Source organism: Sinohyriopsis cumingii, chromosome 2 (genome assembly GCF_028554795.1).
Source record: "Sinohyriopsis cumingii isolate HCF-2022 chromosome 2, ASM2855479v2, whole genome shotgun sequence".
Taxonomy (NCBI): Eukaryota; Metazoa; Mollusca; class Bivalvia; order Unionida; family Unionidae; genus Sinohyriopsis; species Sinohyriopsis cumingii.
This window is the reverse complement of record NC_142962.1, coordinates 120786364-120858452: the sequence shown is the minus strand read 5'-3', so window position 1 is coordinate 120858452 and position 72089 is coordinate 120786364. Positions and strand designations below refer to the sequence as shown.

The 72089-nt window shown below is 38.3% G+C and overlaps 1 protein-coding gene across 1 annotated transcript; it reads right to left on the bottom strand.

Moving 5' to 3' along the window:
* Window positions 1-24204: 24204 nt before the first annotated feature.
* On the bottom strand, window positions 24205-52345 carry LOC149805708 (peroxiredoxin-5, mitochondrial-like). Its single transcript, XM_089950374.1, has 6 exons — window positions 52191-52345; window positions 43077-43211; window positions 36484-36615; window positions 32350-32388; window positions 28146-28201; window positions 24205-26566 (listed from the first exon to the last, which is right to left on the bottom strand). Exons 1-6 carry the CDS (start codon window positions 52290-52292, stop codon window positions 26461-26463), a joined length of 570 nt encoding a protein of 189 aa, XP_089806500.1. The 5' UTR covers window positions 52293-52345; the 3' UTR covers window positions 24205-26460.
* Between the last annotated feature and the right edge of the window lie 19744 nt (window positions 52346-72089).

Below are 72089 nucleotides of genomic sequence, written 5' to 3'. Positions count from 1 at the left end.
ATAAGGAAGAACGTCTTGATCTGATAGATGAGAGGCATGTTTGTCTATTCCGTCTTTGTGGCCGGACCAGTTTATAACTGGTGACTGGTAACCAGGTTCCGATCGCACATCACCGGACCGCGTCTGTGGAGCAGCCACACACCAGGGTTTGATCGTCGGTCTTGAATTGCTCTTCCGTCCACCGCCATAACTGCCGTATTTATGCTACTGCCCAAATGATGTTTTTTTTCCTCACCCGAAAGGTGCCGGGAGTCGGATCGGCCCCCTGTTCCATTTAATCACTGCTAGATTTGATCCATTTACCTGGTAATGAGTCTGCCGCCCCACCACCGCCAATTACTCCTGGATGTCCCAGCTTGGTTTTGAGGTGTGGTGGACGCCACACGAGAGGAATCTGCCTATTCGCCTGAAGTTTTGTCCAACAGAAAGGAGGCTAGCCGCCTCTCTCCAAGACTGTCGAGAAGGGATCAGTTCTGCTGGTCCATGTGTTAACTGCAAAGCACCACAAACCACTTTTATAAATATATGAACTCAATTTTTTCTCAAAAAATGTGGTGGAGTGTATGTATAACGTATTAAATATTACTCAAATGCATTCAAATGAATCTGAAAATCTCAAATGAATGTGCATATTTGTATTTTTTTTTAAAAAAAACACCAGTTTCCAGTGTGGTGACAGACATGGGTCATCGGGTAGTAGTTTATCCACAACAGTTAGATGGGTTTGTTACAACCATTTGTCAATCGGCCGTACGCGAGAACAAATCCCAAAACGATGGATAAAATAAAAGGTAGACTGCTCTACTAAAAACCTTTGAAAGTTTATTACGAATTAAAACGCTACAACTCTTTAAATGTACCACGGAATTTCCAACAAGCAAGAATAAACGTATCGAGAAGAATGTTAAAGAAAATACCAAAACCAAAACTTACTCAGAAAATATTACCGACGAGATGTTAGAGATAATTGGTATGTGAGGGGAAACACACGTTTGTAAATGGAATAATGCAAGTGTGGCGTGTCGGGGTTGTTACGCCGACACTGGTAGGTGTGGGGTGGGGTGCTTCCAATATTTATTTAAATTATTATAGAAGTCCAACCCAAGCTCGATTTCGGATGGAAGTTAAATTAGTGAAAGATAGATGTAAAGCTCATTGCCCCCCCCCCTTCCTTGTCAGCAATGCTAACGGTTAAATGAGTGAATATAAAAAAGTGAAATTTAACTAATAATAACTTAATGACAATTCAATAATAAAATGATTAAAATTTCCCAAGTACTCTCCTTCCACTCGACCTTGTGATAGCCTATTGCATCCTTTGATTTGTAGTGGGAGATAGCTTTCCACCTGTCTTTGTATTCTACTCATATGTGTATTCTTCTCTCCTATCCCTCCAATTCCTTCTCTTCCCACCGACTTTCTCCAAATTCCTTCTCTCCACCGACTGCTCGATACTCATCCTTTTCCACTTTCTCCTCCTCGACTCCTTTTCCTCCTCCTCCTCGACTCAATACTGACTAGACTTGTCGACTCCGACTGTTCTGCTAGCCTTACTTCCGTCTCCCCTCTTAGAGACTCGGGACTTGTCTGAACCGGAATTTCTGTCCCCCAAAAAGCTTCCTGTGAAAACACAAGGACGGTACAATCTTTTCCTAAGCCCTCTCATCTCACACTACACCCAGCCTGTCATCAGATAACGGCTATTAAATTTCTTTGGTCACTCATTTATTCACATCGAAATACTCGAACGTCCTTGTATGGTAAAACAACGTCGTAATAAAAGCACCGTATCAGTTACTTCTCATACATACATCAATAAATTGCGTCACATCAGTACACATTCCTTATCCCATTATACTAAACAATGTCACACCAATCAGACGCATTTCTTTACATTACAACACAAAGTACACAAATAATCAAATATCCATGCTGATATATCCATACATCCATATTAACTAATGTTACACACTTCAACCATTTTCCAAATTCACAATTCAAGCTTGTGTAAATTCTAACATATCACAGGAATAAATGCACTAGTTTACTACTAAGTAACCTAATAGCGAATGGCAAATTAATTCTGACCACAAGCTAACAATCTACATAATTCTCTATATAATACTCAAACTCTTGTCTCAAATACGTACGTAAATTAAACACTAAAAATGTAACTCTACGCACTAAACTATCCTAATAATTAAGTATACATACTACACATAATTACAATTACAATGCCGTAATATTATGCACAAATCGAGCAAATAACTTACTGACCTTTGCGAAGCTTTGTCTTTCCTCAGAATCTCCTACGTTTTCCCGCCAAATTGCGAATGGCTTTCTCGGGGTAATCTTGTATGCTCAGCAATCTTCCCAGGAGAACTAGATTTTCGCTTGCTAGTTAGAAGTTATGATTCGGATCGAAATAATTATCACACCCGCCGTCTCAATTCCGATTGGATGTCGCTTTGATTCGATCCAATCAAATGTGGCAGACAATGTCCTTCTTGCTGTCTTTCCACGTGGACACGCTTCTTTCCTCGCGGGTTCCTCTGATCTTTGGACAAAGCTGTAACACGTAGGTGGGAAGCAGGGATGTCATTGGGGGGGGGGGGGCAGGGGGGCATGCCCCCCCCCCCGAATTTACATGTGCTGTAAAATTGCTGTAGCCTATATCCGAAAATTAACAAGCCCGTCAAGTTTTGCCTCCCTGCCGTGAAACATTGAAATGACGTCCCTGCTATTACTAACGGAGCCTCGTCCGCGATGACCAATTGCTTGGGTTTAAATCGCCTTATATGTTACTAGACCAAACAATCGATCACGTTCCTGTCGCAAGGATAGATATCGAAAAACCTTTCTTGACCGGAACCGTGGAAACGTTGTGCATAGCCAACTTACGATTGGCACTGTATAGTGATCTAGACTCCCAACCATGTCCAACTTCCGATTCCTGATCATCCAAGCAGTGCAAACCAGAGCTCAGGTAAAGGAAGATAACAAACCTCTACGTAAGTTAAAGTACCTGAAGCCATTACCGATATCTTCCGCGAAGAATTTCCGAATGAACAAGAACGTGACGCATATTTACGCGCAACTGCGGAGAAAGGTTTATCCGATACCGTGAAGAACTATATGAACGGGGGTCCACTAGATTTCTACATCGTAATGGTTTCATGTATAGAGAGTACACTACGTCTGATGGTAGGAAGTTCTTGCAGCTAGTTGTTCCCCAGAAATTTAGGTCGCATGTACTGAAGGTGGCGCACGAGTCGAATATGGCAAGTCATTTGAGTATGAATAAAACAAGGGTTAAGGTATTACGGGAATGTTATTGGCCCTAGGTTAACAGTGATGTAGCACGATTATGTCGTTCACGCAAGGTTAGTCAGACTGTCTCAAAGGAATTGGTAGTGACATGGAAAGTAGGTCCAATTTGCAAAAACTACGTAGAAAGACTTAGTCAAACAATTGATAAGGGGGTCTTGAATGTAATATGTGTAGCGGTCATAGAGGATAGGTTGTGTGACGAATCGGAATTCGTCTCCAGTACAGAAATGCCCCTTGAATACCCCATTGACGTAAGGAAAGAAGGTATACACCAGATCAATGTATGCCCGGATTTATCCGAGGGTCAGCGTACCCAGATCTTGGAGGTTTTGTCCCAATACCCGTACATGTTTACGGACAAACCAGGCCGTACTTAATTGATTCAACACTTCAACACGAGATCAGATTGAATACCTCAGAGCCTATCAGGGTTAAATGATATCCAATACCCTTTAAAGCGCGGGAGATAATCAACGAAGAAGTTGGGAAAATGTTAGACCTTCCAGTTCCCCGTACTCGTCCCCCGTTGTGTTAGTCAGAAAAAAAGACGGGACGAACCGTTTTTGCATTGACTTTCGGCAACTGAACAAAATCACCGTGTTCGACACAGAACCAATGCCAGGCACAGAAAGTTTATTTTCAAAGTTTGAAGGTCACAAACACATTTCTAAGTTAGACCTTACCAAAGGATATTGGCAGATACCAATCGCTTATAATGGCCGCGAGTTAACGGCATTCGCGACTCCCAAAGGTCTTTATCAATTTAAAGTCATGCCTTTCGGTTTAGTCAACGCTGGTGAGTCATGCGTTCGTCTCATGCGCAAACTGTCAAACGGTATGGAAAACGTCGACAGTTTTATAGATAATATATTGGTTTATACACATACCTGGGATGAGCATGTTAAAATATTAAGGGATCTGTTCGATAGACTTCACACTGCCAATCTAACAGCTAGGCCCACCAAATGTAGCATAGAGTATTTTAACCTAAAATGTTTGGGACATCTTGTAAGTGGACTAGGCCAATTGAAACCTCACCTTGACAAAATAGCAATCAGAGATGCACCTAGGCCAGAAACTAAAAAACAAGGTCTTTCCTAGGTTTGATTGGGTTTTGCAGGAAATATGTCCCCAATTTTGCGGTTATTGCCCGCCCATTAACAGATGTGACTAGAAAAGGGCAATCGAAAAAAGTTCCCTGAGGTGTGTGCCAGGAAAAAGCGTTTAACGCTTTAAAATAGAAACTGGTTAGTGCACCAATCTTAAAGTTGCCGGAATTGAACAAAACTTTTGCGCTGAGGACTGATGCGTCCGATACGGGTCTTGGGGCTGTCTTGCTACAGGAGCAAGAGGGTATGAAATTGCCCATTGCCTATAAAAGTAGGAAATTGCTCTCTAGGGAGCAGAACTACTCCGTGATTGAGAAGGAGTGCCTAGCCTTAGTATGGGCGATAGGAAAATTCTATACGTACCTTTTCTGGAGGGAGTTTACCTTACAAACAGACCATCAGCTGCTCTTATACTTGAACAAGGCAAAGGTCGCCAACACAGGATTGATGCGTTGGGCGATGTCTTTGCAACCGTATAGTTTTCGAAACAAGGAGATTCGCGGATCAGAAAATGTGGTTGCTGATTATTTAAGTAAGGTGTAATTAGCAGATCAGTTTTCGTTCATTATTCAAAATTGAATGTTTTTATAATTGCTTATATTCACCATTCCGTGATTTTTCTAAAAAAGTTACCACTTTTTTAAGGGGGGATGTATTGTCACGGAATTGTTTAAATCCTTTTATTTATTAAATACATGTACTCGGGTTTCTTTTTTTGTGTGTGTGTGTGTACAACGATACCTGAGGTTGATTTATGCATATTCTATACAGATTTCGAATATACTTGACTCTTATTATCCAACGCGCAATTAGAGACAACTCCCCAATGATTTTTAATGTTGTTGGATTTTATGGTATTCTCAATTCATTACTGTTCATATCATAATGAGCAATTGTGAGCTAAGGTCCTTTCCCAAGGACACACTGAGGCATCCGATCTAGGCTGACTGGCCGGCGCACGCACGCACGCACACACACACACAATATATACATATATATATATATATATATATATATATATATATATATATATATATATATATATATATATATATATATATATCATCGATACTGTCAGCCGGGTTTAACGATGGTTCGATATAAAACAATGTATTTGCTGCAATTTAGGGATAGCGTGGGTTCGAGTCTCGGATTCGGCCAATGTGGGTATGTGAGAAAGCTTGACAGTAGCTTGTCGAGGGTCGGTGGTTCTTTCCGTGGATTTCCCGCGTTCTTCCTCCACCATTAATACTGGCCGCAATGTATAGCCTGTCATGTGCCGAAAAAAGGCGTTAAACCCAACAACAACCTTGTCGGACTATTCTGCGTGTAATGTAATTCTGAGCAACGATAAGTCATTTCGGTAAACATTTGATCACGAGTTCTTTTTGGTCGAAAATCCAATTTGCATTTTTTTTTAAAAGAACGATCGTCCTTGAATTGATGAAAATGTTTTCATAACGTGTACAGAAATATCCCATATTGTACAAAAAATATCTCATGTTTCTAGTATAAACGCATATGAAAATGTAATTCCTAAATTTCACCATGAACGTGTGGGATAGTTTCTTGTAAAAATAGTAAACTTGAATTAAGACTTAGCATTTTTTAAGGTACACATTTCCATCTTTTAAATAGTGTATTTATTTGTATGATTCTAAAAGATACATAGCCAATAGGATTTGATGGGTTACACGTTCAAGAAGGCCATGGAGTGGGTCTTCATGTTGACATTTAGAAATCACATTTTCATATGCATTTCGAATCGAAATGTGGGCTATTTTTGTACACTTTATGAATATCACTATTCTTGATTAAAGTACGATTTTTCTTTCTTGATACAAAATGGAATTTTGACCGAAAATAACACGTGATCCAATGTTTAGAGAAATGAAGTATCATTGCGCAGACTTACCCGACGCGCAGAATTGGCCGACATGGTGGTATATATTGTAAAGTGTCAAATTTTGAATTGTATTGAACCTTAAAATTGAATACATTGAATATTAAAATTTTATCACATTTAAGCCAGAAAAGTCTTTGTAAAGAGTCACTTCGACCTTTCTTCTTTTCTCTCCCCCCCCCACCCCCGCCCCCGTGTCAGTGTTAAAACTTGAAAAGCTAGCATTTATGACTCAGCGAGATTTGACCAGGGCATTGCAACGCTGTCCTGAGAAAGTAAACATTTTGAGCTTCCAACCATAACCACTTGATAGGAACCCATATCAAATAATAATTTTCAAAGGGAAATTGATATGCACCATAGTTCAGAGATTCTAGGCTGTCTAAGAAAGAAAAGCTTATCTTGGGAAAAAATTATGAACCGCTGTTTACGATTGACCAGAGTAAATTAAGGCGCACACTTTAGTAGAAATGTGAGTTTAAAGTGACGACCATAGTCGAAATTCTTTAGTCCAAAATCCTGAGGGAGGAGAAGCTTTTCTCCGAGGAAGCCTAAAAAGAATAGTCATGTCCTCGTTAAACAAGAAAAGGGGACCAGGTGGCTGTCTTGTAATAAAATAATTTCTGAAAGAGAACAACATTAAGGTACGTAATTTTAATTTTCACGTAATTTTCTATTTTTGATTGCTGTTTGTGCAAATGTGTTTGACATGTCTAGGATCTATATTATGTATCGTTTATTCAATTTCATGCAAATATGTTGATGCTAGAGTTGTTATGCAATGTATCTCTTTAATTTTACAGTTACTAGTTCATTGATAGAACTGACTAATTGTATGCTATCCAAGTTTTCATATACGTATGATTTCACAGGGTTATATGAAATAATTTCCGTTGTCTGTTAGGACGACGCTGATTATCGTGAGTTAACGATAATAGCATATTTATGTCTGATTTTGTAATGTTTGAATAATCTTGTAAGTTAGGGATTGCTGTGAGCTAGAATTTTGTGAATTTTATGCAATAATAATCGAGCATGTGGTAGCGTAGATAAAGAGATACGGTAATGTTAGATATACTGCTCACGTGTTAATTTATGGCCGCTCGCTATTGGGGGTGATGTTCTGTCGGATTGGTTCGGAATTTATGCAGTGTTCGGGTAGTTATTTATGCTTCTGAGTAATGTAAGTGAGGGATTTTATGTACGTGTAGAAAGTGGTACATACAGAGATTTAGGGGTAATTTTGTCCTTAAGGAAAAGCTTTCTGGGAAGAGACGGGATAGTGCAAAGACGGAATTCCGAGAAAAGAGTGACGAGATCAGAATAAAGGACTAGAAGTCCAGAAGGGGATGAAGCGTTCGGAATAGGAAGGCTCGAGGAAATAGGAAGACGTTGATACACGGTCAAGGGAGGAAGGTGATGCAATCAGCCGTGGACATTGCGCTCTTTTCACCACTCGTTATTATGATGAAATAAATCCAAATTAGACACTGCTATTTAGTTCTGTTTACATAACTTAGACTGAATTGGAGTTCCTGCTATTAATTGTTATTGATCAAATTTTGTTATTTTTCTTGTTTAAGGAGGCTCATAATTAATTATTTCTTCCCAATAGTCTTGCTCAGTACTCTGTTGATATTCTATCTTTCCACTCCAACTGGGCTGTAAAATCGAGGGAGGTTATTCCCTAGATAACGCCAGCCAAATAATCCAATTAACCACCCCTCTTACTAAGAGGGCTACGTATATATATATATATATATATATATATATATATATATATATATATATATATATATATATATATATATATATATCCCCCAAGAAAACGAAACCTCCTGAAAGACCTGATTTTCTTCAATGCATAACTTTTCCTTTTATAACATCATCATATGTTCCCAGTAAACCGTAACCCTCAACTCCGAATACCGAACAAAAATATCGATCCAAAGCTTCAATTTTACGCTTGGATAATCCCCATAAGACCGAAACATACTTTAAAGGATCGCTCTAGCATTATTATTTTGTTAAATTCCAGGAAACTCAAAAGGAGTAAAAGACCTCGTAAAATTTTTTAAAAATATTCTGACCCATAAAGCACATGCCAAATATTTGGATCGACTTAGATAATCTAAGTCAAACTTCCAGATTTCAAAAACGGCGACGACATTTTGAGTTCTGTAAATAGTTCACAGGAATAAAGTTTACATATTCGAACAAATGCGGAGAAGCTCATAATGCAGTGTAAACAATAAAATTAACCAAGACAGAACAAGAAATGTGATTTGTAGAAAATCTACCGGTACACACGAGATTATTTTGTTGAAGAAGACTGAGAAAGACACAGAAGACAGGACAAAAGGTACCATAGAGCTAGATTTTTCTAATCTATATGGAAAATGGCTTAAAGTAAGTTGATATGAGAGAATAAGGGGCGTCTCAAAATCATTATACAAAAGCTGGATTAATTATGCATTATAGCCTAGATGGTAATATCCAGTCAATGCTTGCAGCAAATTTAAATCACAGTAATATTTTATATTAATGATGGAAGAATGAATATGCATTCAATATAATTGATAAAGTTATCATTTTTGGAAATTGACCAGAAATTATAGGCTAATGCCTATATGGGAAAATATGAACGAGTTTTCGGGATGTATATCCATCCAACAAAACGAGTTCATATTTTCCCATACAAATTCCGTAACTTTTTATTATATGCTCATTTTCTTAATTACCTAAAGCTTAATTATATTAACAAAATGCACTACAAGAAACAAAGTAACTGAATGTATGCCGTATTCCAAACTAAATACACAAACGCAGATTCATCATTACCCAACAACATTATTACTGCGCACATTACTGCAGTAAGGAGGATGTAATTGCATCGAAATTACAGTACAATTTCGAAATGTGTAATCAAGAATGAGAACCTATGACATGGCTCAGGTAATTCCGAAACATTGTATCAAAAAATGTTAACGCGGAATGTGCCAAAGCAGCTGGTATGTGGCAGCCCACGAAACATCTGCTTTACTTCATTCGGAAACAAATTTAATCAACAAAAACGCGAGCGTACATGATTTGTTAACAAATCAAAAGTGCTGACTTCTGCGTCCATTGTTTGTTTACAATAGAAAGTAGCTTCTTTATGCACGTGAATGCAATATGATGTGCAATATCGTACTGAACGATTCAGACAATGTACATTTAAACGGGAAAAATGAGCATATAATAACTGTTTATTATGTCATTAACATTGCATAACTCAAAGAAATGTTACTGTTAAATCACAATTCAATTGCATTAATGAAAATTTCTTTACTGCGCAGTGTTTGGATTGCAGATGCATTAAGCAGGGTATTATAATTTATGAATTTGTTTTAGTTTAGATTCCTTAATCATTACCTTTTTCATGTATCACATCATTAGACGAAGAAACACCTGCGTACGTCACAGTTTGGCTGTCTTTAAATGTGATTTTCAGCCATATTAGATCAATATAAGCTTAATTTACAAAATGTGTGACGTTTCGTATCAAACAAAGTAAAATCTATGCAGCAGATCCTCTTTAAACTTGGAAATATCTTTTAGCTGCTAAATTCCTGACACACGCCGGAACAGATTAATTACGTTTAGCTAATGCTGTAGTGGGCTCATCTGTGAGACAAACCCCAACAATGTCCCAAAGGCATGCATTGTTAAAACAAAATTTGACACGCACGCCGACACATATTACGGCTGACAATACGCTAAACTGAAGTTGGAGCAACTGCTTTTATTCATGTGACAGGATGTGAATTTCAGAAGGAACTTATATTGTCCCGCTAATTTTTCATATATGTATTTGACTTTCTTAATTTTGTATACTCTTATACACACTGACACGTATGCTCTCTCTCTCTCTCTCTCTCTCTCTCTCATCATAAAAGCGCGTAGAAAAATACTTTTTCACATCTTCGAAAACCTAAGCAAACCGAAAACTTCTCAAAACCGAAAACGTGTTCTATGCCCCGGGGGTGGGGTGGGGGTGGGGTTGATTTTGAGCTCATTGAGATTTTATGCTTTGTCATATATATCACGGAAGTATATAAGATGATATTCGTCTCACAAATTACATTTTACACTACTGTTGTACTTTTTGGCCCATCCAATCTTTCTGCATGGCTATCTAAATCCAACTACATTTTCCTTAGAAGCTCGTTCGTGATTTCATCGTTTAGTGTATTATTCCCATGATATCAATTTCGTGGATTCAGTTGTTGCAACAAGACCCTTCCACAATCCATAAATTAAGTTAGCAGCAAAAATACTTAGCTATACAAATCACAGATCCTCTCTCGAGTCCTCCAGACGGAACCGTACACTTGAATCGGTGTTGTTCACTACATACTGCGTATTGAATGGCATATGTGGTGTGTTGGACTGCAGACGAAAAATTTAACATTACGTTCCTGTATGGCTCTATAATACCATGTCCATGTTAAATTCCCGCTTGGCTCTATAAGACCAACTCCATATTAAATTCCCATTTGGCTCTATAATACCATGTCCATGTTAAATTCCCGTTTGGCTCTATAATACCATGTCCATGTTAAATTCCCATTTGGCTCTATAATACCATGTCCATGTTAAATTCCCGTTTGGCTCTATAATACCATGTCCATATTAAATTCCCATTTGGCTCTATAATACCATGTCCATGTTAAATTCCCATTTGGCTCTATAATACCATGTCCATGTTAAATTCCCGTTTGGCTCTATAATACCATGTCCATATTAAATTCCCATTTGGCTCTATAATACCATGTCCATGTTAAATTCCCGTTTGGCTCTATAATACCATGTCCATATTAAATTCCCATTTGGCTCTATAATACCATGTCCATGTTAAATTCCCATTTGGCTCTATGATACCATGTCCATGTTAACTTTCTTTCCGCTTGGCTCTAAGGCACTTTGACTGTAACAATCCAAGGGTTTAACTTGACCGAGCGATGTCAAACCCTGGCGCGATTCCGCTTGAAGTAATAATTGTCCAAGAATTCCAAAGACTTCCATACAACTTCTGTTGTAAATTAGAAAGCCCAACGTGTCCATTCTATAAATAATTTTACTCTAATTAATACAAGACCACAGATCTCAAAACTTTCCAATTGTCATTCAAACCGGACATCTGCATGGTTTCTCTTCATTAACTTTCCGTACCGTCAGCATTTCACGCCGTAAAACTATACAACTCCCCATAATACAGGGAAGCAGAAGGAGGGGGTCAACAGAAAAGAGGGCAGCCAGCCATGGGTGAAAATAAATGACGCAAAAAAAATACATCGAACCGTTGGAATGACCAACGAACAGTAACATAAACTATATGTAACACATCATGATGTTTTCATGTGAATATTTTATTAGCATTTTTTGCTTTAATGCTTTTATTAGCATTTTTGCTATAATGACTTTGCTATAATATTTTGATAGTTCTCCTCAACCCCTCTCATTTATTAGTGAATCTCCGGTTAACTTTCGAGGCGAGGCTGGAGCCTTCCGCTGTAATAGCATCTGTCGCAGACACTGACAACGTGTCTATCACGTTTTTCGAATTCGAACCCATGAAGTCCGATCGAAAGTTTATCTGAACGCTCTTACCAATTACCCACTGTCTTGTAAATAACAAGCACATGTTGAGATTGGTGATATAAGGGATCTTGTCGAGTCAGAACCAGAACAGGAGCCTTCTAAGAAACCACTTTGAGAAAACCGTATAGCGGTTGCTGTAACAGGATATCAAATTAGCAGTAAACTATTAGATCCAGAGACCGCCGATGTCACAAAAAACTGGACTCGTTTCATTTTTCGAAAGCATCATGGTATAACTCAGATTAGTGGTGAATTTAAGCCTTTATTTGAAGAATTTGAGAAACAGATCAAAGAAGCTAGAGTATCCCCATTAATTTGAGACATATTATCACCAAAAGATTAAAATTTGAACCGCCTCGTGTAGAGCAAGAAGAACCACATAAAGGAGCAACCGGAAGTGGCCTTGCCACTCGCGATCGACGTCGTAGGAAACAAAGTGGTAATATGATAGCTGAATCACCGGTGATTCAGGAAAAATTTTGTCCCAATAACATCCTCGCTGATGTTCATCGACTAGAAATTCTGATTGGTGGAAGATGAGCCGGCAAAAATTCGCAAGAAATCATCAATGAAGCAGTCTCTATTTGTAAGCTTCTTTTTACCGGTGGCGTCATTGACAGTGTCGTCTATCGGGCGCTGATAGATGAAGAAACCGACGATTACCACAGTGAGTGATAAATAAATTCGGCGATAACAAAATAACATTATTATACACAATGCCCAACGTAGACCTGAAAGCATCAGGGTGATAAATTCACGATTACCGGTTTATAAAATGATCTACGGAGATGGACTCGGTGACGTTGTTCAAGGTTTATTTAGAAGGATAGGACCAAAAACTATCCCGATTGCAAAACATTAGGTATGGAAGCGATCGAAGTTGTTCGTGATAAGGCTATTGACACTGTTGGTAATCTTTCTGGTAAGCATTTTCTGCGGTCAAAGACAGACTCGCTCGATTAGTACGACGAAAACCACAGCAGAATGTGAATTATTCTAGAGCAAGCATTCATGTAAAACTGCTCAGCACAAGTAAACATTCCAGTAAAACTGCCCAGCACTGAAGTGATGACAGCAAGTGTCAGTAAAATAATAAATCAAGCTGCAGATAGCGGGTAGTGAACTCGCCCATCATCGTTGGTGATATTGATCAATGTTGGAACGTTTCTTAAAACATCAAGCGAATATAATAAAAATGTTCAAACGTGTATCTGATCCAGCACAATTATGACTTTATTATAGTTGGCCAAATATCGGAGAAAAATTATTTGGTGAATTATTCACCAACAAGTCACCAGTATTCTCCCATAAAACCACCACTGAATGAACTGCCGAGACAGTCCCAATCTGGGAGGTCGTTACCATCCCAACAGGATCATATCAAATCGAACAAATCAATGAAGAACTTCAACGTAGAATCAAATCAATAACAGGAAAAGAATCAAAGGTCTCTATCAAAGTACACGAACCAACGTTGAGTGCTGCCGTAGAAATATCAGTGGGGATTAGGCAGCATCCAATTACGCCGTTGACATATATAAGTCGTTCATCAGAACCGTGCTGGGATGGCTGCTGGAAGCCCCGATTTATACTGGACCACCACAATCAACGCGATCTGATTATTGGCTGAAAGCGTTTACTTTTGTGAGAGAACCAGAGTATGATAGACTCTTCCCCAGATGGTCAATTCAAGATAATAGCACATTAATTCCTTAAGTAGAAGAAATCGCCAGCGCGTTTGTTAAAGAACATGAAAATATACAACGTAGTCTACGAGCGCTACTTGAGCTGTATGTGATTGAATATCCGAATAATGATCTTAACCCAAAAAGTATTAGTAAATATTACATCTTAACCGTGTGAACGCAGATGCCTTAAATTTAACAGGAAATATTATCAGAACAGCCCGTAATGAACCCAATTATATTTTAAAAAAATATTTCTTGATCATTATAAAGTCACCGAAGACCAATTGCGTACGTTCAAAATACCTGGGTTGGATATCGATAAAATGAGGAAGGATCTCAATGACATAACTGACAAATATTTTCCAAAGATCTATGCCGCATTGTTGAAATCACAACCCCTCCAAGTATTCTCCGACATAAAAACGATCCGGCAGGTGGTGATCGTCATTTATCACCGGACATTATCAACATCATATCGACGATTTCTGTAAATCTGGTCTGTGACGCAGTCGGTGGTAGCTATACCGCGTCTGTGCAAGCATTAGGGCAGGCCCGGCAGGGATATATTCTTTACAGCTTTTTCTCTAGATGTCCCGCCGGGTCATTTGACTGTATCGGTGCCAACTAATCCTGTTTATTTACGATGTCATAATCTATCGCTATCACGCATTCGTTTTCGTCTAACCGAACAAGACGGTAATTTATTGGACACACGTGGTAAAGAATTGACCGTTAATTTGTATGTACATGACAGACCCTGAGGCCTCTCTCGACCAGTGACAAATAAATAAAAACAAAACAAAACAAAAAAATTTTGTCGTTAATTTTTTTACCGTTAATTTTTGTTGTTGTTTGGGATATTCTTCTCATTCTGTGGGGGTCTTAATAGATTCTAACACAAGTCGCTTTAGTTGTTTCGCACGTGCACTTACAGCCGCTCAGGTTTCATATTGTCAAGACAAATCTGATCGCATTTTTTCAACCGCGCTTGCCAATGGAATACATTTAGCTATATCATGTTGTTCGTGTAAATCGCCAATGACAATTCCATTTCGTATTGGAGTAATTTGATAAATCTATACTCAATCTCGAGTGAATATCTGCCCTTTTCACGTCGCTGCTGTATCATCTCAAAATAATCGTTGATTTTTTCAACATCGATTTGAACCGCAAGACCATCTTGCTGCAACTGTTCGATCGTAGAGATAATTTCGTTAATATATTTTTTTTTCTGGTTCATTATACAACAAATGTATTTCTTTAATAAAAGATTTTATCTAGACCAATTCGATAACGTGTTGCTGGATCGCATAAACTCATCGTGATGAATCCATGCGGGGTTTTCTGAGCATGTTTGAAGAAATCTTTAAACTTTCCTATGTCCATGTCGCCGGGACACCATGTCGTATAAATATTTCGCAGCGTATGTGTATCAACCCCGTTAAAAATAACCAAAAAATTAGTTATCTCTAATTAACTTGGGAATCTGAGTATACCGATGAGTGACGTAAATAACGTGTTTTTATGTCTTCCCCGTGAAAATATTCTGGCTGGATTTGCTTGTTTGTCAAGTGTGACATTATCGTAAAACCACGAGACTGTTGATATCCCCGTTAAGATCATCGACGGGCGGTGTTTCATCAATGTCTGTGATAAATTCAATAACATCGTCCTCTGCCGCTGCATATTTATTAAATTCCTTGAGAACATTATAGCGGCTTTGGTCATCCATGGATGGCGCTACTAAATAAAGTTTTTCCATTTGAGCCACCTCATATGAGGTTGAGCATCAACTGGGTTTTACCCGAACCAGATGGACCAACTATAATAGCTCGAATAGAATTTGGTAACATTTGATGATTTTTAACCGGTGCTTGCTCACGTGTTTCTGAAAAGTCAATCACGTTCATATTGTACAGATATAATATTATTTATAATCATGAGTTTATATTGTGTTCGATGAAAGAAAATCACTGGTACGAAATTTCTGAGAGCAACCACGTTGAGAAATAACACGCCGGCATTTACAAGTAAATCGTGTATAAAAATTAAGATCTTCAACAATGACATATCGCGGATGTCAAGTTAATTCACACGCTGAATTCGATAAAGAATAAAAACATAAGAGAATCACTCGCGAATTGGTTGATAAGAACGGCGATAAAAAGCAAAATAGTGTTGGGAGCTGGCAATTAGACCCCAACAATTACATAATGGAGTCGATTTATTATAGTAGAATCGGATGCTGGAGAAGTACATCAGCAATTAAAAACTCGCCGATGCAGAAGGTCTCACACGAAGTGTAGCCGCAGATTGGCTATCACGACAGGCAAATATGGCAAATGTATCTTCCATGTCCCAAAACGATTCAACATGAACAGTTTCATGTCAGCACACCCAACGAAGTTCACCAGGCAGATATCTTGTTTTTACCACATGAAGTGTATAAACGGCGCACATACAAATACGCGTTGACTGTCGTAGATGTTGTAAGCAGATACAAAAAGGCTGAACTGTTATCGTCTATAACAGCAACTGAGGTCTCAGCAGCGTTTGAACGATTTATCAACGTGGACCATTGTGCTGGCCACAATTGCTACAGGTGGATCCTGGCAAAGAATTTCTCGGTGCAGTAACGACACTGATTCAGCAACAACACGCTAAGATCAGACGTGGACACACCGCGATACATCGAGATCTGGCAATCATTGAGCGATTTAATCAAACACGTGCACATCGACTCTTTGGACATCAATATACCCACGAATTGCTACACGTTCAGGACAGATCTCGTGAATGGGTTGTGAGGTTACCTCACATGGTGGCCGCGTTAAACAACGAAGTCACGAGCGGAATTAACATGAAACCTGCTGATGCCATTGTGAAAAAAACACATGCGACGAAATTCACCAGATCAGCTACAACAACCCGTGTTGGGTAATAAAGTAACAGTGAGGTATTTATATAAACCTGGTGAACTTGAGGGTGGTGCAGCAAGAGCAACTGATCCCGTGTGGAGTGTAACAACACATACTTTTCAGCATGGTAAGATCTACTATTCAGCCACCAATATAAAGACTAGATTCAACAGCCCCTCAACGTGGATTTGTGCGTGAACAATTACAGGTAATTCCTGAAAACACCCAGCTACCACCAGATTGTCGCAGACGCTAGCGGGGACTCTCCTCCCCCCCCCCCCCGCATCAATAAAAACTCTAACAAGAATCACATGTGTTCAGGAACGAAGCTCCTCTACGTCTGTTACATTAAAGACATGTCAGAGAGACATTTACGCGTATGTGGCAGAGACTACTATCAAGTCTGTTCAAGGTAAATTGTTGTACATCATTAGGAAAATATTGCCACAACATTATTGTGTTAGAGCATGCGCAATGGTTATTTTTGTCGTTGTTTCAGCGTCTTGATAAGTTCAATATCAAGATCAAACTGGCCTAATAGTTTTTGTTCATCTCTCGCATAACCAGATAATTTTGTCTTCACTGCCTTGATAATTCCTGATGACGCTGTTATTGTTTGTGATGCTGTTGGCAGCTCCATCATATAGACAACCTTGTGTAATTGAGATAATTTTTGTTACTCTAGACACAGCCAGATAAACTAAATTTGATCATCCGATGCGATCATCGACAATCCAGATATTAGTATCTGATATTGTTAATCCGAGACGAATGAATTGTTATTGCACATCCCAGAGTCCAGCATGATGGGTATAATGACAACGCCTGTTGTACACCCTCTACTGGAACCTCGAGGATATCAAGAACGAGTTTTTGTTTTCTGCAAACTCTGTTTGCCGTCGGAATATCGAGTATATTTTGTCGGCGTGTGTCTGTTGGTCGGTAACATAATGGAACTAGTTGATCAGGAAATGTTTCCTTGTGAAGCTCAAATAATTTACGCTGATGTGAATCACGAACGTTTTTCCTGGATACAACTATTAGATCATTAGGGCGTCGTAAGTTCCAGAAATCTGACAATGGAGTCTCTGAAATTACGGTACGCAGTATTTCACACTGAATATTGTCGGGTTGTAATCTGATTAACGATTTCAGTTGTCGTAGTTGTTCATCCTGTGATCGATGGTCGAACAAAACTTCTTCATAGTGGCCAACATAGTTGATCAACCATTCGTGTGGTGATTTGCCTGTAATTGGCGGAGGCTGTCCATGATTGCCACACGTGATAATTGCAGTAGATTTTGCTGATAACCAATCAAGAAACATTTCGAAAACATCTTTAGATACTGTACAAATCTTATCCCAGATAATTATTCTCGGGATATATTTCTAACCCATTTGTTTGGGGGTCCATGCATCACCTCACCATCTAAAGAAACTATTATATGTACATGCGCTGACACCACGTTGTCTCATCTCTCTGGCAAGACGGTGAGTTGGCGTCAACACAATCAAGTTCTTAAATAATTCTATCGCATGTGTTGTTTAACCAGAACCACCTGGACCGTTAAGACAGACCGTGCTATATCTCGTGATTAGATAGTTTACTTATGGCGATGATGATGATTCTGATAAATTACCACTGCGATAATAAACATCAGGTGTTTTGACGTCAGCGGGTTCAGAATATTTACGTATTTGTTTGTGTTTTATTTGCCATGACCCCCAGTTGACGTCTTCTTCGATAAATGGTTTCACAAGAGCCATCTTACGACTATTATAGAAAGAAACTGGCGACTCTAACAGCATCATTTGGGAAATCTGCTGATCATCGATATTAGGCTTACTGATGAGTATGACAACACAGATGATCACAAATGAGTAAACTGAGAATTGCCCTCGTAGTAGATAATTATTGTACCTACGTTTTTTCTATCTTGCATGAACGCATTTTTACGTGACACCAACACATCTCGCACCACTGTGTCCTTGACAACAAAGTCTAATTTGGCTGGATCCATGATTAATGTTGTGCAACGACGTGCATTAGATGATGAACCCGGAGTAAACCTGCCGATAATTTTTATGCAGATATCTTTGTCGTCTTGTGGTAACCAGACAGATTTGTGTGATTTGTATGAAATTATCGCAGAGGTTACAGTTAATGATGTGAGAATCTTAGCATCAAGCATGTATCGTAATAGCGCTATTGGAGCCCAACCATGCTGAATTTTTTGCACGTCATTGAGATTGCTCTGGTATCCGGTTTATTAAAGTGTCTACCAAACCAAATTGGTATCACAGGATGAACACTCGATGAAAACACGAATGTTTCAGTCTCGGCAAATCCAGTAAGATCGATATTTGGTAGTGGTCTGTTTATTATAACTCGTGTCATTTCGTGTGTTGGGTGTCCGAATCATTCAAAGTAACGATGACACTCACAAAACCCAAGAAAAGCCACTGGGTAGGCAGTAATATTGTCAACAAAAATCATGTCAGAGGAACTGTATTTGTGTTCCAAAGACCACCATAGCCAAACTCAACATAAGACTGATAGATACATCATCGAGAAATTCTTTTGGAGTTGGACGCCAATTTTTTTTTTTTTTTTTTTTGGGGGGGGGCTATATAAGCCACAACAGACAACATTATGAAACAGTTAACGAGTAAATCATAGTTGTTTATGTTAAATTTTACCCAAATTTGTTTAATATTTTGTTGGAGTGATTCCTTCTGATAAAGAACCCCAGATGGCAGAAGAAACAAATCAAATGTTGATTCATCCGACTCAGAGTCATCTCAGTGAAATTGCCAGGCTGATGCATGGTAATGCTTACTTATGCTGTAGCTTTCCTCACCGCCATAAAATCTATTATTCTCTCCCTTGGAAATTTTGTCACCGAGTCGTTCCATGTATGTTAATTATGATTATGTACAATTATTGGAGCACCTTTACTACAGTGTTTACCAGAATTGTACAAAATCTCATCAGTTGTTTTTACAGTTTTTGGAATCTTTAATATTTTTTTCTAAAATAACATCATTTATTTTAGCTCCACTAATAAGAGTTTTCCCAGTTGTTTATTATTAATATTATTGATTATGTTAGTCCGTTTCCTCATCTCGAGTTTGCAAAATGTTCTCCGCCACATGGAGCCATGCAATTTAGCGAGCCTGTTTTTATCGGAGCAAGAGCAGCTATATCTGGTTCATTTAGATGACAACGTGCATGAACAACTGCGGAAACTGGATATGCATCATTGTAGTATGGTTTGTCATCTGGTGAAAATACCTGCTTTAGAATTTTTATCTACTTTGACAACATTGTTATATCGCCGTGATTCCTTAACAGGGTCAAGATTATCAGGAATAATATAAAGTGAACCATGTTCACAAACATGTTCAGCAATAAATTTTATTCTGAATATATACTTGTTGTCATCAACATGATCATTAACGATAGCAGATGCTCGTTTGTCATCCATTGTGAATCAATAAATGTTCCATTGCCATTAATCTAAAATGCTGAAAAAACCGTGAGACGCACCATTTTTGATAAATTCATTCTTTCCTTATTGATAAAATCATGCAGTTGTAACTCATATGGTATTTGTTTTCTGTCACCTGGTAATCTGTCAAAATCTGATTTGGTGATGTGCTTTGGTTCAATCGCAGATAACCTTGTAATCTCATCTTGCGTTGCTTCTAGTTATCTGACAAAAAGATTTAAATGTTTTTTATTTTGGTTATATGATTTTGTTCCCAGTGAGATCTTGATACTTTTGTTGCGGTAATCTAGTTTCGACCCATGCTACATGATTACTTTTCTTTAATATACATAATAGTTTTTCTCTAATTAGGCTATCATCTAATTAGACTTTTTCTAATAGTATATAACAGCTGCAAGTGGCTGATGATGGGGTCTACTACACCTTGTGAAAAAAACGTTGCAGTGATTACTGTGCACTTCTTTGACAGTGTTCAATGTGGAAGTACTGGCCCAAAACCTTGTCTGGTTTGTGGAGTTGGTTTTAAAGGAATAACAGAATTGTGTGTAGCTTGTGGTGGGAGAAACTATTTTGCACTAAAAAGATACTTTGAGATAACACATGCTTCAGATGATGTAAAAATTAAAGATCAACAATATAACATTGACCATTATATTAAAACAATCAAATTGATCAAAAACTAGTAACAAATCTGTTGAACAAGTTAGTGAAGACTCGTCTCTGCATCCCTTAGGTTGATTCCCCCCCATGTTGCCTGTATCAGATTAATTTATTCACATCTTATAACACATAAAAAACATCATGACATGTCACATATTGTTTATGTTACTGTTCTGGCTTCCCCCATGTCAGTTGCCCCCCTCCTGCTGAATGAGAACTATTCTTACTACGCTACCTTAGGCCAGTCAAATCATGGTTTTAAGCCACATTTCACCTGCATTTGCCACCATGGCAACATAAACAGTACCTTCCGACGATGGATAAGTCCCTTCTCATTTATTCCATCAGGCAATATACCAGTCCAAAACCTTAAATATTGCACCTGGAGTCACATGATCAATGTACACTAGATTTTAACAGGGACTATGGAACGACAGGGACACTAATGCGGCTCTGACCTGAATTCACCAAATGTGAACCTTGTCATCATGGAAACTCACTAACACTTCACTCCATGAAGTTTGTTCCTAGTAACTGGCTAATTATTTTGGGCTTAGGAATATTTCCAAAGGACCAAGGTACCATAATGAAACAAGTAATCACAAAAATCTAAGAATTCCATAAAACAGAGTGCTATAACCAAATGCACATAATCCAAATTTATTACAATATGATTCCCATGTTAAACTTGTGAAGAATTTTAAAATAGGATTTCCCATTTGGCTCTCAAGTGCTTCTTAATATAAACCCATGGGCTAATGTTAATTATCCTTTGGATCTCAAGTGTCCCATACAATTACTATTGTATGTCCAATACTTGTACTTACACAAACCCAAAGGAGGCACTGGACATCGGAGTAGGTTTTCATTTCAATAAAAAAGTACCTAAATTTAAAAAAATCATCAATAGGGTTAAATGAAGAGTATGTGTTGCAGAAAAATAATTAGCTTGAAATGGATATTTTACAACTTTAATTTAAAAACGAACAAGAATTGTGCATGTGTGTGTGTGAGAGAGAGAGAGAGAGAGAGAGAGGCGGCCAATATTCGTAGCTAAATGGACCCTTTATTGACAGGATTCTCTTAAAAAAACATACTACTCATATTATTTTATTTTTATATTGTCATGCATCAGCCAGAAAAGAGTCATTCATTTCATCAAATGATGCGTTCTTGTACGGGCAACAGCAAACAGTAGCTGACTACATAACAATCAAGATTCCCTCTGAAGAACTGACACTCTCCTGGCTTAAAATAATTTCCAGGAATTTTAGACTGTTAAAACCATCTTTGATATTCTTCAGCAATAACACCATTTCAAATTAGCTATCATGGTGAATACTGAATGTCATCTTGGCAATTTTTTCATTTAGGACAATGAAGGCATCATAAAAAGATTTCTGGTAGAAACCCCACGTTGATATAACTTCAGCTCTGGAGAAGCAACTATAATATTAGAATGGATGCCATGGCTGCCATACTCGATATCAGATTGGCACCATATCTATTAATACCAGTAAGACACCATACTGAGTCTCTTGATGAAAACAATTTCGACTTACAGCGAATAAGGAGAAATAATGGCCCTTGTGGCAGTTATATTAGAAGTCGGACTGGCATAATTTCCATTTATGACCAACAAGACACACAAACAAGTCTTTTAGTGAAATCATCATGCTGATATGACCATTCATTCATAGAAACGTAATATCAAGATTTTTTAAAAATGGCCACTAATGAAGGCATATTGAATGTCTGAATGACATCATTAGGTCATTAGTACCAATCACACATCATAAATTGTTTAGTACAAAGCCCATATTGAAATGACCATCCATTTAGGAGTAGTGATAACAATATATTCAAGAAGGAAACATCTGCCCCAAAATACAGTATGTAACAAAACAAAAAAAATCGAAGATTACACTCTGATGCAATCCAATAAATTAAATACCCACTAACTTTACTAAATGAATAAAACTTTTCTTAGTTTGAATGAAGATAACAATTGTAATTGGTCTTCTTTTGCAAATGCAGCTAACTTTAAAAATCTGAAACAGAAATGACATGACCCGATATTTTACACTGAATATGAAAGGATTCTTCGACAAAATATGGGGCAGCAGGAAGAGATATCAGTGCGAAAAAAGGTGAAGTTGTCTTCTCTCTTTCTGCACATCTGAGCAAAATGTCAGGGACTGGCCATGAAGCAGTACTTTCTGTACATTGGTAAAAAGTTATCGAAGAATAACACAAGCCAAAAGGTCACTCACTGTGTGCACCCCATGACCTCTGGCACCCAATGTTTTGGCACCACAAGATCACTGGTCCCCGGAGCAACCATCCCATCTGCCCCCACTCCCCCAATTAGTATGCTACTGGTCACTAAGCAGTTCTTACAGTACAATGGTACAAAGTTACCAAAAAATAATATGAACCAAAAGGTCGTTAATCAGTTCTTATGCAACATTTTTACAAGGTTATTAGTGAATAATACAAGTAATGAGGAAATGGAGCATTTCATTGCACGCTGGTCAAAGTTTTGAAGAATAGTATGAACAAAATGGTCATTAAGCAGTTCTTACTGTACACTGATACAAAAGTTATTAGAGAACAGTACAGAAATGATGCCATGCCATGAAACAGTTCCAACTACTTATTGGTACAAAGCCATTTAATTATGCAAACCAAAAGGTCATTAAGTTGTTTTTACTGTACGTTGTCGCAAAGCAGTTTGTGAATACACAAGCCAAGAGATTATGATGCAGTGCTTACTGTACACTGGTACAAAGCTGTTTATGAATAATAAAAATCAAAAGTGTATGGTGCAGTGCTTACTGTATATTGATGAACAGCTGTTTATAAATAATACAATCCAAAGTTATGGTGCAGTGCTTACTGTACATTGGTACAAAGCTGTTTGTGAATAATACAAACCAAAAGGTCATGATGTTGTGCTTACTGTACATTGGTACAAAGCTGTTTGTGAATAATACAAACCAAAAGGTCATGATGTTGTGCTTATTGTATGTTGTCACAAACATTGTTTCCCTCAGGTAAAGAGCATGGTTTAGAACTTTTGTGGATATAAAATTGTGGTTTTGGAGTTAATTACATTTTCATTAATATTTCATTCATATTGTAGTAGAGTGTCACACTGTCTTCATGTCAAAATTATTTGTTCAGTCAAATATATTGTGGTTGATGGCAACAAATGCATCAAAATTGTCACTAAACAAAAATGAATGAATTCAAAGCATCAATAATCACCTCAACTTATGTTCTGTATAGATTACACCTTTTTAAGATGGCAGCAGCTGTCGTGAACAAAAACACTGTCCTCTGCATGCTACTTTCCAATTAGAAATAAAACAAGCAGAACATAAAAACATATTTGAACAGAATTTAAATGAAACTATGAATTAAACCATGGACACAGAATGAATTGGATAGTTTTATTTCCAGATGAATTCTTTTTCTAAAAAATAAAAACACTCAAAATCACGTGGCTTCTATAATACATCTCCCTCATTTTAAATACAATAATCTCTGGCATTAACTACCCTTCCTGTAACATATAAAAACAAGCAACATGCAAATTCAGTTATATAAGGATAATTCATTCTTAACTTCTAATGTATGGGCTTATTATCTTGGACTGTCTAATGATGCCCCCATGAGAGATATGTTTTTCATTTTCAGTGAAGTTATTACCATATATCCCATAGCGATCATACATTACCATAGCGATTATGTACTCAATCTTCTAGATTGCAAGATGGACCTCTGGAATGATTGAACTGGACTTTTAAAGAGTTTTACAGAAAGATTATTCACTTTGACAAACTGTCTTTTCTGTAGAGTTTCTAACCGGTTTTCCATTTATTTCATCCTTTACAAAAACAATTACTGAAACTGAACAAAGGCACTCTCAAGTCTTCATCTACTCAATATTTTACTATATACGAATCTGAATCACATCGAATTAAGATTGTATTGAATTTTCTTTAATACGATGCAAAAGGTGTCAACTGAGAAAGAAAAATGAATGTTTTGTTTCTTAATCACACAACCAGCACTAATAATACATGTATAATTCTTTCCCAGTGTCAAGTTTTTTTATGCTATTGTGCAGCATTAGTGTCAGAAATTGTCTTTATCTACATCTAAAATATTTAAGTACACAACTGTACCCAATCATTTAGGGTTTCACTGATTAATAAAATACAAATAGCATGAAATAATACATTTAAACAAGAAAAGTTGTCAAAACATTACAATTGTAAAAGGGATTATTTGTTGAAGCTAATGTTTCCAATATGTCATATACATTCATCCATCAAAAGAAATAAAAGTATTTTCAATACAAACAAATATAAATAAAGTTTTTTTTTTTATAAACCAGCTCTTATTTTCTCAAAATATTTGTCTTTAAGTCCCAAATAAATAAATACAAAAGCAGTAAAGAAACTACTGTAATACATGTTTTATATGTAAAACAGTATAACAAATGCAACGCAAATTTTTTCCCTCAACTATTATACATTTTTTAGAATTATAAATTGAAATACACACTTAGTAACAACAATGTGCATTATACATAAAATGAAACTTGTACTTTAAAGGTATGAGAATTAACATAATTGAGGTAAACAGAAAAAAAAAAACTGCATTGTAAATAATACCGAAAAGAAAAACTAGTACATTATTTGCTAATATTGTTGTTTTCTTTTTTCCTTTGACTAGCACTTTTAACTGGGATTTCATAGCACCAAATAACTCTAAACATGTGCACATAAAAATGGCAAAGGACATGTAAGCATGGTCTTTTTGGTTATTCACTCTGAAACAGTTTTATGGTCACCATTTAAAAAATAATGCTGATGGCTTGGAAGGTCTGGGTAATATGGATACATTGAACATCATTAAAGGGATCAACATACTTGTAATATATTGTTAGTCATCTTTCTTTTTTATGGTCATAAACAATTACATCTCACTTAATACATGTGATCTGAATAACAAATGTTTCAGTCTTTTCTACTCTTTATTAAACATAGAATTGACTTTAAAAATTCTTAAAGAAAATACTTAAGCGATTACCTTTTAAAAGCATTTCCTACTGGAATGATTCTGTATCATTTTAAGTACTAAAACCAGAAGCAGTCAATTATATTACGAAAAGTAATCATTTTAATTACCTCCTCCTAAAAATAAATTCTTGTGTTATGTCCCTTTACACCAAATGACTAACTTTTCAAGGCCAAAAGATCTAAATATAAAAATGTGTCCTTTCTTAGAACAACAAACTATTCTTAGTAACAGAAAGGTAGACAGAATATTATACGATCTGGATAAATCTGTCAAAGATCCCCCTGAACTTATTCTAAAAAATTTTAATTTAACACAAAGTGTGCAAGGGAGCTTACAGCCCCAATAACTGTAACTTACTGGTTTTAAGCACTAACAATTTTTCCACTATTCTGCTTAGTTACTTTATTAATATCCACAGCAAAACTTCCTGTCTATATTGGTCTTTCAATTATCAGATCCATACAGACCAGCTTTTGCATGGTGGATGAAACACAAAGTGATTACATAATTATCAGAATAACCACATCTAACAAAATGGCTAAATTTACTGCATCTGTTTCAGATACCAAATAAGGGAGGGAAAACGTCTGCCAAAGGAAAAATCTACAAGTAACCCAATATGTCAGATGATTTAGTGCAAGTGGCATCTGCTGGATTTTCCTCTACACTAAGGGCAGTCACAACCCCATCATTAACCACCATGGCATACCTAGAATAAAATACATACAAGTATAAATATGAACAGAATAAATGTCCCACCACCTGTGGTTTAAAGTTCAACAAAAATAGAAACAGATCCTGCAAGCCAAAGAGGATGCAACAATATAAAATATTTCCACTTGACAAGGGAAATATTTCTTTATATCAATAAAAAAACATCTATTTTCTTTTTTACGAAATATTCTTTTTCCTTTATTTTCAAACATAATTATAACTGTGATGAGTTAAAATAGATCCTTAAAAATTTTTATTATTATAATTAGTCTGTAGTTTTTCCCAAAAAGCTTGTATTGGTTGTTTTAGCATGTACTGTATAATATGGTGATAATGACTGAATATTGAATAGAAACAAGTTATGTAAATTCAGTCATTGAAAACTCAAAGGAATCATGTTAAAATCTGCTTTTTAAACAACAGACTAATACCTGAAACCTTTTTGGAGTTCATTTTTATACATTTTATTTATGGCACCTCTGTATTGACTGCACATATGTATACACTGTCTTGATATTTTAAGATCCATCCAAATTGACAGAGAGATGAGATGGAAGGAGGAAAGAAGGGAGAGATGACCAAGAAATATAAAATAGACCTAAACATTGAAATATAAGTCTGACTAACACACATATGGGAAAATAAATTTCCTAAATGGGAAAGAAATTAGTTCAAAAGTGATATTACCACAATGACAATAAAGCTGGTATTGCCACTGTGGCGATTTAAAGTTTATACATTTCAATATCTATTGAAAAATACATCATGAATTGATGTATCAATGAAATGTTATAGTTTCCCTGAAGGAACACACCCTGCCCATTAATACTTGATATTACATGTAGTGCTGTGTTTCAAATACTGTGGTATCAAACAGAGAACTCAACGAATGTAGACCAAAACACAAACTCTAATGGGTTTCTACATGTACCAGGAACATATAGAGTTTGTGCTCCAAATACAGGTACTAGTTTGTTTACAAGACTGCCACTTATAGCTTGTGAAAAATGCCATCTGACGTTCAAAAATATAAATATAATATCTGTTGAAAGATGGAAGCTATCACAAATACTTTCACTTTTGACCTGAAAACATTGTCATTTACTCATTCCAGATATCTGGTGTAGATGGAGTTGGTTACAAGCAAAAGAGACTCAATGACCTGGACTTTTGATCAAAGTATGCAGTCCTGAACTGAAATTACTTTGCATAAATTAATTTTTGAACACAGACAGACAATTTTTTCACAAAATTACTTATTTGAAGAACTGCCAAACAAGTGCCCAAGCAGAGTTTGTCCTAGCTAGCAAGCCACCTGTGCATGTGAACTTAATCTCAAACCTCTGCATGTGAACTTAATCTCAAACCCAACTGGCACAAAGTTTTTCTGTACATAATTGATGATCCACAAGGCCTACCATAGGCAGACATGTAATATTGACACTATGTTATAATGATAGAGTTTAATAACTTATTTATACCTCCTGTATTAAAAATTTATTTAATGGTCTATGATGCAAAACTATCTGGTGCTACTCAACCCATTTTCTTCTGTCATTAATAATTACACTTACCTCTTGGATCGTGTGTTTCCAAGGAGAGCTTTCAAATCCAATTCCATGTCAACAGCCTGAAAGCATAGAGGTAAGTATTTATGACATCTGCCCATTATAGAAAGTGATTGCTTGAACCACTTTCCAATTTTCCATCTATTTCAACTCAATCTGATATAATTATCAAGTATTTTTTTTTTGACTTGTCAGAAAGATGTAAATTTTTAACCTGTGAAATGTTCAAGTTGTAAAAATGGTGATTTAAACCTTTACAAAATAAGGCTTTTACCCTTTAGTCTTCTATGTATCTCTGCAAAATAATAACGACCGAATTTGTAAAAAATAAAACATTCCGTGAATATGACAAATGATAGCCCACTTTACGTATGATTTATCTACATCAGGGGTGCACAACCTGCGACTTGTGTGTTCTATCTGGCCCTCAGGACAAATTAAAACAACACAGAAATCTGGCCAGTGAACAGTAATTATATTAAAGAAATTAGTGTGTCTGTGGCCCTCAAGTGGTCTTAGAAAATGCAATCTGGCCCTTGTTTTATTCAAATACTTCTTCTCTAATCCCATTTCTCACAATTTATGGCAATTTGACTGCACTCTGTACATGTATTTGGTAAGAAGCCTAAGCGTATACACTAAATAGTTCATATGGTGCCAGAAAGTTTGTTCTCAAGGAGTTTTTAAGAAATTTCAATACATTTTGTCAATATGTTACATCATCCCTGCATGTAGAGGTGCAATACTAAATGCTCATAACTAATAATAACAAAAGGTACCAGCACATCTGTTAATACTGATACAATGTTTTATTTGATAGATCAAATTTTATCCTATTTTGTACATTTATTTATTAATTTGGGAAACTATTTAAATAACACAATTTCCTAACTTAAAAAGTCATGCAATTTATTCAGTTTTATTATTTTATGTACAATATGAACACTTCCTTGACATAAAAAGGACAAGCTGCTGATACAACCAGCCTTGTCCCTTGGACAGTCTGACATAGCATGGTGTTAGCTTTTTAGTTTACAATGGTGACATTATCAAATCTTGTGTTCCAGCCTTCAACTGAAATTGGTTCACTCACAGATGTCACCATCAACATCAGATTAATTAGTACACATGGAAAATGACAGGGTTTTTCAGTTTGATGGAGAAATTACATGGCTCATAATGTGATGAAACTTTGATATTGTCTGGTTTTAATGGAATGCAGTCATGTTTAGGACCAATATCTTTCAAGATTAAGTATTATTCAGATGATTTAGCATATATGACTTTTTACATGTGTGTGTGTGTGTGTGATTTGGATTTTTAATGTAGCTTTAACAATTTTTCAGTCATATCGCTACAATGTCTGCAGTGTGACAGTTTATAGTGATGTCTAGCACTGGGGCATCATGCCGCAGACATGTAGCATGATGTCCCACCCAGTCACATTATCCTGACACCAGGCCAACCAGTCCTAACACTAACCTCTTAATGCTGAGTGCCAAGCGAGGCAGCTGTTAGTACCATTTTTGTAAGTCTTTGGTATGAATCGGCTGGGGACCAAACCCACGACCTCCCGCATCCGAGGTGGACGCTCTAACTACTAAACCACCGGAGCGGTTAGACTTTTTACATGCAATGTTGGCATTGGGGCTTTAATAAGGCAACATTAGTAACTCAGTCAAACTTGATATAATCAAAGTATTAAAGAATTCCAGATGTTATTAAGGTTTAGCAATATTTCTCTGCAAGTAAATTGTTAAACCTAAGCATTTTTTTTATACAAGAAATATGTTCTTCTTAAAATAAAATCTTTTTCTTGCAAATAACACATGTAAGGAAACTCTGATACTTAGATACATTTATTGATGTGCATCAGCTTTTAATTGTTTAGCATAGAGGCCATTCTGCATTATTAGCAAATTCCCACTCTATATTTTTTCCTTTGTGAAATTATCTTCTTCCAGAAGATTGTGATAACTATCTTTCAAATAGTCTTGTAAACATAATTACAGTCAAACCTGTCCTAATAATCAAAACAACAATTCCACTTTCTCCCTTGGCAAATTTCCTATATAAATGTTGTGTGTAACAGTCACCTGCTTTTTGTGGCCAGTGACCAGGTGTTTCCTAAGCAAACAATGGATTCTCCTGCCTTAAGTGGTCCATGAAGCATATCTGCCATGACAACTCTGTCTATGCAAACTAAATTTTTGCTTCAGGAAGAAGGCATCAGTAAGATGTAGGAATATCATGTAGATATAAACTTTTTATCTCGCTTGTACTCACCATATTTTAGTCACATAGTCAAATTAACAGACAGGTAAAAAAAAATGTCAATTCATAAGCAAGACAGATTTTTAAACTATGGTGGAGAGTGAAAGCAATTTTTTCGATAGATGTATGTGTGTGTGATTTGGATTTTTAACATAGCTTTGAAAAAAAATTATTCATACTGCAACGATGTCTGCAGGGTGGCAGTTTATATTGATTTCTAGCACTGGGACATCATGCTGCAGACATGTAGCTTGATGTCCCACCCAGTCACATTATCCTGACAACAGGCCAACCAGTCCTAACACTAACCTCTTAATGTTGAGCACTTAGCAAGGCAGCTGTTGGTACCATTTTTATAAGTCTTTGGTATGATACAGCCGGGGTTTTAACCTGCGACCTCCCACATCCGAGGTGGATGCTCTAACCACTAGGCCTCTGGAGCGGTGGATAGATGATGTGCAAAGTAGTCGTGTTATTGCAGCAGAAATGTAAAGTGCCTTTTATACCAGTGCAACAGGCAATTGGCCGTTTCTCATACTTGAACTTATCCAAGATTGTACATATAACTTACATAGCAAGTTTGATCCAGAATAAGGCCTGTAGAGACTCCATAAGCTCAACCAATCAAATGCAACATCTCTTCACCAATATGTGGATAATATGCATGGATGTTGCTCATAATCAAATTCATCTGAGAATGCTTACATTGCACCTCTGATCAAAACTCTGTTCAGACATATGGTTTGTAGGGTGTTCACAAACTCACCAACCAGATGCAAAACCATGTCAATAATATGCACGGAAGCCACAAATAACCAAAACTGTTTCAGATCTTGATATAAGCTTACATACCAGATATGTTCAAATTCTGAAGAAAAGAAAAAATTCCTCTAAGAGTATTTATAAGCTCAGCTAATCAGATGCACAGATGTTGCTCATAATGAAACTTAATATGAGACCCCGATAATAAAGGTTTACATATCAGGTCTGATCAAACAGTCTCATCAAAAATGTGGAGTAGACCCAAGTGATCAAAAGCTCTGCCAATCTGATGCAAGAACGCATAAATATGTGTGGAAGTTGTTCACAACTGATCTCTTGATGACCTAAATCTACTCACCACATCTTATCAAATTTTATCTGATTCTTCTTTACCTCACTAGCATACATGGATGTCACTCACAGCCAAACAAATCTGAGACCTTCATGGTAGAAGTCTATATATGGACTATAGTGCATTCACAAGCTCAACCTATCAGATGCAAGCTTACCTCAATAGTATGTATACATGAACATCACAAAAATCTGATCAGAAACATGGACTCTTGTGCACTGACAAGCAGAACCAATCAGATGCTAACTGACCTCACATACATAATGGTTTATTTAGGTCCTTCAATCAGTAATTAATATTATCAATACCTCCACTTCATATTTTAAAATTCCAGCAAAATATGGAGGCTATTAGATCTGCTAAACTATATTAACAACAAGATTTAATTATATAGAAAATTATCATTTATTTATTCTGTGTTCAATGACCCATCCCACTCCATTTCAGAGCATGAAACCCTCCACTTAAAAGCAACAAAAACACCCTAATGTCAAGAATGTTGACAGGCATAAATATAAACAAGATTTTCCAGATTCTCTCATAAAATTACTTTGAAATGATTTTATTTGTTATTAATCAACAAGATATTCTCATAATGTTGACCGTCAACCTAACATTTTTCCAAGTTTCATATTGTTTCCACAGTAAATACATATCTATGTCATTTTGTTTTACTGTAATGCTGTATATGTAATAATCCCTACCACCAAAAACTGAAATTTCACAGTCGATATGAGTGATACACAAAGGAACTGACACCTTTTTTTTAAACACAAATTCTACATGGGAACATCTGTTTCATAGCGAAAAATGTACTCGTACCTTTGTAAAATCTCCACATGTGTCTGCCAACATTCGTACCTGGGAAGAGAGAAAAAAAGCTTTTTTGTACATGGATATAGTAAAAACCATGAAAATTTCACAGGGATAAAATTTCTATCAATTTGGTGAAAAAGACTATTCAAGAAAATGCTGTTTTTCTAATCATAGCTTTGGTATACTGTAAAGTATGTGTGTGTGTGTGATTTGGATTTTGAACGTAGCTTTATAAAAAAAAAAAGTTATATCACCACAATGTCTGCTGTGTGGCAGATTATAGTGATGTCAAGCAATGGGGCATCATGTCACAGACATGTAGCCTGATGTCCCACCCAGTCACATTTGCCTTACACCAGGCCAACCATTCCTATCACTAACCTCTTAATGCTGAACGTCAAGTGAGGCATTTGTAAGTACTATTTTTATAAGTCTATGGTATGACTTGGCCCGGCTTCAAACCTGTGACCTCCCACATCCGAGGCAGACGATCTAACCACTAGGCCACCAGAGTGGTCTTATATTGTACAGTAAATGAATGGCCAAAAAATCAAATGAACAAATTCAAAATGGAAACATGGGTGAATGTACTGATTTGCCACTAATCAATGACATGCTAAGATTTGCTATGATTTGTAGAAATTATTAAAGCCAAGTACACTAATAAATTATGGTTTATCTTTGACACACAGTTTTTCAATTCCCTCTTTTCCAGATATCAGTTTCTGTGCATGTAGATTTAACTTTGAGGAATTCTTAATATTTTGATTCTGATGATGGCCAAAAAACTTTTGACATGTCGAGTACTGAAAAAGTAAACTTTTGTTAACATTAATAAGGATTTTAGCATTACTTTTTTAACTAACACAAACAAAAAATTCTTACACACAGCAGAATCATGAAAAGCATTCATGGCAGGCACATCTTTTTGATGTTGTGTATGATGAGGTCATCTTGGTAATCAGAGATTACTTAAACTGTACAAACAAAAACATTTCTAATGTTAAATGCAAATGATAACTTGTGCATTAGTGATTTGAATTCCATATTATATGAGAGGGAAAGAGGAAGGGAGGGGGAAACCTTACTAAAATGCTTCTGAACAGGTTCATCCCATTTTTCTGTATTATGGATAGCAAGCAATTGGAAAAAAAACAGAAAAAGCAAAAAAAAAAACAATCATTTTATATTATGCTCCGTTTACTTGGTGACACAAATATACAGGCATTTAACTGACGTACAATATTTACATACAACAAATTGGTGCATGTTTTTCCTATTTCAGTTAAGTTAGATGATTTTTTTTAATTGATGGGTTACTTACAATTTCTGCTGCTGAATTGTAAAATGGAAAAAAAGTTCTGATATAAGGTAGTTCTACAGAAAGGGAGCCAAATGATGGACTGATGAAGGTCTCGTTAATAAGGTCAAGTTACATCTTTGTAGTCTGAAGCAAGACCACTTTAAACAACTCACTCTCCTCATTAACAAATATTTACTTAGGTGATCTCCCTTTACCCTCATTTATGAATCAGAGACCCCCAAATTTTTATTCTGACTTCCACTTCTGACACCAAGGTTTGTTTTATACTCAACCTGACCCCCAGTTCTGACACAATGGTGAATTTCAACTATAAAATTTGCACTACTAGGGGAAACACTGTAATTAACACAAGGAATGGATGGCAATAAACAGATAAATGCAGATCTATGATACTAGCTGAATTGACTAGGTTACAAGTTGTTTTATCTGAACCACTCATTTTTCTTTTACGAGAATCAAACAAAGGAATAGTATGAGGTTATACAGTACGATTCACCTGTCCCCCAAGTACATTGTTTGGCATAGAAAACAAACCAACACAGGATCTGTTGTTTTTATGTTACCAGTTTGCTCATGAAAATAATATGTTAATGTCAAAGAAAACAAACCTTGCTGATAGCTTTTGTTGTGCTAGGTCATCAGCTTACATGTGTTTGTCAACCTACATGTATCTAGAATAACGTTCTGTGATCATGTGAGTTAAAAAAAATCACTACTTTGACAGTTAATGCAAAACACTACAGGTGAAATTAAAATACAAGTAAAGATACAAAATCTTTAATAATGCTTTTCTTAACATGATTTTTTGGTTTTGCATGTTGATGCAGCAACAACCAGAACTATGTTTTGTCATGTTTTATTTACCACTCTGTAATACTGTGATAAAATGTCAGAAATAATGGTACAATATGTTAACGAGAAGGGGCTCTGGAGCTATTCTCTGTGAGACATGGCAACAACTCCATCAGGATGTGGGGAGTGATTGAGTTTTTGGGGTCATTTTTAATCCATTCTTTCTCCATTTTCTCTGTGAAATGTTGGGATTGAAAAATTACATGAACAGTAGTGTATGTGCCCAAATAATAATCCCGTCATCCTAACTGTTGCAAAATGCAACTGATCTCTTTCATCACAGCCAGTTAATTGTGAGTATCAACTGATATACATTACTCAAAAAAACAATGCTGACTTGCATGTAAATACCTGCCATGTGACCATTATGTTCTCAACCTTGTATGGATAATAATAAGGAAGAACCAAGTCTATGGTGACAGTCACAGATTCAAGCATATTTTTTTCTAAAATTGTTTGTAAAATTGCATTTATTCTGCTTGTGCCTAGCTACTGCCACAAACATTAAAAAAGAATCACTCCCTGATAAATGTATACATGTAGTGAACATCCTAACTAAAAGTGTAAATGACAGAGAGTGCTAACAATTACAGATGCATATTTCAAAAAGTTACTTGGTGGAAGAATTAAATGGTACATGAGCATGTCCCTTTCAGATCAGTGAAGACGGGAACTTATCAGACTGTTGAAAGATTAAACAGTACAAAGCAGACTTCACAAATATTTAGGTAAGTGATAAAACTCAACTGTACAGGCTGTGTTATGGTAATGGCAAGTCAATTACAAACTTGCTTATACTTAAGATGAATAGAGATTAAAGAGACTTTGTGATTTGCTTTTCAATACTGACCCTATTAACATTATTATATGCAATTCCATTAAATCCAATGCAAGTTACCACAAAATAGAATGCAACATCCAACACAACAGATTAAAATATGCTGGGGAAAATAGTGAATTCGTTTGTATTCCAGTCTAAATTCACTGGTTGTCTTGTTGCTGGTCTTGCAAACAGCCACTTGGCAACACAGGTTTTATCATTAGCTCATAGTTCCCTAGAAATTAATATAAATGTTTCCTGAAATGGGGCTAGAGATTGCATTTTTGGGTCTATTTCTGACTGCATTTAAACACATCGGTTTCCAAGAGAGTTTCATTTACCCATATTCTTAGGTGTATCAAAAACATTCGTTTTGATTGGCCATGGGTCAAACGATTTTGGTCAGCACCATCTGCAGTTAGGTGCATGCTATATCTGAGCAAATAAGGCACATCTGACCAATCTAAACAAGAAGATAAACCAACAACTATGGTTGGGGCCTTGCTAGCATCTTGAGGTAGCAGGTAGGGGTGGGGGCTCCTCAGGGAATTTCCTGTCATTAATCTAAACCCACATGCAAAGAAATGTGGTCGAGTAGTTTCTCATCTGAGGCTGACAGTTTCCTTTCCTGAGGTTGACAGTTTCCTTTCCTCTGAGTTGTCAAGTTTTCCTCAACCATACATAATACCTATTCCTAAATTTCAACCTTTGACTGTAAAAGTTGTTAAAATAAATGTGCAATCAATGGAAATGTAAACTACAAACAGAAAGAATATGCCTTCCAAATTTCATGTCTTTGTGTAATGATCCTTCCTATGAACAGATGGAAAGAGTTGAAATAAGTTGAGCTGATATGTTGTATGACACAGCAACACAAGTAGGTTATTTTGTGCCAAGGCAATTGGAGTAAAGTGCATTGCCTAAGGACACACCAAAGTATCTGACCAATTCTGATCCAATGGTAGAATTCAAACCTGCACCATTCTGGTCATGGATCAGGCATGTTAGCTACTTAGCCCCACATCTCCACAGATGGAAATAAGTACATAATGATGCAAGGACCCAAAGTAAAAATCAAAATATACCAACTCAAATTTGGGGTGGGGAGTTAGAAGATAACAAAATTGAAATAACTAAGATATACCTTCCCATCGGCTTTGAGGTGCTTTCCAAAGCTTGCCATGACAAAGGGATCATTGATAGAAATGCAGTTGACACTGTCAACTTTCTTGGCCTTTATCTTGCTGATGTCTGTCACGAACGTTGGGACATGTTTCTGAAAGCACAAAGTTGATTCTCAGTTTATGATAATATGAGCAAATGTACTGGGCTAATTTACCATTTAAGTCAATTCTCAAATAGAAGTAATTATTTGTTATCAGCTAGAAAAGACAAACTGTTAAAATATGTGCATGGCTTGAAAAATCTGCTTGCCAGTTCCATCTCACAAGTGGAAGCTTGGGTAATAATAAGCAATGGTTTTTAAAATATACCTAACATACAGAAAGCAAAAAAGTACTGAGCAGACACTTTTTTCAATGGTTTCAAACCCTGATGTGTTATTTCATTGTGTGCTTTTTGGTTATCTAAGAATTCAGGATAAAAAAACCTGGATGTTGGTGTAAGATTTAAGAAAAATCTGTATATGTAAGCTTTTAAGCAAGCAAAGGTGTAAATGAGATTTACATGATTTTTTAGGTTCAGTGACATTAATGAGGTCTTTGAGGTTCACATGTGATACATCTCTAAGAAAAGGGAGACTCCAAAACCAGTCAGCAATTTGCAAACATATAATTTACTACCATCTGTAAAGTAACAAAAAATGCATAAATCTTGCAGAAACCAAGACCTGTGAGAAAGAATATTTTCTAAAAATGTTATAATATGTACCTAGTTTCACGGCAATCCACTAAGAAGACTCCATCCAAATGGACTGACACTCTACTGTTGAAAAGAAGTCCAGGAAACTAAGATAAATCCATGTCCTATATTTAACTGCCAAGTGTTAAAACCATCTCATGGCCAAACTGGATATAAGATTGGCACCATTTTCATTCAGACCCAACAAGACATCATAAGAATTCTTTTGGAAAGGTGTAAATATGACCATCCAATCAGAAGTAGCATTCAAGCTGGCCATCACTGCGGCCATATTGGATGCAAGATCAGCACTATTTCCATTTAGGACTAAGCAGATAACATAACAACTCGCATGGTGAAAAACCCAATTTTGACATGACCATCAATTCAAGAGATACAAAGATTTTCATTTAGGACCAACCAAACACCACAGATAGTCTTCCAGTGAGAATGCATGTAAATGACTTTCTGTTCATCAGAAGTAGCAATAACAAGATTTAAAAAATGGCTACCTTCAATGTCAAAATGGATGTCAGCATGATACCATTTTCATACAGTAACGGCTCAGGAAAACCACCCATCATCTTGTTCTGACTGGTAAATGCTGGCTGTGCCAAGCAAACCTTTACTACTTATTCACCCCTGGACCGAGTAGATGCAGATTTGCATCTCGAGAATCAATACAGATGCACTTTCAACCCTTAACAAGCATCCAAGGTCAACATCCCTTTATATCTAGCATGAGTGAACTGTCAATTACTTTTGCTAATATTGCCTACTTGCTGTCTGTCCAGAACAGGGTGCAAAAGGAAGCTTAATTATTTGACACAAATACCATAAAGTAGGTCCAAATCATGAAGATCTGTGTTTAACATTTTGACACTTTGTCCTGACACTTTCAGTAATCTAGGCAAAGCATTGCTGTGGAAAACGTCAACATTTTTAATTTCTGTCTCTTATGGCAGTGTTACGTTGTCCCAAGTCATGTGCGTTTTAAGGACTATGTAGCTTTACTGACACATTCCCACACCAATGCGAACAGGCTAGCAGACATTTATGCATTTATGTACGTTTCAAATGAAATAATGATACTAGCCTGCATTTGAAAGAAGCATTATAAGTGTCTTCACTGATTCCATTCAGCTTTCACACGATGTAATCTCTTCACAAAGCACATGCCAAGACAACACATGATTTGTCTTAATTAATGGGTGTCATACTGTAAAGTCTTTTCAATTCATTTGTCAAAATTAGCAATTTGCAATCTTCCCTTTAAGAAGTGACCTTGAGGAGTTCTCTACAAATGTATGTTTGACTGCAGTGTATCACTTTGTATGAAAATTGGTTAATCTCTGGAGATGCTTGAATTCTTTTTCTGATGTAGCTTAGCAAAAAAATTTATTTAAAAATAATCACATACATGAGGGAAATATCTGCTGGCATCTTCGCTTTGGCATGACAAAGTATCAATATATCTTCAGTTTTAAAAATACAGGTGACCGGGAAAGCACAACACTGTTTGACCTGATGACCTTTCTGACTCTTAATTTCCAACATGTAGAGATGTGTGATAGTTTAAGCAAACTTTCTCTGCATTAAATGACCCCTTGATTATTGAATGCCTGCACCATGCATGAAAAAGTCATTAAGAAATTGGGGGCAAGGTGTGAAATAGAGTTCTCCAGTGGCAAACACATACAGAACTGTCTAAGGGGCTACGTATTTAAAGGGTTTTAAACTCAGTCTTCACTCCGAATATAATATATTCATGGTCTGTACCACTTTAGTATCAAACATGAGCCATGTTCTAGTAAAAGTAGTGGAGTGAATATGTTATGTACTGTGATAGTGATGACAGGTATTAGCATCTTTTGTGACTCACTCATGTCAGGAAAAATTGCTTGGAAAGATTTTACCTGAGCCTTGATAGACATGAGCTATATGGTGAAAGCCCATGTTCATATGACAATCTGATCAGGGATGAAGATTTTCATGTTGGCCACTGTGGCAGTCATATTGGAGGTCAGATCGGCAACATTTTTCATTTAGCATCAACTAAATAATGTAAGAAGTCTTTAAGTTTTTGTTGTTGTTGTTGTTGTTGTTGTTGTAGGGTTTAATGCCATTTTTCAGTACACGATAGGCCATACATGGCAGCCAGTATTAACGGTGGGGGAAGAATCCCGGAAAGAACCACCGACCCACGAGAAGCTACTGGCAAGCTTTCTCACATACCCACATTGGCTGAATCTGAGACTTGAACCCAAGCAGACAGAGGTGAGATGGCAGTGATCCGTAACGGAGAGTGCTTTAAACCACTCAGCCACTTGGGGCCACCGAGTCTTTAAGTAAAAATGCCACTTCAATAAGACCATCCATTCAGGAAGAGTAAAGCAATAACAAAAGTTTCAAGGCAGCCACCATAATGGATGTCCAAATTCAACAAGACCTTGGGATGACTTTGATACTTTGCATTTGTGAGAAAATCTTACACTGCATTCCGCTGCTGGACAAAAGGGCAATAACTATCACAAAACTATGAGCACTGATTTCTCATTTTGTACATCTTCTGACGATGACCATAGCATGTACAAATTGTCATGGCAATGTTTTGATAACTGTGCTACATGGTTATTTTCACAACATTGTGTCAAAACTACATCCAGCTCCAAAATAAAAAGGAGCAATAACTGTAACAAAATTTTCAAGAGTACAGTGATTTACTGATACCCGTAATCAATCCACCAAAACCTGCTGGAATAATTGCTTTCACAAACGTTTGTCACACAGTTCATTAGAAAATAACTTTAAAAGAAATAAATTCTGTGAGGGCAGTAATTTGTTGATATGGCATCTTCAAACATAAGTATAACAAGTTTCATGGTGATCCACTGAAAAATCTGAGACTAAGCTGTGTATACAAGATCCTATCATACAGCAACTACATCAGGCTCCAAGTCAAATGTTGTTGTTGTTGTAGGGTTTAATGCCATTTTTTCAGCACAAGATAGGCTATATATTGCAGCCAGTATAAATGGTAGAGGAAGAACCTCGGAAAACCCTGGAAAGAACCACCAACCCACAAGAAACTACTGGCAAGCTTTCTCACATAATCACATTGGCTGAATCCAAGGCTCAAACCCATGCAGACAGAGGTGAGATATCAATGATCTGTAACAGTGAGCACTTAAGACCACTTAGCCACTTGGGGACCCGGCTCCATGTTAAAAAGGGCAATAACTCCCCAAAAAAATATAAAAGGCACAAAGTGGTTTTGCTGATATGCACATCATCAGATGATGACTTTAATATTTGCCTTGTTTCATGATGACAGACTAACAATTCTAAGACTAGTTCCATTCACAACATTTTGTCAAATGATGTACACTTCTGTAAGTCAAAAGGGGCAATAACTCTCTTAAATAATTGTGGGAGCAAAGTGAGTTCTTGATATGAACATCTCAGTTGATAAATACAATATTTATTAAACTACACTGAAATCCATCATGGTATATGATATGCCTGCCCCATCTTTAATAGTCCTCTATGTATATAACTTAAATCTGAAGTGCAGAAACCTTTCATATATTCTGTTATAGTGACCCTGATGTCATTTTGACCTTAAAATCAATAGGCTGCTTTATTGCCCTCAGTGTAAGCCATCCACAGTTTAGGATAAGTCTGTGATGTAGAATTAATGTTACTTTGCAGAAACCAATTTTCTTCTTTTGGTCAGTGACCTTCACCTTTGACCTTTTGATCATAAATTGAATAGCCTTCTTTTGTAACCCATGTGTAAGCTAGCAACAATGATTGCTTGATGTAGCTCTTGTACAACTCATGTTATGATGTGGAAACCATATCTTAAAATTCCTTCCAATAATGACCATGACTTTTGCTCTTCATTTATCCAAGTGCAAGCTATCCAAAATGTCTGGTAAACAGCTAATGTTGCAGAAATATAATTTATTCTTCAGAAATCATTTTTCTTCATTTAGTCAGAATTACCTTGACTTGTGACCTTTAGAGCCCTAAATCCACAGGGTTTTTCTATAGCTCACATGCAAGACATCCACAAAGTTTGGTAACTAGATGGAGAATCTGAGTTACCATGAGGAAGCATTTTTCCTATCTTAAGTGAAAGTCACAATGATAATGACCACTGGTTATTGATACGATTCCTTTCAACTCTATGTTCAAGCCATCCACAATATTTGGTAACTGTAGATGGTGAACAACTAAAGTTATTCTGCAGAAACTCACCTGGCAACAGAAGGATGCACAGAAAACATCACAACATACATCACTCTGCCTTACGGCCAGTATATAGAAACTATCTGACTAGTTGTATTCACAAGACTGTGATGGATTGAAGGATGCATGGATGGAAAAGAGGATTCTTCTATACCTGCGGTTAATCCAGAATTCCTTATTTATTGTACGCATTTCAACAAATCCCATGGAAAAAAGAAAATACCTACCTGAATCTGGTGGAAGTGTTACTTACTATTGTTTGTGTACATTGCACACACCTGAAAACAGCACAGAACCAGATATTCTGTTTTATAATGATCTGGCAGATCATGATCTATGCTGTTTATAGCAGGTGAGGGGGAGAACAGGTTACAAATGTATAGTCTCCATTATATCTAGACTGATACAGTGTTTCCAAGACAGCTACATTTGTCAGCCATAGCCAGACAGGAGTTAAAATTACCAACTGTAAATCTGGCATGTTAGACACAGAACAGCAAGTAGCTAGCAATTATTCAATGATTATGTTTTCTTCAACAGATAATTTCTAAATTTCTTCCCTTAGTAATACCACACTGACCCTGGATCCTTTTTCACTGGCAGTAACAAAAAGTTTATGTAGCACCACTAGCATTACAAAATGTTATGAATGCCATATTCCTGTTAGTTATATTTAAAACAAAGCTTTAGACATCTCATCAGTTATGTTTATATTCCAGTGCAAAATAATTTTTTATCTGATGTTTCAATGAGATTACAATTTGTTGTCCTTACACAATTTGAATTAATCTCAGACTGTGAAAACTTTATTAGCAGATAAGAGCTGACATGACTTAGAAGTGTTCTGCCAATCTCCAAAATAAATAAAAATATACAAAACGCATTTCTGAAATATGTTTAGTAAACAGAATTTCTGTGTAAGATTACACACCTGGCTGACATATGGATAATATAACAACCAAATGCATGAGTTTGTAGGATGCTCAGCTTTTCAATCTTCATCCATACTGGGTGGCAGATCGGCATTATTCGCCCATCTTACAAAGGCCCAAATGCCAGTATGCTTTATCAAATTCTGTTAGCAGTATTCTTCTTAAAGTTGTGAACGTGTTTTCTACCTTTTTTGTGGTGAATTAGCCATTATTTGTACAAACTTGATAGCTCTCTATGCCAGAACTCAATCTCTCTCTCTCTCTCTCACACACACACACACATAAAATTTTGTCTAAGTCAGTTGAGTGGTTTTTAAGAAAACATTTAAATGTTTGTTTTTAGCAGTGGCAGCTATAACTGTTGATTACCGGTAATCTGAAAGGTCTACAATGCTTTCTACCAATTGGCATTTGTATTAATCTGAAAAGTCTTCGATGTTTTCTACCAATTGGCATCTGTATTAATTTGAAAGGTCTATGATGCTTTCGACCAAATGACATTTTGTATTCATTTGAAAAGTCTATGATGCTTTCTACCAATTGGCATTTGTATTCATTTAAAAGGTCTACGATGCTTTCTACCAAATGACATTTGTATCAATCTGAAAGGTCTTCAATGCTTTCTACCAAGATTTATTAAATTAAATGCAGTGGTTTTAGACATGTCATTTAAAAGTGCATTAACTCTTACCTCTGTACAAGTGGGTGTGAAGGCACCTGGGATTGCAAATATCACATGCTTGCCTTTCCCAAATATCTGTGCAGCATTCAATTTGTTTCCTGGATTGTTCTCATACAGGTCCACTGAGGGAATCTTATCTCCTACCTAAAAAAGAGACAGATCAAATGCTTGAAATTATTTTGCAAAGAAAACCCACCATCTTTTCTCATTTTTGTGCACACTTTCATAAATTTTTCGGTTTTACAAAGTATTATCACTCTGGTATATACAGTATATAGTTTTTTTTTTTTTTTTTCTACTTGAGCAAGGAATTTTACTCAAATTGTGCAAGTCTAAATAACCTGCAGGGGTCAAGCTAGAGTTGAATTTTAGGGAGAAGTGACTTCTCCTTTTGGACAGAACAGGAAGTAGTAAGAGATTATATGCTATAGATATTTTATTTTCAAGTAGAAACTTTGTTGTATGTATATTATAAACACATTATGTTCTTGTATACAAATTATCATATTCATATGCAGTGTATGCTGGCCATATGACTTAAGGGCATTAGAGAAGCTATACACTGTAATGAATTTTAACTGATAGGAGTAACTAGATTACAGTATTGTAATTGCATGTTAGTAAAAATGCTTAACCAACTGCCCTTAAACTGGAATTTTGTTTTTCTTTATAAACTTTTACTATAAAATGGCAGTTGAAAAAAATATCTAAATTTGTTTTGAAACAGCCCCTGTAAGATGTACACGAGAGCAAATGCATGTGTCTTCATACAATATTATTTGTCTCAATTTCTTTGTTGCCGATAAAACTTTACGATAACTTTTCATAGATGAAAACAAACTGAAGCATTAAACTGAGCACATGAATGAAATAAAACCCTTTCCAACCAAAATGAAACAGCCAACATGTGGGTGAATCTATTTCTAGAAAGAGGGGCTTTCTTAATGCAACCACTCACATTCTCACTTCATTACATTTCATTGATAGGATTGCAAATTTATGGTTTTATTATTTGTCTATGTATGTGTAGTAACGTCAGGCATAGGGATGAAACGATACACCTAAGCCACATAGCTATATGATTCACAAACACACAGCCTGTGATACGATATATACTGGTACACATATGAATTAGATGGTCTTTCCATCTTTGAAACGTAGGTGGTGCCCCTTTGCGTTAACATACCGGCTGTATTTCCAGTATGCAGATTACAAATAAAGTTATCATATATTTATAGACAATTCTCATTGATGACAAGAAAACGAAAATACTTTCTAACCGATTGCTTGTTGGTTGTCAGTTATATTCAACATTTTAGGCCATTTAATGGTGGCTCCATTTAACTCACTTTACCCACCAGGCCTTCGTTTTGTATAGCATGAATGCTCTGAAAGCATCTTAATACCAATTTCATGTCTCAGTTACACGTGGAAGTCATTACGATGTTATCTTCAAAACAGAAGAAATAAAGCAATTTCCTCGTACAAAAAAATCTCATCTAGAACAAATCTGGGCATGGGAATGAGAATGAATACCAACAAAATCTATCACATTGTACTTTCTGCATATGCAAGAGACTGCTACAGCCACAGGCACTTGTATTTGTTAGTGAAGAAGGAAAACTACTGACAACACTCTGTCCTTTTCTATTTTGTTTAAATTTTTGCACAAGGTAAATTTGAGCAGTTTAAAATCTGCTCTCTCGCTGCTTCTGATCTAATTTTATTTATCCCATTAGCACCTTTATTCATTGGTTAAATATCTCGGCATAAAAAGAGAAATTCCAAATGTGTTCCCCATGCACAATTTAAGAAGAGATGCTGCCAGGATTTTATCTTAAGGGGAACTTCACCCTCTGTCACTGAAGGAAGGGAGTATAAAAGAAGGGGGAGGAGGAAACAGTCATAGTTCAATATTTACCTTACACTTAAATATCTCTTTCTTCCTGCTCCACCTTTTTTTTAGATCTCTACTGAAATCAAAATCTTTAAAGGCTGTCACCTCTAGCTGTATGAGGATTATTCTATTATTCTTTTCTCAGCATACACTGTTCCTTATCTGTGTATGAATATTTTTCTGTGCTTCCCAACTCTGTCAGCTTCAGATGTTGGGGTATGGATCTTTGTGGCTGTTAATTACAATTTTCGAGAGCTCACAGATATTACCATTTGAATACATCTGTCAATAACATAAACTTACTTTTTGAATCAGTAGTTTACTGACTACTAGGCCAGGTTTTGTATCTGTTCCATAATGCTGTATTAGGGTTTTTAGTCCATCAATGCCATAGCCTGCTTGTGCAGAGGTATTGAAATAATTATCTTTGCTTCTTAATTTAAATTTGTTTCTCTTATTTATTCAGTTTATCTTAACCCTGATATGGATACCGGTAAATGGTTTTGTTGCATATTTTTCGCATGGCTAAATTGATTGATAAAAAAATGAAAATTGTATTCTACTGTTAAATTGTCTTATTTTATATGAATCGTATTCTGCCCTTTCTACATTTAATTTCGAAATACTGCTGAAAGGGGGATTGACCATCATGCCATCTATTTTTGTCCATCTGACTCGTATTTAACACCATTTTCAGGCTCATAATCACTCACTGGTATCTCCATTAACAATTTTCCATCTCCAATAATCCAATATACTTCATAACTTCAAAAACTGCTGTCACCATCACTATCATCAGCCAGTTTTTGCTGAACAAAAACATAACAAACCACACCAAGAATCAAACATTTTGTTTTCTAGGTGGCCCATATTTTAAACACTCATTTGTAAAACATCTTTCATGGAGGGTTCAAACTACATCATAAGGCTTATTCCAGGGCACAAAGTGCCAATCAAATTTAATTTAACAACAATTCATGTCATGCTTGATCTGTAAACAGTTGCCTACCCGTAAAACATCACGACAAGAATGGTTGAATAAAAATGGTATACTTTGCCAAGCACATCTTCATATACAGGACTTTAATTTGCGAGAGTTCTCACACATCACTGTTCTCAAAGTGTGTGAATTATTGCAGATCTTGCATGATTCACACAATTGCAACCCCGACTGCGTCTTTGTTTAAGTACTACATATTAATGACTTTTGCATGAAGTTTCTCTGTTGCATTGCTAATACTTCCTGTTTGTCATGCAGGGAATAAGCTACACTAATTGATTGTTGGCAGTTATTATTTAACCTGGACTGGAACAAGCAATAACCACCAATGAGATTTCAGTGTAGCATATTTCACCATGTGACACACCAATAGTGCAGCTTTCAAATTGACCAAAGCAGACAAGACAAAATTCAACGTAAAGCGTCGCATAAAATTGGTTATTAAATGATGAGTAAAGTACTTCATAATACATATGAAACAAGTTTGGAATGTATCCTACATGCTTAACATGCTGCTGGGATAAGATAATTATCATAAAATGGGGAGGTAGAGAGTAGATTACGAACCATGTCATTGTTTTAATTTGCAGATGGCGAGTATTCTCAATTGTATTTTTTCATTTTTAATAATACAAATGAGTGCGTAGAACTACAAATGCTGTTTCAAATGAATTCTATATTTAAAGAATAAAATGGCAAACTAATAATAATTATTCACAACTGCTGACGACTAAAATAATGTACATACAGTAAGTATCATTTGATATCGATTCTCCATCTCTTGTATTGATGTGTTGTTGTTTTAGGGCTTAACGCCATTTTTCAGCACGAGATAGGCTATACATGGTGGCCAGTACAACTGGTGGAAGAAGAACCCTGGAAAACCACGGGTAGAACCACCAACCCACAAGAACCTACTGGCACCATGTTAGCCATGCCTGAGACTTGAACCCACACAGACAGGTGAGATGGCAATGATCCGTAATGGTGAGCACTTTAAACCACTCTGGGCCCCATTGATATGTGTATCTTTACAACAGAAGTATCAATGCATCAATATATTGATAAATTTTTTCACCCCTTGTCAGACATTGGTTAAACAGTATTTGCTTCACTGCATTTTTCCCCCATATTTTCACAAAAATGAATGAAAACAACTCTGACCATACAGAACTTCACAACTTCCATAACAAACCATTGTCCCATATGTTTGTGACCTATTTAGACTTTGATTCTTTGAATTTAATATTTTCCGTAATATTATTGCCCAAATGTTTACAACAACACAATCTAACAAAGTGGTACTTCCCAGACCGAGAGGAATCCTTTTTTATTTCTCTACGACAAGTTCACTTATGGTTTCAAACTGATTTTATGAAGAAAATAATGCAAACCTGGCAGTTAAAATCTTCAGGTTACATTCTTTTTTATTTAAAAAAATAAAAATTGTTTTTATATAATATTGTTTCAGTTTCAAAACACAAATACTTGTGTCTTTTAACATCAAATGATAACTTGCAGAAATCGGCCAGGGATAGTTACTAAAAACAGAGACATCTATACCACAACTCTATTACAACTTACTTTGGGGGGGGGGGGGAAAAGGTAATAGTCAATCAGCTATCAAAACACATAAAAAGAGTTTGTTTGTTTATTAACTTAATTAAACACCAGCTATTTTGCCTTGAGCGACAACACAATACTGGAAATAATTGGCCAAGGATAGGGAGATAGAGAGCCACAGTTACTCAATGTACATTTAAAAAAATCACAGGGAGAAGTCATTTTTGCTTTTCAAACAAAGAAAGGCAAAGTTTTCATTTTTTAAACAACTTAGTTATCCACTTCGCCTGGTAGCATGACCCATGAACCTGTGTTTGTGTCCATGATGCAAAACACTAAATCAATTATAGCTATAAACATGAGTGTTTGTGTCTGTCCTGTAAAACGCTCAAACAATTACAGCCTTCGAAACCTGTGCAGCCTTTAAATCCAGGTAAAAAAGCATACACAACACAATAATGGATTACTGAAACAGGATGAAGAACTTGCACATGACTCATTCAGACACACAGAGTACAAGTATGTTCTGTAAAACAACCTCTTACATCATACACTGATCTACAGGGAGAAAGTACTGAAATACTTTAATTGCACAGTACAATTAAACCATATCCGTTTCGTTGCCAAAACAAGCTTTCAACAACAATGGATGTACATTTTGATCTACATTAAAAAAATGAAGTCATGTTCAAACTGATCTACAGCTAAATTTCACAACTTCACTATTATTTGTTGTGACTGAACTGAATGAATGGCCAAACTCATGTGTTTCAAAAAAGGGTTTCAATATTCTCTATTAAAACCAGCAGAATCTGATGGATTTTTTTTTAAAAATCCTTTAATAAATTCATCAACTGTTTTCTTCTTGCCACATATTTCAAAAATTATTCCACATATTCAAATTTTTTTCAAAATCAATCAGTTATATATTTAATGGTTGGTATATAAATTATGTCTACAATTATATACATGTACAGTTATATATGTATACAATACATTACGACTGGCCACAACAATCATGTAATGCTATCAGCCATATCTGACCACTCCAATGGCCTAGTGGTCAGAGCGTCCACCTCGGATGTCTGTGGTTGTGGGTTTAAACCCTGGCCCAGTCATTCCAAAGACTAACAGGTACTAACAGCTGCCTCACTTCGCGCTCATCATTTGGAGATTAGTGTCAGGACTGGTTGACCTGGTGCCAGGATAATGTGACTGGGTAAGACACCATGCTACATATTTGCAGCATGATATCCCCGTGCTAGACATCATTATAAACTGGAACACTGCAGACATCACATCAATATGACTGAAAACTGTTTAAACTTGGTGTTTTACCTACCCAAGTGTCATGCGTCAAATACACAAACTTGTGTCAAATACACATACTTTTCAAATTTGATGCACAAAAATTGTCGGTGGTACGTAAATTGACAAACCTCAATGTTGTTTCTCTGATTAATTAACAAAACAAAGGTTTGGTCTAACTACTTTAATGGCTAGGTCACAACTCTCCCAAGCAGCATGCACACTAGTTTCTTATATTAATGTTATCATAAGACACAGTGTTATAACTGAGTGTTGAGCCTGGAGTTGACCTTATGTGACATGTAACTGTAAGATCATTAGTAGAAACAGGATGTTAGAACTGTATATTACCACACTGAAGAAAGAATAAGAAAATAAATAATATGGTTAACCAACTGCAAGCATAGACCCTGAACTGCTTTTGTATAATGCATCACATTCTTTGCTCTACCAACTATTCCTAACAAACTAGATAGACTCGGATCTGCCAGCAACAGCAGATTCAGTCTATACATTATGTACTTCAGAGAACCGCTCCGGTGACCTAGTGGTTAGAGCATCCGCCTCGGATGCGGGAGGTTGTGGGTTCGATCCCCGGCCGAATCATACCAAAGACTTACAAAAATGGTACTAACAGCTGCTTCGCTTGGCACTCAGCATTAAGAGGTTAGTGTTAGGACTGGTCAGCCCGGTGTCAGGATAATGTGACTGGGTGGGACATCATGCTACATGTCTGCGGCATGATGCCCCAGTGCTAGACATCACTATAAACTGCCACAATGCAGACATTGTAGCGATATGACTGGAAAATTGTTAAAGCTATGTTAAAAATCAAAATCACATCACATGTACTTCAGAGCTTACAATAATGAAACAATCATGCCCAGGACCCCTCAAAATCTAGATTAGACACCACCTGTAGCTTAAGTTTCCTGACAGGCTTGTCATCATAAAAAGTATTATCGAATTTACTCAACAAAACCATGAGCGCACAGATGAAATGCAGCATTTTCATTTTGATGTTCTTGAAGACACTGGTAAATTATTAATATTCACCATCACCCATGGGGCTCCATTTGTATGCCCCTCCAACTAATTAATATTCAACCCCCCAATGGGGCTCCATTTGTATGCCCCTCCAACTGATAAAGATCATCTGCATGAATTATAATTAGTACTTATTTGTCTTTCATGAACAGAAATCCTTTAATTATAATAATAATAATAATAATAATAATAATAATGACTTTATTTAAAGAGGGTAACACGATTAGATGAACTAATCTACCGTGAGGCCCTCATACAAAGGAACTTGTTGAGATACAAATGCTCACATAAAAGCATACATGCATACCTATACATAGTATCATTTACATGTTTTGACACATTATACTGACTTTCTTTTCTTTCACCAAATGGATACTTGCACATACATATAGTACCCACATATTAAGTATACCGGTACATGCAATATGCAGTTAGTGACAAACAGATGAGTAGTATATTTAATGATGCCCAGAAGTATTTCATAACACAAAAACAGTTGCTTTCATTCTTATTTGAACTACATCTCTGAAGCCACTGGATCTATTGTGATTTTCTGGAAGGAAATAGAGTGGGCACAAGCAATTCCCAGACCTATATCCCTAGAACATCATGCATGTCTGCTCAGTAGTGTCTAATGATTGACAGGATTTTGGTACCAGTCTTATGTATCTATATCAGGTGTCTTTAAACTGGCCTAGAGACCCGAGAAATTTGGCAAAGATATGTCTTATTCTAAAAACAGACTTAGCCTGAAAATGAAATTATCATCAAACAAAACTAAACAGATTAAATACAAATAAGGCAACTAGGAAACAGAAATAAGAAAAGGGGGGGGGAGGAAAAATTTAAAAAAGGGGATTTTTGGGGTTTTCCACCCCTTTTTATTTCTCTTTGGAGAATGGGAGAAAGATAAAAAAAATTAGCTTTTTAAAAACATTTTTTTTATTATTCCTCCTTTTCAATCTAACCACTCCTTTTCCACTTTCTCTAAACAATACTTCACAAACATAGCATGCATGTAACACCACTAATACCTCTGAGAATACTCTAGCCGAAGGTGACAGTAATATCTATACCACGAGAAATTCTAGGCCCCCAAAATTAGAGCATATAAGGTGGTCCAACACCCAAGACCATCAGGGCCCACTACACAAAGTAGCAAAACTATAAACAACTTTAGAAAAGAAAGACCTCAAATTAGCATATATAAGGTAGTCTAAAACACCAACGAACATCAGGCCCAGCAGCACAAGGCTGCAAATAAAACAGCGATAATTTTGACAATTAAGACCCTAAAACCTGAATCCTACATATAAGGTGGTCTCAAAAGTTCAAGACCATCAGGACCAGCCACAAAAGGTGGCAAACTTTACTAAAAACTGTCACCTAAGATATCTGTCCTAAGCTAAATTCTAAACTCAAAACAGCACAGAGTTTTTTCAAAATTGTGCAGGATGACAATTTAGACCCGATACCCTGAAGTCTAGGAGCCACCTTTCCACCGTCTCCTCCCTTGCCACAGCCAGACACCAAAATAAAAAGCGTGCAGTACACGTCCATAATACTACTGGAAATTCAGTACCAACATATGAGTGTGTGATGTGTCCATTCCCACTCATATATACCTAAATGCAGCCAAGTAGTAGTGACCGAATAGGTTAAGTGTGTGTTGGATCTATTCCCACTCGCCATCAAGCCCTCCATTCAGACAGTTAGGGACTAATCTTAGTCCCACTGCATGGTGGCTTCAATCAAACTGCCCCATGAGCACATGAAAGCCTGGGGGAAGTGGCTCGAATTCCTTCCCCTTGGAGTAATTAAACAGCCTACAGTGCAGGCATAAAACAGTGGTATATGCACGACTGTACGAAAACCACTTACATCTAAATTAACTGACTAACTGCAACAACTGTATGGCAAACATTCGTATTTAGCCGTACATAGTCTAAGATGCAATAACTAACACGAGGCTTAGTGTAAATGCTACCCCAAAAGACAGACAGCACTAGGAAATGATCATCCACATCCATAGCATGCTACTTTCTTGAACGTTCTACGATCTCAAGGTCATCATCAATTAAACCAATATGCTAAGATGCCGGCAAATTTAGTCATTTAAATAACCATGACGATTTACGATTTCACTCTAATACATCAAAAGTCGTACCAATATAATTTGCCTTGTTGAAAATGTTCCTACAATTTCAAAACCTGGCATTTCTGAATATTAAGCAGATGGTCAATTACGTCGATCGGTGAATCAAATATAATTCAAATTTTAAATAAACTACGTGAATATCCATCTTACCTTGATTGGCATGTTGACTACAAATCCTGTACTGATACGGCGTGGGAAGGCACTGCCTGTTCTGACTAGTATAGATTGAAGTACTTGACGGTATATGTACATTGTAACTTTATGGATCTTTACCTTTAGTGCAACGGGATTTCAACCGGTGTTAAGTAACAAACCTCCTTTTGTAAGTCATGTCTATAGACGCACTATTTTATTTTATTTTATTCAAGTGTAATAGATGAGGGTCTGAAATGCATTGTGTAATTAAGGTTACGTCACAATGAATTTTAATGTTGGATTTTATGGTACTTTCAACACATTAGTGGATATATCATGCTGAGGAAATGTGATCTTAATTCCTTTCCTATGGACACGCTGAGGCGCCGCCTCGTGTTGACAGAGGCAAGGCGGTGGGTGCCGTTTACCTGGGTTCAAATCTCCGTAGAGTACGAATTAAAAATTATCTAACCTGTATGATATATATATATATATATATATATATATATATATATATATATATATATATATATATATATATATATATATATATATATATATCGCATCCGAGGTATGTATGTATGTATGTATGTATGATATACCACGAGATGTGTAAATTTTATATTAAAAGCAAACGAGGCTTGCCGATTTTTAAATAAATTTATACAACGAGTAGTATATCAAAGATACAGCGTACATACTATACATATATTTTATTTATATCACATACAAATACACATACTCGCAGTTACGATTGATATCGACGGAATGAATTAACTGTGCACAGCCCTGTCCATTGTATCAGCTACAAAGTGTAGTTCTTAACATTTTACGAATAACCCAATATCCTTTGAAAATTGATAAGTTGCTTCTTTGTATTTTTTAACTTCTATTTTCATTCATATTGATTAAATAATATTTTATACACGCGCGTGCGCCCGTGTGTGTGTGTGTGGGGGGGGGGGGCCTTTCGACAATTTCATATTTAATTCATAATAATCGTCATTTAGAATATTATCATTGGTTTAAAAAACAAAAACAACAACAACAACAAAGCATTATATAATTTATAATGTGTACTTCATAACCAGCAAATTTACAGTATAGTGTCGACAGGCTATTGCAACATTGTATCATTGATTATATAAACACTGTAGATGAATCCCAAGGAAAGTGTACACATGCTATCACGATGAATCATATTATTGTAGGTTACTTGGTGTAACTTCGGTTTCAGGGTTTTCATCTAGCCCCCCCCCCCCCCATTCTCACTCCTTATTTCTGCGTAGTTTGTCCCTCATGCATGCGAGCGGAATGGGTACAGAAAGCAGAAAGGATTGCGAAGAAACGCGAAGAAATTGTGCATTATGTTAAATTAATGAAGGAGACGGGTATTATTAATAATTTTTATCGTGTTTTACACACTTCATAATGATTAATGAGTGGATATTTATCATTGATCTATTGGCCTAGAATCAACAGTACATAGTTGCGAGAATGTTTATATGTGCGTAATATTGCGCCACGGGCGAATCACAAGTTGAGAATTACATTGCTTTCTACCATCACTTTAAAAGCCATGTTATTTTAGTAGTACATAGTTGCGAGAATGTTTATATGTGCGTAATATTGCGCCACGGGCGGATCACAAGTTGAGAATTACATTGCTTTCTACCATCACTTTAAAAGCCATGTTATTTTAGTATATATATATATATATATATATATATATATATATATATATATATATATATATATATATATATATATATATATATATATATATATATATATATATACATACATACATACATACATACATACATACATACATACATATATATATATATATATATATATATATATATATATATATATATATATATATATATATATATATATATATATATATATATATATATATATACATACATACATACATACATACATACATACATACATATATGTGTGTGTGTGTGTGTGACTCGTAAACCTTGGATGGTAGCTCATCTAGGAGAAGGAAAACTCCGATTCCAAACCTCTGCTGCCTTGTGGCTATACCCACTCATGGGAAAGGCTAAGGGAGTAAACCCCGACAGAAAATCCGGAGATGGAGTCCCTAAGGCGGTATGACATTGACTTCAACGTCATTCTGGCAACTCCTGCGACGCAATTGGTGTCCAAGCTGTATCGGCATTCGTCGTTCCCTTGGCACACAGCTGCGTGGAGAGGGGGGATCTGCTGCATGGGCAACAGCTGATTCTCCATACCACCCTGCCCAGGCTTCATAGCTCCACTGGAGAGGACACTCCAGCGTCGTCGTACGGCGTCGGCACAACACGAGAAGTAGCAGTTTCCCGGTTCTAAGTCAAAGCTCGATTGGCGTAGAGCTTGGCGCCAGGGGTTACTTCTGACGGTGGGAGAGATCATCAGGTCTCACTGGACAGCTACCGACCGCCTCAAGCTGGGCAGCCCCCAGTCACTAAGGTGCTGCCCGCTATGGCCTGCCTGCTTCACTGGGTGCGTGGAGCTTAGATAACCATCTCAACAAGTGGGCCACAAAACTCTGCACCAGGAAAGACTAAAAGAAGAAATAAAATGACTCCAACTCTTCGTTTTGCAACCTGGAACATCAGGACCATGTGTCCTGGATTGACCACTGACCTACAGCAGATCGACGATGCACGGAAGACTGCCGTCATTGACAGAGAACTCTCCCGACTGAACATCGACATTGCCTGCCTCCAGGAGACCCGACTGGCTGACAGCGGCACCATCAGGGAAGCCAATTACACATTCTTTTGGCAGGTGAAGCCCTTGGATGAACCTAGGCAGCATGGTGTAGGCTTTGCCGTCAAGAACACGCTAATCGCCTTCATTGAACCTCCATCATCAGGTACTGAGAGAATCCTTGCCTCCGGCTGTCAACATCCTTAGGCCCGGTCAACATCTTCAGTGTGTACGCCCCAACCCTCTACTCCACCTACGAGGAGAAAGACAAGTTTTATGAGGCTCTGGATCAGGCAATATCCAGTATCCCCAACAATGAAAGCCTTTACTTACTTTGGAGACTTCAATGCTAGAGTGGGAGCTGACCATGAGGCCTGGTCCACCTGTCTCGGCTTTTACGGAAAGGGCAAGATCAACGAGAATGGTCGGCGACTGCTGGAGATGTGCTGCTCCCACAGCCTATGTGTGACCAACACTTTCTTCAAATGCAAGGAGATCCACCAGGTGTCGTGGAGACACCCACGTTCACGCCATTGGCACCAGCTAGACCTCGTCATCACCAGGCGTGCAGAACTGGCCAGTGTCCTCCTTACCCGCAGCTACCACAGTGCCGATTGTGACACGGACCATTCCCTCGTGGCCAGCAAGGTGCGAATATTACCCAAGAAGCTGCACCACGCCAAGAAGAAGGGTCACCCACGTATCAACACCTGCTGTGCAAGCAACCTAGAGAAAACACAGCAGTTCATCAGCAAACTGAAGGAAGCCCTGTGACTCTGTGTACAATTCAGCCATCACAGCTTATGGGAAGAGGGAGCGAAAGAATGTCGACTGGTATGAGGCAAACTGGGAGGAGATGGAGCCCGTGACTGAGGCAAAGAGGAAAGCCCTCCTGGCATACAAGGCTGCACCTAGCCCCAGAACACTACAAGCCCTCAGGATTGCAAGGAATAACGCCCAGAAGACCGCCCGCCGCTGTGCCAACACCTACTGGCTGAACCTTTGCAACAGTATACAGACAGCTGCTGACACCGGGGATACAAGAGGAATGTATGAGGGTATCAAAAAGGCGACAGCCCCCCCCCCCCAGCAACAAGACCGCCCCCCTCAAGTCCAAGACAGGCGAAGTCATCACAGACCAGGGGAAACAACTGCAGCGATGGGTTGAGCACTATCTCGAGCTATATGCAACCCAAAACAATGTCACTGGAACAGCCCTGGACGCCATTCCAGACCTGCCTGTCATGGAGGAGCTAGACACACAGCCCACCCTGGAAGAGCTCGGAAAAGCCATCGATTGCCTTGCCTGTGGGAAGGCTCCTGGAAGCGACGGCATTCCACCTGAAGTCCTCAAGAGCGGAAAACCAGCACTGCTCCAGCCCCTACACACACTCCTCTGCCTTTGCTGAGAACAGGGATACATCCCACAGGACATGCGTGACGCCAACATCGTCACTTTGTACAAAAACAAAGGAGACCGTACCGACTGCAACAAATATCGGGACATCTCCCTCCTCAGCATCGTCGGAAAGGCCTTCGCCCGTGTTGCCTTGGCGCGCTTGCAGATTCTAGCCTCCCGCGTCTACCCAGAATCCCAGTGTGGATTTCGAGCCGGCAGGTCAAATGTAGACATGATCTTCTCACTACGTCAGCTGCAGGAGAAGTGTCGCGAGCAGCGGATGCCCCTCTACATTGCCTTCATAGACCTGGCGAAGGCGTTTGACATGGTTAGTCGAAGTGGACTCTTCAGACTCCCGCAGAAGATCGGCTGCCCCCCACGTCTGCTTGCTGTCATTATGTCGTTCCACGAGAACATGCACAGCACAGTGTGCTTCAATGGCGCAAGATCTGAAGCATTCCCAGTCATTAGCGGAGTCAAACAAGGCTGTGTCCTTGCACCGAGGCTCTTTGCCATTTTCTTCTCCATGCTTCTCCAGTACGCATTCAAGGACTGCAGCGAGGGAGTGTACATCCATACCAGGGCTGACGGCAAGCTGTTCAACATCGCCCGTCTCCGTGCTAAGACTAAAGTCACAGAGGTACTCATCCGTGAATTGCTCTTTGCCGACGATGCAGCCTTGACATCACACACGGAAGATGGACTTCAGCAGCTGGTATGCTGCCTCTCCCATGCATGTAAGGAATTTGGACTGACCATCAGCTTGAAGAAAACGAATGTCATGGTACAGGACACAGACTCCCCTCCCTCTGTCTCCATCGATGGGTACAATTTGGAAGTTGTCGAGAACTTCACATACCTCGGGTCTAACATCTCCAGCTCACTCTCCATTGATTCTGAGGTGGGCGGCAGGATTGCCAAGGCAGCATCAGTGATGGCCAGACTTAACCAGAGGGTCTGGAACAACCCCAACCTCACAGAGAAGACCAAACTGCGTGTCTACCAAGCGTGCGTGCTCAGCTCACTTCTCTACAGCAGCGAAACATGGACCACCTATTCAAGACACGAGAGGAAACTCAACAGCTTCCACCTGAGATGTCTGCGGCGCATTCTGCACATCCAGTGGCAGGACAAAGTACGCAACACAGAGGTTCTAGAACGCGCCAACATGAACAGCATGTTCTCCATACTCAGCGAGAGGCGCCTTCGCTGGCTCGGCCATGTCAAGAGAATGGACCCAGGTCGCATTCCCAAGGACCTATTATATGGGGAGTTAGCAGAAGGTGCACGACCAACTGGACGACCACATCTGCGCTACAAAGATGTTTGCAAGAAGGATATGAAGACAGCAAACATCAATGTCAACGACTGGGAGAGCTGTGCAAACAACCGTTCCAGCTGGCGTCTAGCTGTCAGGCAGGGAGTTCAAAACGCAGAGGAAAAGAGAAGAATAAAGCAAGCTGAAAAGAGAGCTAAAAAGAAGGATAAGCAAAAGCGTACTTTGGAGCTATGCCATCGTCTCTCGTAGACGGACCGATGCCAAGGAAATATATATATATATTAAAGAAGAAGGAGAAATTTGGTAAGATATATATATATATATATATATATATATATATATATATATATATATATATATATATATATATATATATATATATATATATATATATATATCTTACCAAATTTCTCCTTCTTCTTTATATCATCATTTTATTACAGTAAACCAAATCCCTCAACACTGATCCTCAATTTATTTGATCTGCTAAAAACAAATTGTATATGCCGGAACAGATGAATTACAGTTAGAAAGTATTTTAGTGGGCTGATCCACCGGGACTCGTGTCCCTCCTTACAGTTTACCTATTAGTCATAATTGTACTATTTTTAATTTTTTTAAAAAAAGGAACAAAGAAAAAAGTTACGAGTCCGTGCGGGCTGATCTGGGAGATATGTCCTAGAAAATGTCCCATGGGCACTCGAGATTTAAACAAACCTGACACGCACGTCGACACAGATTAGGGCTTACAATAGTGTAAGGATACAGATTTATGTCGATCTATGAAGAGCACCTTAACTTGGGCCAGAGATCAATTAATTAGATTTATGGGAACAGGTGCGTGTTAAATCGCTATACTGCAATGATTTTAATATCTGTGTCGTACGAGGAATTGATCCTTAATTAAGCCTTCGTTTATTTAACCGTCAGACAAACTAGAAGGAAGAGGTTAACTTCGATCTTGTATAGAAAATGTCGGATTTGAAATTGACCAGAATCAGTTATTTGGAAATCTATAAGTGAGGCTGACCGCAATTTTCTGACAAGTTATAAAAGGCGGTAGATATTTTTAATCCTGATTGGTTATGCTAAATAAGGGGCGTGTTTCCCACACAAAATGACTTGGTTTTAATATTGCCACATCGAAAAATCTAGTCAATCTACATTCTACCTGCAAGAGTCAAAATATAAAAGACTCCGAGAATCAATTTAGAAGATATTCTCTCGTAAAACATTTACAAAAGGGACCGGATGTCTGGAAAGTCAACGGACACAATTCTGGCGGTAGAAGTGAACAAAGTTTGAAAGCACAAGGCATTTGCGTCAATCTAAAGTAATTCGTTGATACCAGTATAATGATTTGCTTGAATATTTTTGCTTATATTTGCATTAATTTATTTGTTTAAATCCGTAGATTAATTTTCTTGATATGAGTATAACTGTGTTGAGTTCATCTATCTGAATTCGTACAATGATCTTCTTATATAATCTTCTTTATATAAGTTTGACGAATTGTTTTAATTTGTCGTCTTGATTGTTATAGGAATCGAAGAATTTCATGCATTACTTTAGCTAATATGAGTTAGGAGAATCCGTGTGAAGTCACCGATCTTAGATGATTTCACGTATGATAAAGACTTGAGTGCGTATTGACTGAAATTAACATCGCTAAGCCATGAAAGGAGATTTCAAGTCTGCTAAAGACTTGAATGTGTATATTCGCTGAAAATAACGTAGTTAAGACCTGTAAAGAATTTTATATATTCATTTGTGTAATTGAGACGAGAACAGAACTGTTATGTCTCTTGTGATGTTAATGGGCGTCAGTGATGGAATAGCCATTAGAAAGTACATTGATCTTATGAAACTAGGTTTGTTTATGGTCGGCCATATTTAGCTTGACCAGACAGCGTTTGGTATTATCTGTCTGAATTCCGATAGGACGATATCTGACATCAGTAGTGAAGTGGGATACCGTAGCGTCAAGGGGACTTTCATGTTAAAATAGGTGGTTTGTCCCCTGGCGTCTATGGAAAATTTAACATTGGAAAATTGTTGGGATACTATAGCGTCAAGGGGAATTTAACATGGTGGGATGGGACTTTATAGCATCAAGAGGAATTTAACATGGTGGGATGGGACTATATAGCGTCAAGGGAAATTGAACATGGTGGGATGGGACTGTATAGCATCAAGGGAAAATGGAACAGGGGAGAGGGAGAGAACACAGACAATAGACATTTTTTTAAAAAAGAAAAAAAAAATTAGGCATGAAAGTGAATGTCTTTTTGAGACATTGGAGTGGCCCTGAAAAGGGCCTTTGGGTTTTATATTAACATACCATATTGTTAACATAGAGGGCAAGGCATTGGTCTTCTTCTTTTCCTTAAACTCTGTCTCACATCTAGACCGTAGATCATCACTCTCTTTAAACAACCTTGTCTTTCTACGTATATTCTTCTTTTCCACACACAGGTATCCGTCGTTCTGACAATGACCCACGAGGATCGGACGTACATGGGTAAGTCCGTTCTAAACAGCAATGACGAGACGAGATTAGAGGATTCTACGTCGGTTCACGTCTTGGTGACGACAACAGGTGAAGGAATGCAGCAAACTCCGATTATTTATAGGGAGAGGGAGGATTGAAACGGACTGAGTTGATTGACCAATCCAAACACGCGTTACAAAATTCAGTTACCATTCGTCCAATCGGAAGAGAGCAGTCCGTGATGTCACATTCCTTATATAGAGGCACTAGCGTTTGTGCGCAGTCAATCCATGCGACACAGTTAGCATAAACATGGCGCAAACTCAGAAGACAATGAATTGGGGTGCACCGACCGTCGAGACTACCCAAGTGAACCCGGACTTACTTCCAGAAGAGGTGAATTGGGATTTTGTGGATTTTCTTTCGCAAGAATTTGTTCCGGAACCAATACCTTCGTCACCTTCTTCTTCTTTACCACACGTGGAGAATTTTAAACAGAGACAGAAAGAAGAATTGGAGAAATTTATACAACAGCAAAAGGAAGCAGAACGAGCTTTTCTCCTACAGCAGCAAGAAGAAGAGGTAGGAAAGAAGCAACAAGAAGAAGCAGCAAAGAAACGAGGATGAAAGTCAAACGGTTACGGTACTGTTAGACATTTTAGCCGAGTAAAGAAGTCTGAAACAAATGTAGAACTTTTATCTCGAAAGGAGGGTGAGTAGTCCTTCGGCTGGTCTGAAGAAAATTTTCGGATGATCCTTCGTAAAGCTCTGATAAAAAGTTCGATCTGTGTAGTCTCGTCCATCGTTCTGCTCACTTTGAGAGTGAAATGAATAGTGGAAGGACAAGACACACACCCATTATATACGATGGTCTGTCATGGCTATAAAGTGACCTATGGTGTTTAAACTTTAGTCATTTGACTTTTTGCAGTCAAGATGAAACGATCCAATTCATTCTGAAGAAAGAAGAAGAAAGTAAGAGGCAGAAACGTGATCTATCGCCTCGTACCAGGGCTGAAGTCTTGGCACAAATTCATGCCAGTGATTTTGAAGAAGACATGAGCGAACCAGAATCCAAACCCAGAGAGTCTGCACCTAGCCCAAGTTGACCAGTCAACAATGAAAACTACTATCACATTCTAGAGACGGAAAAGCGCTCCTCTAGAAAATTTAGAACCACGGCTTACACTTACAGGGTGAAGTTTAAAGATTTCAAGGCCGACGTACCCTTGGAGAAAGCAGAAGGGTTCATCACCGAGATGTGGGATTCTTTGCTCACCACACTCAAGCAACAATGTCAAGCCAAAGAATACGAACGCTTGAGACTTTCCATAGAACACGACGGTTTGAAATCCCCTGTTTGGATCGATTTTAGCAGTCCCGCAGAATTGACCCCTTCCAAAGTCATGGACAAGATTCAACATGTGCAACAATCCAATGACCAGTTTGACATCACTGATGGAAAAGCGACACTGTCCATGACCCACGTCTCTCCTCCTCAAGGGACTGGCCGCAAAAAGCTGTTATTGGTGAACGGCCTTCGCAGCATTAAGCGTAGCCTCGTTCAAATTCACAAGTTTCAAGACTAGATGTGTTTAGCCAGGGCTGTCGTTTGGGACGAACCTATGCCAACAAGAACGACACGGCAGAATGGAAAAATGCCTGGAAAACTATTCAACAATCGGACTGAGCCAAACAACGATATGAAGCAGAACTCCTGTTACAAGAAGCCGATCTGTCCAAAGACACACCCTGCGGCATTCCTGAGATGCAAAAATTACAAGATGCCCTAGCTCCACGCTACACCTGGAAAGTGCACCCTCAAGAAGTGCGCGGACCTCTGTTGTTTCGAGGTCAAGACTTTAAGGACGGAAAATACATTCATCTCTATCATCACGATGACCATTTTGATACCATTACCAGTATCACTTCATTCCTGGGATACGGTTATTACTGTGAGAAATGTGACTATGGTTACAACAATCGAGAGCAAAACAAACATTGTGGATCGAACAACTCAACATTTTTTTCCTCTCAACCCTGTCAGGAAAAAATACAAGAACGAGTGCATTGTCCTGCTTGTCTGCGCACGTTTCTCAGCCCTACCTGTTACCAACAACATCTGAAGACACACGGTTCACAGCAGAAATGTGCTTGTCAACTCCTGAGATTGTGCCCTACGTGTGGACAAGGCATACTTACCAATAATGCCAAGACACACGTATGTCAAGGAAAGAAAAAATGTCCCATTTGTCATCAAATCGTGGACTTGGAACAACAATGCTACATGCAAAAATACCAACCCCAACAAGAGAAAGATGATACTCACAAGAAGAAGAAAGGCAATTTCATCTTTCTCGATTTCGAATGCATGAAAGAGACTGGCATTCACATTCCTAATTTCTGCGTGGCTCATCGAGCGTGTGAGAAGTGCATTCAAGAACTTATCTTTAGTCATTGCCCTCACTGCAGATAGATTCCTGGAGGGCTTGAAAAAATCTTTCGAGGACCAAACACGCTAACCTATTTCGCCCGATGTGTCTTAGACACCATCGACAAGACATGGAGCCAAGAGGACATCGAACGTTACGGAGATTGTCATCGTCATGCCACGGTGATGGCTCACAATTTCTCCGGATACGATGGACAGTTTCTTCTCAGATACTATACGAAACATGGCACCGAACGTCCTAAAGTGACTTTGAACGGAGCCAAAATCATTTTCATGCAAATGGGACAAGTACAGTCTAAAGATTCGATGAGTTACTTGGCCATGCCTTTGAGTCGAATGCCTAAAACGTTTGGAATGACAGAAATGGCTAAAGGGTACTTTCCACACTTTTTCAATACCAAAGTCAGTCAACATGCCGTTCTACCCCATTTGCCTGAGGCTCACTATTACGACCCCGACAACATGCGTACCGAACAACGAGAAGCTTTCTACGCTTGGTACCAGGCTCACGCCTCGGACCCTTTTGATTTTCAGGAAGAAATGCTAAAGTATTGTCGTACCGACGTGGATATTTTTTACGCTGTTGCTGTGGAAAATTTCGAGAACTGTTAATGGAACACGGAGGGGTCGATCCTTTGAAAGAAGCTTTTACCATTGCCAAAGCATGTTCCTTAGTCTACCGACAACGATTCATGCCTGAAAACACCGTGGCTGTCATCAGCCCTCAAACGACCAAATATGTCAAACGTCAATACTCGGTCAAAGCCCTACGCTGGTTACATTACTTGTGCGACAAGGAAGACAAATGGATTCAGCATACACGCAACAGAGGGGGCGAAAAGGCCATCGAAACGTATTCGGTAGATGGTTGGGACTTAGAAAACCCCAAGATTGTGTACGAGTTTAACGGTTGCTTATTTAACGGATGTCCCGTCTGTTACCCTGATCATGGCACTAAAAATTAGTTTTTACATCGAACCATGGAAGACTTGTACCAGGACACTTGTCAGCGGCGCTTGAAGTTAGAACAGCAAGGATACCAAGTGGTGGAAATGTGGGAACACGAGTACGATTACCGTTTGAAAATCGATCCCGAATTTAAACGCATCGTGGAAAGTTACCAGTTCATGGACCCCCTGAATCCGAGGGATAGTTTGTACGGAGGAAGAACCAATGCCACCTGTTTGCTGTACCAAGCCGACGAAGAGAAAGGAGAAGAAATCAAATACTTGGACGTGTGTTCGCTGTATTCCTACGTGTGCAAATAATGTCACTGTCCTGCAGGGCACCCGCAATTGTTGACGGAATACATCGACCTGGACAACATTCGATAATACGAAGGTCTGATCAAGTGCAAAGTTTTGACTCCCACCGACTTTTACCATCCCGTGTTACCTCACCATTGTCAAGGCAAACTGATGTTTCTCTTGTGCCTTACTTGTGCCGAAACGTGCAACCAAGATCAACCTTGTCAGTACATCCAGGAATAAGCATCATTGGAACTTTGTTCTCACTACCCCTATCATGGAAAGTGATGCTGTACGTGTCAAACCTGATGGATGCGAAACCGATGAAACTCGTCCTCTTGGACACTTTGCTGGGTTTCATGGTCAATGTGGATGTCAACCTTCACGTCTACTACCCTACGGATGTCATCCAGCCCTGAGCAAACTCCTATCGATGTCACCCTACCCTCATGGAAACGAACCTGTGAAAGACGAATATTCGTTTCCTGTGCGTTTGTCGGAATACTGCGACTTTGAAAATCGTCTTCAATCGTTTAAAGGAAAATGGCCTAAGTATCTGGGAGGACCGAACCCCGAAGAATTAGCCAGAGCCGGATTTTTCTACTTGGGTGAAGGGGATAAAGTCAAGTGCTTCAGTTGCGGTGTGTCACTTCACCACTGGGAACCACAAGATTCGGCCTACCTAGAACATGCTCATTACTTACCCTTAGTGGGACCGAGACATTGAAGTAACTTACCATGGCGTTGAAGAAACCAGACTGGCTAGGAGTCAAATGTTGGACATCACCGAGACCAGTATTTAAACTTCATTTCAAAAATGATATTGAATCATTACCTAAAGAACTGCAAGAGAAGTTCTAAAAGGAAGTTTGGCAGGGACTTGCCATAGTGAAATCTCAATGGGTAACTGTAGAACTTTTGTGCCGAGAAATTCACAAGAGGAAAGTGAAAAAACTCAACCAATGCGTTAGATTTCTCTGGATCAAGGGTGCGTTCATCCTATTATGCCGCTTTAGACCGTTTACATCAAAAGATTTCAGTGACATTCTTGGACGTTACCCTGAATGGCAGTGGTCAGAAATTACTTACTATGTGGATTACTTTTGCTCTAGGAGAAGAATGTAAATTCAATCATGCTGACTGACCTATTCATGAATACATTACAACAGAACATTCGTGCTTTGCCTGTGGAATTGAGAGAACGCATTTACCGAGAACTGGTCAAAATACAAGTCAAACGTAAAGAACAATTGCATCCGTTACGTCACCGATTTTTAAATCACTGGTACCTGAAAGCTATAAAAGGACTGCTTCATTTGAAAGTGTTTCATTGGTCAGACCTTGATCAACTACCTTTTGGTTCAAAGAAATGGTTTATTATTGATGATTCTATCTGATACCAGGTAGACTTACTGCAACACATTTCAGAGGAAGAAGAGTTAAAGGAATACCAACATCTTTGACAGAATGTCACCTTAGTGGAAGAGGAAACTTCTGAACGAACTGTAAAGTGCAAGTTAGTGACTAAACCATTTAGATTCGCTACTGGAGTAAAACCATCTCTAACCAGACAGTACACTTATTGTCTACGAGAAAAAAGAGTTTTTCAGTATGACATATTCATGGATATTTTACAGGAGAACATTCGTGCTTGCCTGTGGAATTGAGAGAACGCATTTACCGAGAACTGGTCGAAATACAAGTCAAACGTAAAGAACAACTGCATCCGTTACGTCACAGGTGTTTAAACCACTGGTACCTGAATGCTATAAGAGAACTGATTCGTCAGAAATTGTTTCAGTGGTCAGATCTTGTTCAACACTTTGAGGTCGCCAATGATCGACGTGTTTATAATTTTGGTTACTTCGAGATTCACCTAGAGCAACGAATTGAGGAAGAAGAGTTAAAGGATTACCAACATATTTTAAGTGGAATATACTTAGTGGAAGAGGAAACTTCTAATCGAACTCTGAACTGTAGGTTACAGTATGCAGCATTTAAATTTCCTACTGGAGAACGAAGATCTCTGGCTAGAAAGTACCTTCATTGCATCCGAAAAAAAAGAGAGTATAAAAACAGGTTGCCATGCCACGGTTTATATCACATGTGATTGAACAGATTCCGTGGAAGGAACTCAATGACCATATTCAAACCGTGGAAGATTATCAACACTTAGTACGACAACGGTATCCATTGAATTTCGGTCGACAAGTGGTGTGTGTCCTATTGACTTGTTTTCTGGGATTTCGTTTACCAGCCGATTCCTTGTGGACTCTTTACGAACAGTACTTACCACGCAATTAAACATGAAAGTGGTACCTTTAAATGGTAACGAAAGACTCATTTTGCTCAAAGCCTTGCGTTTTCATCTGGATACTTCTCGACCTCTACGAGAAAGAAAGATTCGTCAACTTTTAGCTACCGAAGACGTGTATGACGATGTGTGTGTAGCTTGTGACTTACACCCTCATTGGACAGATGTACGTGCCTGGAAAAAAGGGGGTTTTGAGGCTTGGACCCAAGAAGTGGCCCAGTATGCTCGAGAGCTGTGATCCTTCCTTTCAATGTCCAAAGAAAAAAGTCACTTTTCAACCTGTGTTTAAGGATAGTACCAGAAGAAGAACCCGTCACTCAGGACAGGACTGTCGTGGACATTCCAGAAAGACCCTTTCGGCAGGACACTTATGTGACCTTACCCCCTGTCGAACTGGTCAGAACATTACCCAAAACATGTTGTACAGAAACTTGTTTCTATTCCACGTTGACCGTTTTTGTGTGCCTTTTATCGTTGTACTTAACCCTTTGGCTTGTATGTATTTTAGTATTTCGTGTTCATTTTTAAAACCTCAATAAACGTGTCCTGAAAAAGTATAAAAACTCTTGTCTTGTCTGTTTTCGTGTCACAAGTGACATTCTTTACACTATGGCTACCTCTGCTGTCTCTGCTCCCTCTTCCTCCACTGTCAAAGTCATCGACGAACACTTAGATCGTGCCAGTTGGGAGGCTTTGTATCTTCGCCATCCCGTTAACATGCTCATTGTTGGACCTAGCGGTTCAGGCAAAACCGAATTTGTCAAACGTTTGATTGAACATAAACATCATTTGATCGATCGGCACCTCAACGCATCGTATGGTGTTACAAAGAGTGGCAATCGGCGTACAGCCTCTTGCGAGAAAGTCAAGGCGATTCCATCGTGTTTGTGGAAGGCATTCCTAAAGAAGACGACGGAATCGTGTCTAACTCCCGTCAAACCCATTTGGTCATTTTCGACGACATGTTAGGAGAATACGAAGAAGAAATTAAACTTTGGTTTACGCGCAAAGGGCATCATCGTAATGCCAGTGTCATTTACATCACTCAAAATTTGTTTCAACAAAGTAAAACCCATCGCACCATCAGTCTCAATGCGCATTACGTGGTCTTGTTGAAAAGCCCTCGAGATAAATCGCGAGTGCAAGTCTTAGCCAAACAGTTAGGAACGCCTTGGCTGACTCAGGCGTACGACGATGCCACTCAAACTCCACACGCCTATTTACTCGTCGATTTGAAACCTACTACTCCTGATGATTTGCGATTTCGTACCCACTTGTTTCACCACTGGCGGCAAGACGGAGGGCCTGTCCTGTACACGTCTCCGTCCTCGACTTAACCCCAACAAAATCTATAAAAGCCTTAGACACTTTTCGTCTGTCTCACACAGTCTCAAAGGTACCGAATTTCTGAACCAAGGTTTCCAAAAAGAATTAAAGAAACGTGACATTCATTTTTTTACCACCGAGAATCCTGAAACCAAAGCCAGCATCGTGGAACGTTTTCAACGTACCTTGAACGAACGCATGTGGAAATATCTTACGCATCACCACACTCTGAAGTACATCGACATCTTACCACACCTGGTGCAAGCGTACAACCAATCTTACCATCAAAGCATTGGACGTGCCCCACAAGAGGTAACTCCCGACAACGAAGTGCTGGTGTCTGATCGCCTGTATGGTACGTCCCCGACGGGGCTGTCCCCAAGAAAAGTGGAGTGTTGACCGTAGGAGATTGGGTGCGCATTGGCAAAACCAAACGCACTTACGACAAAGGTTACTTACCTAACTGGACTACCGAATTGTTTCGTGTCACTGGACGAGTGCATGGCCGTCATCCTGCAGTCTTTAAATTGGAAGACATGAACGGAGAAGTGTTAAAAGTAACGTTTTACTTACCCGAGTTACAACGTGTCACCAAAAAAGAAGACGACGTGTACGACATCGAAAACATTCTCGAACGCAGAACCCGTAAAGTAGGTAAACGACGTGTCAAAGAAGTCAAAGTACGTTGGAAAGGATATCCACCCATTTTTGATTCTTGGATCGACGCTTCGCAAGTCATTGACTATAAAAAGAAGCGACCATGATACCCTTTCACACAGACACAGCTACTGCGACCACTCCTTCACCCAGTTCTTCTCTGCAAGATTTACAGAAACAACCCTTGTGGGTGTGGTGTTGAGAACGTGTGCCTAAAACGCAAATCGTCTTTTTCTGCCAGATCTTTTTGATGTATTGTGTCATCGGTGCAGCCATTGCCAACTTGAGTTTGCAACAAGGAGACAAACAACTGTGGACCATTTTATTGCATCGGTTACCTGCTTCCCAATCCCTCCCTGAAATTCTCCTCGAACGGGAACAACGGGAACCTTGTGTCCAGTGCCAGTGCCAGTCACCACTCTAACAACAACAACAACCCCATGTTGGACGGAGACACTCCTCTGACTTCCAGTAACCCCTCGGACAGTCACAGAACTCTGGAATTATGAGTCACACTAACCAATTTTACTTAACCTTACCCAGTGACAGTTCCATGGAGGTGTTTCCCAACAACACTTTGTGCTGTTACACGGCCAAATTACCTCAGGCCTTTCAATTAGATCACGAAGCCCATTGAGAAGTGGCTTTGGTAGAAATGATTCACCCGACCCAGGTCCTCAATGTCCTTCCCAATCAAAAATTTTTTTCAGTGGAAGTTCATGACGAGCAAATGCAACAGTACTTGAATACCCACGTCAAATATGATAAAAAAATATATAACTCAGAAACTCAAAAGACAAGCTATCGCTTGATCATTCCCCCAGGCTATTATTTTAGTGGTCAACATTTGGTGAGCACCATTGCCTCCAGGTTTAATGTGTTTCTTAAGGCTTTGGAGAGTGTCAGAAAAAGTGTCACCCGGAGTACCATAAAGTAGCTCGTCGCTTCCTGATGAAATTTCCTGAGGGCAACAAAATGTTGTCTTTCTTATTTTGTCCTGAATTGTTTCACATGTTGGGCGGGGACTTGGAAATGAGGATGGCCATGATGAAGAAAAACGAATTACCAGTCATTTCCGACAACTATTCTTTTAACAAGTTATTTCGTTCCCCAGTAGAAATGAACCAAGGACTGAAATTGATCTTTGTGTACTCCGATGTGGTGGAGTATAACGTGGTGGGACACACCTCCGTACCATTACTGCATGTCATTCCTTTCAAAGTGGATTCTGCCACGCTCGCTGACGAGGAAGGTGGAAATACCTATCACGTACACGAGGAAGGTGGAAATACCTATCACGTATACAGCGAATTTGTACATCCTCACTATTTGCCCGTCAGCAAATCTTATTTGGACACAGTCAACATTGCTATAAAAGGAGATCTGGGGCAAAATATTCCATTCACCAAATGAAAAGTCACGGTGAAACTCCATTTTCGAAAACGGTTCTCTAACGACTCGTAAGTCATGTATCCAGTGTACCGAGGCTTTGCTCGACAGCGAGGACACGGTTTAGGAGATATGTTAAAATCAGCCGTTCGTTCGGTGGCCCCCGTGTTGAAACCGATGGTGCCACGCGGATTACACGCCTTGAAAGATGCGGCATTGACGCAAGGCAAAGAATTTCTCCAAAATGTCATCATCGACAAACAAAACCTTAAAGAAGCTTTCTTGAGGGCAGGCAAAAATATCTTGCTGTAAACGGGCAAAGACCTTTTGGGTCGACGAGAAACACCTATACATGTTCTGCACGCTACCGAGTCAGGCATTCCTACTTCCCTGAAGCCACAGCAAGGACAAGACAGAAAGAGACGAGTAAGAAAACACCCTTTCACCAGACTTCACACTTCTAAAGCTAGAAAGACAAAGAAAAGAAGAACCGTTCGAGACTTAGACGTTTTCGATTATTAAAGTATTGAGAAACCGAAAAATGATGCACCGAGAGTCTTGCGACTGTTCCAAGTCGGAACTGGATCTGTTTGCCATACCCCCCACCAATGATGACCATGCAAGAATCCCAATGGGTCGAATTTCATCCCGTCTCCTCTTTGACGGATTCCGCTCCCATCGAGTTTGAAATCAAAGGACAGCCCGAAGATTACATCGATCAGAACAGCAGTTACTTGTACCTGAAAGTCAAAGTTCTAGATAAGACAGGAGGTGCTATAGATGACGAGGAAGTAGCTCCTGTCAACAATTTCATGCATTCCTTGTTTAGCGGAGTGGACTTTTACTTGAATAACAAACTAGTCAGTAGCAGCATGGATGCTTATCCTTATCGAGCGTACCTGGAAAATCTCTTGACGTACGGAATAGACGCCAAGAACACTCATCTCAATGCTTGTGTGGTATGGAAAGCTGACGATACGGGCGAGTTTGACGAAACCGCAATTGATACAAAGAAAGACCACAAAAATGGACAGAGTTTAGAACTGATGGATCGTTTGCATTTGGATATGTGGTTGCAAGAAAAGTATTTGCTGAACGAGGTGAATGTCCGCTTGAGACTGAATCCCAGCAGTACCGCTTTCCATTTAGTGGCTGATAGTGCCGATTACAAAACCATCATCCAAGAAGCCAGACTCTACGTACGACGTGTGGAAGTGTTACCTAAAGTGAGAAACGATAAAGGTCACACGTTGAGCAGAACGACTGCCAAGCATCCAATACGACGCGTGGAAGTGGAAACCTTCACCATTCCCACTGGACAGCGATCCATGATCGAAGAACATCTGTTCCAAGGACAGTTACCCAAAGGTTTAATCCTTGGCATGGTCAAGAATACAGCTTTCAAAGTAGTCCAAAATCAAAATCCTTTCCACTTTCAACACTTTGACGTGTCCAAGATCGAAGTCAGTCGCGATGGCAAGACCTTGTGTACCCGACCTTTCGAACCTGACTTTGACAAAAAGAATTACTTAAGGTCGTACTTGTCCCTGTACGAAGCCACTGGACAGTTAGGAACCAACACCAGTCATGGCATTACGTACGAGGATTATGCAGGAGGCTATGCTTTGTAGGCTTTTGATTTCACTCCAGACCAAGGCAGCGACGAGGGACATTTCCACCCTATAAAATCCGATCAGATTCGTGTGGAACTTCAGTTTGCAGATCCTCAACCCCAGACGGTCAACGTCCTCATGTATGCAGAATTTGATAATACGATAGAAATCAACAGTTTGAGAGAAGTCATTCTAGATTATTAGAAACCATGGAAGACTGTTATCCCTCTTTACCTAGTGGAGAAACTTTGGACATGGAATGTGAGGAGACCATGAAAGAAGAATCCCAAGACAAAGACGACGAAGTTATGATGAAGTCGAGATGGCCAGAACAAGAAGCCCATTTAGTCGGCTGTTTTGCTACAGTCCTGGGAGATAAAATGAAGGAATTGATCAAGGAAGATTGCTATGGATGTCACAATGATCATCCCAGCCAAATTCAACACGATAAATGTCTGATGTTGAGTCAAGAAGAAAAATTGGACGAGTATCTGCACGAAGCTTGGGGTCTCATCTCGAAAGAATTCGTGTTGCATCAGTGGTATAAAAGGCTTGCAGAAATATTCTTCTCCATTAACGCCTCTGGAGATCCGTCGCATAGAAAGTCTCTTGGACCAGGATAAGAAGTCGGAGCTAAATGCCTTTTACTTGTCAGACATTTTCCAGGAGAAAGTCAGGATCGAATTGATCATGTATTATCACCTGTGAAGAAAAAAACACAACACAAACATGGATACCTGGGAACTTTATTATTTTTTGAACCACAGTTCGTAGACTGCTTCTTGGAATCCTGTCGTATGTGCTAAAGATGAACTCCCTCATCGCAAACCTCAAGACTATCAAGCTTATGTGATCTACACGGACGACAGTCATCTCCCAGGAACCCACTGGGTAGCTGTCTACTTTCCTCAAGAAGGATGTGTGGAATATTTTGATTCGTATGGATTGCCTCCTTTGGAAGACGATATCATTGACTTTATGAGAAGAAATGCTCAGACCACACGATTCAATAATGTG

Bases quoted from the DNA above. Each gene is read 5' to 3' on its own strand.
- LOC149805708 (XM_089950374.1), bottom strand. From the start codon at position 52,292: ATGTACATATACCGTCAAGTACTTCAATCTATACTAGTCAGAACAGGC. The intron at 32,389-36,483 runs GTATATCTTAGT...CTCTCTTCCCAG, and splicing joins ACCTCAAAGCCGATGGGAAG to GTACGAATGTTGGCAGACAC. The intron at 26,567-28,145 runs GTAAGTGTAATT...ATTTTATTCTAG, and splicing joins GGAAACACACGATCCAAGAG to GTATGCCATGGTGGTTAATG.